We start from the raw sequence: 71,859 nt of genomic DNA on the forward strand, positions 1-71,859 counted from the left end.
ACATAGTAATAGCACATACTAACATCTCTGACATACTCAGGGCAAATCCAAAGAACTTGAGGGATAAACTGAAGTCACCAGAGACACTAGGATTTGCATTTGTACATGATGCTAATGAAATGTTTAGACTCACCACAGATATATTTTAAAATACTAGCTATAGTTCCTATATATTTTCAATGACTTTATAGATCAATTGCATTCAAAAATCTTAGCTTAAGTATAAATGGTAACGGATCCATTAAAGAAGTAAGTTAGGTCTTTTTTTTTTTTTTAAATGTGGTCTTTCAGGAAGCTGCCTCTGGACATAACTACAGAAAATTAACACAATAAGTAAAGCATTATAGAACAGCTATTAACTGATTATGCTAATAAAAACCAAATGGGGGCTTTAATTCTGTCCCTCTGGGAAAGTAGGACAGATAAAATAAACAACAGGGAAAAATATGAAGTAAAGGATAATTGATTTTAAACAATAATAATACAGATATCTCCCACCATATTAAAAAAATACAAATGTCTATTTTTGGGAATGATACAAGAAAATTCTTATTCTGACACCTTCACACTGAAGTTTGGTGATAATAGGAGTGCTTCCTAGGTGAACAAGTTGGAAAAGCTAAGGAGTACTGGGATTTTCTTAAATGTAGGCACATGGCTACAACAATTCAATTTATTACATTATCAGATGTCTCCCTCAGAGAAAGACAGAATCTCAACTTTCACATGGCATGTTCCATTATCATGGGATAGGAAGTAGGGTACAAGGAATCTGAGCAGTCAAGAACAAGGCCACAGGAGAGGACAGAAAAGAAGACAGAGTTCCCACTCCTGGGCAGAAGTTAGGGAGCCCTTTGACCACACCCCCAGTATAGCCCATGCTGTTGACTAAATCTGCAAATTTTTGAGCATGCTTGGGATTAGTTCTATATAGAAAGTCATGATAGAAATCCTCTTTGCTTTTTATTTGTTATCTAAAACGTGACAACATACCACTATCTTCAAACCAAACAGACCCAATAGTGTCCCATAGGAAAAACCTACCAGGTGCCTTCTTTAAAGTGATAAGTCTAATTAAAATGTTTTTGGAAGTTGTCACTAATTTTTGCATTATCTCACAATTTACAGAAGACTTGGAGGGTCAGGGTGATAAAATGACATCTCCAAGGATCCACCCTTATTAGGTCTGGCCTACCCCAAAAGCGCTCACCAATCTACATCCTTTACACAACCTCAGCACTATTGCTAACTCTTGCTGTTTGTTCCCCTAGGTCTCTTTTCACATATTGTTTTAACCCAAGGAACCAATCCTTTTTGCATGGCATATGCAAAATCCCGAGATATTTTTACTTCTCATTGGCAAAAAGTCAGCAAATTCAAATGAAATGATAATTTCTATGTGAGAAAATACTTTAGCATTTTCTTAAAATGGGAAAATAAAAAATCTCAGGCAAGACATTAACTTTTAAGTTGGCAGAAAATATCCTGTTAAGTTTCACATGATTTACTAAAATAAAACAAGAGCAGTTCAGGTTTTTATCATGTTAGTCTGAGAATTAAAGGAGAGTTGTACTATCAGTAAGTAAACAATGGGTGTTTAGAGTTCCAAAGAAGAATCAATAGATACAAGCAGGAGATGTCTGTGCACAGAGTGAACACTCTTGAGTAAAGGAACAGTAAGACTTATTTAGGACTTAGCAGAAGGGTGGGGTAGACAAACAAAAAAATAATAATAATAATTCAGGAAAAGAGGCTGAAAGCTGAATCTAGAAACATGTATGAAAGTCAGAGCTCAGCAAAATTCACATATTCAGATATTCACACTTAATATCAAAATATAGGAAGCATTCCTAATGATGAATACCTTTAAGTGACTTAGAGGGTCTCATCTTTTGCAATAAGACAAGAAAAAAAACTTTTAAAAATTATATAATTTTGGCAAGGGGATAGACAGATCATTATTTGTAGATGATAATCTCATCTGCCTAGATAACTCAAAGAGAATCAAATTGCTCAGTGGCAGAGCAGTTGCCTAGCATGAGCAAAGCCCTGGGTTTAATCCCTACCACTGGAAAAATATACATATATATATTTATAAATGAAAATAATAACCAAATTGGCCAAATTATTTGAATAGAAAATCAGTCAAATGGCAAATAGAAAACAAAAATGTATAAATAAATTGACTTCCCAGCAAAGTGTCATAAAATATACCAGGAAAATTTCATGCACAAACGCACTAAATAAAATTGAGACTATAGTGAGAAACTACCTAAAGAAACTCTACCTTTTCAGAAGATCATATGAAAAGTTAAATAAGAAGCCATCATTTATTTCTACATGAGAAAACCCAATACTAAAAGAACTCAAATCCCCACCCATTAAGAAATAGTTTGGAATTTGATGACTTCTTAAAGCATACCAAGCAGGAACACATAATCCAGAAAACTAATTTGAATGAGGAAAAACTTTCATTACTGATTAAAAAAACATTTTCTTAAATTATAGTTAAGAAGAAAAACTTGGAGAAAAGAGATGAAGACAAAAAAATGAAATAAAACATAAAAATTTGAAAAGGGTCCAATAACATATAATATATAATAAAAAGGAATTTCATTAAATATATTCTTACCACATGGACTAAAAAGAATTCCCAGAGAAATGAGAGATTTAGATGTTTTTAAAAATAAAAGGATCTACAAAAACACTGGTAGAAAATATAGATTAATAATATTGATCTCATGCAGGAATATACGAAGCCTTTTTAAACATAAAAGCAAAGGTAGAAAGAAAAAAAAACATTTTGCAATTAAATTCACAAATATATGTTAATGAATTAACAACTAAAAACCAAATGACAAAATAGAAAATATTTGCAGTACATCCTGGTGAAAGGGTTAATAAACTTAAGATAAAGAAAACTTATAATTTAATGGAAAATCAGCTAATACCCCATAGAACTAGGAGGCAAACTTAAGCAAATAAAAGTAAAAGCAAGGGCTAGAGTTGTAGCTCAGTGGCAGAGCACTTGCCTGGCACATCTGAGGCACTGGGTTTGATCCTCAGCACCACATTAAAAAAATAAAAAGAATAAAGATATTGTGTCCATATATAACTAAAAAAAGATTAAAAACCAAAAAGTAATAGCAAGGACACAAACCACATACACACAAAACAAGACCAATAGTCAGGAAACGGGAAGAAAGGGAGCATCACAAACAACCAAAAATAAATAAAAATCACAGTCCGTAGGCCACTAAGGTTTTTTTCCTTATTTGGGGAAGAACTAATATTTCCTGAAATCAGCATTCTCATTCAGTGCAAATGGCACAAATACTTCTTCGGAGGGCAACCCTACAAAAGATAGCCAAAAATAAATAAATAATAAATAGATAAATAAATAACAAATAGATAAATGAATTAATAAGGCAGGATTTTCACTTATAGTAATTTAGACAGAGGAAATGAAAATACACACAAAGATTTTATAAAAGCTACAAAAGACCTAACTATCTAACGAGAGGTCAAATGAGTCACTGGTGACATAAAAATCATGATTTCGATTAGTTTTGAGAATCCGTTTTGAGACATCCATTCTGTCTTGTCAAATGGAAAAAGCAGTTTACTACACAGCAGCCCACCCATCAGGGCCCCTCTCCTGTTTTTCAAACAAACAAATATATTCATGTTAAAAAAAAAAGAAGAAGAAGTCCGGGAGGGCTGGGGTTGTGGCTCAGTGCTAGAGCACCTGCCTAACATGCATGAGGCACTAGGTTCGATCCCCAGCACCACATCAAGAGATAAATAAATAAAATAACGGTCTTTAAAAAAAAGTAGAGATTTTAAAATGTATTTAAAAGTATGAGCAGTGATGACACCCTGCTGGTAAGGCTCAGAGGCAATTTCTATTCACTTCATGGTGTTTTTTCCATAATTTCCAAATGTTCTGCCACGGACATATATCCTTTTCACAACAATAAAATATATTTTTTTTCTTGTGCTCTTTAAATCCTAGTTTGATAAAAGTGTGTCAATGGAAGATAAACTGCCCAGAGAGGATGATGCAGGGGACGAAAGGAGAGCCCAGGCCACCCGACCTCTTAAGCTTGTAAGTCTAAACCTTCACCTTATTCTGGCTCCCCCGCCTCCTTTTTTTTTTTTTTTTTAATCTGTTCTCAGAAAGTTTGCAGCTTCCAACTGCATTTTATTTGCTCCTCGTATGAGTGACAGACCAGAATGTCCCAAGAATCCTTAATGTATTTTGTGTCAGGGTCCTGTGGGTCAGTAAGGTTATTAATAAACATAGCCTCTTGTTCTAATTTCGGTCCCTCCTCTCCTTCATGCCTCTCCTCCTGCCCTGCTTTTCCTTTCACTTCTCTGACCCTTTTCCCCTCCTCCCTGATATAAAGGAATCGGCCTTCATTTTAGCTCAACTTCTGGCACTTTTCCCATAACTCTTTTTTGATGCCATTATTGGTCCTGCTAAGTTTTCATGGGGAATTTAATTTTTGAGGAAATGTTTAGTGTCCTAAATCAATTCGATGCAGCTGAGGCGATGCTATGATTTGACAGGCATGGGAGGCTGGAGGGATAAGTAAAATTGAGGCAAAATGTGGCTGGGCAAGGGGGTACCTTGTTTTTTAAAAAGAATTTCTGTTAGATCAGACAAGATTCACTGACCACAAATTTAGCAGAACATGAGAGGCCAGGCCTACACAGAAAGACATGAGATTGGAAGGCAGAAGGCAGATTTGAGTTTTTCTATTTTTATATTATCTTTGATGAAACAAAAAGAACTTAGAGAGCTCGTCATGTGCAAACTCTTATACCTGGATACATGTATGAGAGTTACATGGATGTGCATATAATTTGATGTATATACAGCAATTTTATTTTCCATTCAGAGCTTGATTTACCACCTAAAGTTGTGTTTAGAGTAAGCCTTAGTCTTTTTTTTTTTAATTATTTCCTTATACATATAGAAGTGGTTACACTGCCATCACCAAATGCTCAGACACAATCTTCAAAGCCCCTGCATTTTGTACAAATTCAGTTTGATTTTTTGTTGTCATTTTTACTTCCAACATTTTCTAACTGCAACTGCAAACCAAGGAAGATTACTTTGTGACCTGAAAATAGTCCACACACAAAAACTGCACGTGCTCTTTCAATTTTATTAAACTTTAGTTCTTTCTCCAAAAAAAAAAAAAAAAAAAAAAACGTTGGATCTCCAAACCTTGCTCCAAATATGTAACTGATATATAGTACCAATGGGAATTTACTAACAATGATAAAGCAACATTTTCATGTGGGAAAATACGTATAAAGAAACACATGATTGTGTGTTGAATTATTCATACCTTTCAAATTAACCTATTACACTTTCATACGCAAGAACACATTAGTTTTTGAATGTGACCTAGACTACCTTTCTTAAAATGAGTGAAAGTCTTTTGGAGCAATGCAATTTTTTTTAATACATGATTAATCCAACTCCAAACTGGGGTCCTTACATTGTGAACTGATGAAAAAAAAATGAAATTACAAGTCTAAATTTATTAAGTAAGATAATTATGTATTTATAAATTCATTATCATGAAACCTACTAGTTTCACAGCATTAAAAGAATTGCACCTAACTTTTGGTCTTTCCCAAACTGAGAGAAAAAAATCTATGGAAATTTTGAATTAATTATGCATTCAACTTTATTTTTTCTTTTGTTTTGGAGGATGGAACCCAAGGCCTCACATATGCTAGGGAAAGTGCTGCAGCACTGGGCTACCCCAGTCCTGCATTCGGTTTCTTCATGGACACCAAAACCACTTCCCACAACAGTTAGAAAGGCAGGAATTTAAGCTCAGCTAAAATTGCCACTGGAAGTAGCCATTAATCAGACCTGATTGAATATCTAATGCGGTTCCTTGCTTACTCTTTCCTTTAGAATTGTATCATTCCTATTTGTTCTGTACCAAAAATCAAAGGATGAGTATAGCTTTAAATGCATTTTGTTAAATGTATGGTCATCTCTTATTCATGAGATAATATTTAATTGAGTTGCTTTTAAGAGCAGTGTTTTTCTTCACATACATAGGTTTGAATGAGCATGAGCTCATTAGTTAATGGTGAAGAAGAAAAAAAACAAGGAAGCTTTTATTGAGTGTGTACTAAGTACCATGTGTCATTTGTTGGAGCGTGTATGTTATGCTAAGTGCTTCCACGCTTTCTCATGTTTCTCATGTTGTCCTCACAACATCACTATGAAGAAGTATTTGTCAACTTCAAGATACAGATGGGGAAAACAGGGTTTACAGATGTTACACAACACTCCCAAGACACACAGTTATTGTAGCACAAAGCAGGGATTCAAACCCAGGCTCTGCCTGCCAAAATACTACTGCCGCTAATTATGAATAAATAGAATTCACTGTTTATAACAGTGAGGGCTGGGACTCGGAGCACTGAGGATTAACTCCTGAGGTTTACTGCAATCGGGGATTGAGGTTAGTGACACCTGGTCACTTAGAAGATATGATTTGGGGATGTTCAAGTGGCCAAAAAAGGACTTGCATTAGAAAACATGCTGAAAAACACTAAAATAGGTCTCCAATAGCAGTGATCATGTTAGCATGACAATCTATGTGTTATATATTATAACACCCATAACACTGTGGGATTCAAACTGGATAGATGAGTGACTTTGAAAAGCTGAGCACTTTTGTGCTCTTGTTTTATGTGTTTTAAATTTTCTATATTTGAAGAAGGGTTTGGTTCCAAGGTGTTCCTTTAAATTTTGATAAATAAATGTTCTAAAGATCCTCTATGGGGAATTTTTCCCTCACATAATAAGGTTGCATGCAAAGCACGGTTTGATGCCCTGTAGCAGACCTTTCTTTTTAATGCCCACTCTGTTCGTTGCTTCCAAGTCCCAGCCTGGGATCCGCAGGTTGTGGGACAAGGATAAAGAGTGTGGTGAGTATCAGGCTACAGTTCTCAATGCTCAGGGGATAATATTTCTTATGAAAACTGGCAGCTTTTTTGTTCTTACTCAGCCTTTTTAACACACAGCCAGGTCTCTGTTTAGCTGCGCCCGCTGTGGTTGCGACTGTACAGGGCTAAATTTATGCTGCTGACAACTCCCATTGAAGTGTCACGGTGGCACAGTCAGTGGGAGTTGTGTGCATACCCACACGGCAGCCCGTGGCCCACCGAGTGTAACAGCATCTCTGCCCTGGGAGATTATTGGTATGATATGGGCGATGCGTAATGGATAGGGCAGTCTGTGTACAAATTTCAAATGACTTGCTACACCCCTTTCGGATGGTTGCTGTCAAAAGTATTAGCACATTACACACACAACAACCACATATCATGTTACCAGTGGCCCCTGCTATTACAGAATGGCTCCTCCCACATCTCACAGTAGGTAATTGCTTGGGGGTACCTATTGAACACACACAAAGGAGAAAACAGCAGTGAATTTTATTCTTTGAGCTCAACTGTACTAATTCAGAAGGAAGAAAATACCCAATGTGTTTAAATTAGCATGGACTGAGGTTCAAAGAGATTTGCCTGTTAAAAGGTATCTCTGAAAGTTTTAAATTTTCAACCTGATGAGAACTGGATATGACACACTGAAGTGGAACCTAGGGGAGCCTTAGGTTGCTATGCACATAAATCAAGACCCACTCTGACGTCAGTAGCTTCATGGCTGGTGTTAATGAAAAGGTAGGACCATGCAGAGACTTCCATATAGTGGGGGAAGTTTTAAAACATCTATTTCTTAGCATGTGTTATTCAATGAGTCTGCCTCTGGCCTGGGGATCTACCAAAGTTTTAAATGAAATAAATATCTAAGAAGCACTAACATTCCTGTTCAGATCTTTTTCATGATAAAAATACATGTCATCTCCTCTCAGCCTGGAATAAATACAAACTAAGCAGTGTGATTCTCCCCTTCTGAGTTTAGATTGGACCCGAGTGTGTGATTTTTCTGGTCTTCTATGCTAAATGAAGGCATGATAGATTTGCCTCAATAAAGATATTATTGATGTTATTGTTCATAGAAAGGTTAGCAGGAAAATAACCACCAGAGAGATGTTGAATCTACACAACTTCTCTTTTCAGGGTCGATTTCTCTCTCTTTAGTACTTTTACTACAGGGGATTGAACCAAGGGGTACTCTATCACTGAGCTATGTCCCCAGTCCTTTTTTAATTTTTTTTTAAACAGGGTCTCACTAAGTTGCCTAGGCTGGCCTCTACTTGTGATCCTCCTGCCTCAGCCTCCTGAGAAGCTGAGATTATAGGCATGAGCCTGAATTCAAGATTTCTTTGTTATAATAATATTGAAAATCTGTGAGCATTAGAAACTAGAGTATTGATTATATTGTCTGCTTACATCCAGTGTTTACAACACTATGGAAACTCATTCACCTGTATTCTCAACATCTTAGCACCAAATGCCCCTGTAACTCTTTATTTTTCTATTTTTGGGGGTAGTGGATATTGAACTCAGGGGCACTTGCCCACTGAGCCACTTCCCCATCCCGATTTTGTATTTTATTTACAGACAAAGTCTCACTGAGTTGCTTAGCACCTCACTTTTGCTGAGGCTGGCTTTGAACTCCAGATCCTCCTGTCTCAGCCACTGGAGCCACTGGGATTACAGGTGTGCACCACTGTGCCCAGCCCCTGTATCTCTTTAGAGAAATAGATATGAACAACATTGTCCCCTTTCTTAAGTATCTTTTCTCAATTTATTTTATCTCTATAATAAATAATGCATGCTATATGCTAGACACTAGTTTAAGTGCTTTAAAAATATTAAATCATCAGGGCACAGTGGTACATGCTTGTAATCCCAGGGACTCAGGAGGCTGAGGCAGGAGGATCGTAAGTTCAAAATCAACCTCAGCAACGTACTGAAACCCTGTCTCAAAATAAAAATAAAAAATAAAAGGGGCTAGGAGTGTGGCTCTAATGGTTAAGTGCCTCTGGGTTCAATCCCTCATACCCATGCCCTCCAAAAATACCAAATCATCTAGCCATTAAAACAATTACATATAGTAATTACATTATCTCCATTTTATAGATGCAGAAACTGAGTCACAGATAAATTAAACAAGCCCTAGGCCATCTAACTTGTATATTGTCAAATGCAGTATTTAAACCCAAGCAAATTTCGTTCCAGAGACCCCTCTACTAACCATTACTTATGAGCTGATTAAAGAAATAAATATGCAACTATTTTCAACATAACACTAGTGACATGGAAGACCCCAGAAACCCTAGAAACCCAACATCTGCAAAATTTAGTTCAATGATTGGGAAAAACTACTTCTAAAAAGGCTGGGCAATTTGTAAAACAACAAAAGATGAGAGAAACACAGAGATTCTAAAAGCTAACAAAAAGCCAAAGCAAAATGAAATTTAATGGGGATAAACATGAGACATTCTTAAATGCATTAAATCCACTGTATAAGCCCCAGATGATTGAAGTCTGACTCAGGAGTGCAGAGCTCTTCCCTGGTGGAGGGCTTTCTTTAAGACCAGTAACAAGATACAGTGGACAGACACTGTCTATGCTGGTGACAGAACTTCTGTGTATTTTATTTATTTCAAGAGACTTTTTTTAAAAAAATTTATCGTTATTTATTTTTATGTGGTGCTGAGGATTGAACCCAGCGCTTCATATGTGCTAGGTGCATGCTCTACAGCTAAGCCACAACCCCAGCCCTCAAGAGACTTCTTAAGGGCTGGGGATATAGCTCAGTTGGTAGAGTGGTTGCCTCACATGCACAAGGCCCTGTGTTCAATCCCCAGCACCACAAAAAATAAAAATAAAAAATAAAGACAGAGACTTCTTAAAAGATTCTGGAAAGCCAAGGCTAACTCAGGAAAGCAAGAGTTCCTGAGTTATATGGGAAACTGGAGAATCTCTCCAGTTAAACACCAGCAGTGGATTGGGGAGTATGACCATTATCTTCAAGTATCAGGAGGTCTGTCACAGGGTAAAGGGACAAGATTCAATTATATGTCCTCTAAGGATAGAATTTGATCTGATGGATTGATGTTCCAGAGATGTGGATTTGGGCTTCCATTTGAGGAACAAAGCTTTCCATAAACAAAGCTTTCTCCTACATAAGCAGCTTGGGGAGACTGAGCCCTTCCCCTCCATTTCTTTAGATGGGCCCTGGCCCAACTGGAGGCTTTTGCCCAGACCTTCCCACACATGTTACCTGCCTTGAATCTGCAACTCCTGAAATTTCTCAGTCTTCATCTGCACTCATCTATCCATCTCCAAAACCCTGGGTTCAGCAGGAATTTGGACCAATGTTCAATTTTCCTTCCAGTAGTAGAAGTCCATGTCTTCTTGATTTTGTAATGGAGTCTTGAATTAAAAAAAAAAAAAGAAAAAGTAAACAGATTATCTCTGTTTTATTAGGTTAAGAAATGTCAGAATGCCAAGTACCCAGCCAACTTCAGAGACGGACAATGTCTGTCCTCTCACACCTAGATTCCTGCTCACATTTGAACGACTGCTTCTATACAACCAACCTTAGCATTGTTACAGAGCAACTCAGTCCTAACCTTATTCTAGAAAATTGGTCTGGTCCCCAGTGGCCACTATATCATTTAGCTGAGAGCTTACTATCATTTCTAAGTTAATTTGTGAGTTAATTGTAAATGTCAGGAAGCTCTGACATTGCAGAAAATGGTAAAAAAAATTTTTAGATGAACCAGAGTCAGAAAAATCCAAAGTTGAATACAGTTGGCTTTCCAACCAGTTTTTTTTATCAGTAAAATATGTTGATGTATGAAGGATCTGGAATGGCATCGTCTAGGAGTTGCCTTAGAAGACTAAGTACATACAGGATGATTTGTTCAAAACTGAAATGCTTTCCTGCTCTGAGATTCCCACAGCACTACACTATCACAGCCTCAATTCTGTTTTCATCTAAATGACTGTCCAAGTGACAGAACTTGAAAAACAAGAATTCAGTCCTTGACTGTTGTTATTTCCAATTTGATGGTCTAACAGTTGTATTTGGTGTGGCTGAATTTTTAGACTCTGAACACATGCCATTATGAGCGCAGGTAAAATGATAATCTGTCTTTTCCACACTGCTGCATTTGGCAGCTTACTCTTCGGGAATGACTACTTTTCCCATTTCTTCTTGTTTCCTGATCTCTGTGGATATTCACCCCTTCCCCCCACCCACAAGGTCAAAGCCTTAACATCAGGATTATATTAAAGGAAAGAGAGTACTTTCAAAAAGTTCTAGAATTACCAGAGTTATGAAAAATGAAGATTGTTCCTCCTAAGAAGAGGGAGAAATCTACACCTCAGTTTCAAACAATTCAAATTTGTGAGTTTTGTCCAAATGTTCTAAACGCATTTTTTCCCCTCAACATCTGTATTTGCTGCCACCTAGGCTAATCATTGCCACCAATACAGTTCTCATGGTAGTAATGTCACTATCTACCATTTGTTACTAATACACAATGTGTTGGAAAAGGGAGTTAAATTGAAGGGGCATGGTAAGTAACCAAAAGATGACAGGCAGCCTTTATTTCCTAACTTCTCTTGCAAAAATCACTTTTGAGAAACTTTGCAAACTGAAAAACTATATCCCGACACATTTTGTAGTCAGCCAGACTCCTCTCTGCGTGATAAAACCCAGGCCTCCTTTACAGAGGGTCTATGTGTTAAGTGTTTTACCTGGAAGACAATGTTCAGTTCCCTATTCATTGACATTTTTCAGGCAAGTCACAACAGGACTTTTTCACCTGCTTTTCTCTGTACTCAGACACATAGGTCAAAAGAGAAGTCAGTGTTGGGCTGAAATTCCTGTAATTTACAATCCCCTGCTTGTGGACCAGAGCCAAAGGGCTCTGGGCTACAAAGTGTAAACAGACCATTGTTGCCGCCTAATCTGGGTAATTGGTCCCAAATGCTGTTGCCACTTTACAGATCGATGCTTTACATACTTTTTAAAGAATCTGGAACTTTTCTTTATTGGCAGGGAACAGTTTGCAGTGTTAATTCAGTCTTTTCATCAGCACTAAGATTCCTATAAACAGCCAGGTGATTTCATTTGGGGGCCTGTAGACACAGGATGCTCAAGGCCTCCTTTGAGAGTTCCTCTTCATTTTCTTATGTGTATCCGGCTCTCATTTGGTCCCACATCCAAACCCACTCCTGTGTGTTTAATCAACATGCACAGTTTCTGAACAAACTGAGCAGACTGGGCCACCTCCTAGAGGATGTCAGCCAGATTTCAGAAGCAGGGCTATGTCTCCTTCCAGCATAATGTGTTCTTATCAGTACGATCCTTCCAGGTAATGCAGCATAATGAATTTGGAATAAAACCAGACGATGTTTTACAATATCACCTTCTGAGCACAATTGTGGGGGTGTTGTGTGGGAGTACACAGAGTACGCTTCTGGGAGGAGACCAGGATTGGGGAGGACTTAGAGGGATTTTGGCTTTCTGATCCTGGGCAGGTAACATAATCTCTGATTCTTGTTTCCATATCTGTAAGGTAGAAATAATAATACATATGCCTTACAAATATGTAATGCAGATTAAATGAGATAATAAACATAAAGGATATGGGGGCATTTCATGTATTATTATGCAAAGCTTTTTTTAAGGGGAAAGAGAGAGAGAGAATTTTTATTTTTTTTAATTTTTTATTTTTTGTAGATTGACACAACACAATGCCTTTATTTTTATATGGTACTGAGAATTGAACCTGGGTCCCCCCTGTGCTAGGTGAGCACTCTACCGCTGAGCCACAATCCCAGCCCCAGCAAAGCTTTTTATTTTTATTTTTTGGACTGGGGATTGAACCCAGAGGGACTCACCACTGAGCAATATTCCTAGATTTTTTTCTTTTTTATTTTGAGACAGGGTCTCACCAAGTTGCTTAGGGCCTTGCTAGGTTGCTGAGGCTGGCCATAAACTTGCTGTTTTCCTATCTTAGCCTCCTGCATTACTGGAATTACAGGTGCACACAAACCATGCCAATTTATGCAAAGCATTTTTCAACCTTTCTTTTTTTTTTAATGGTACTGGGAATGGAACCCAGAGCCTTATGCACTCTAGTTGAGTGTTCTACCTCTGAGCTACACCCATAGCCCTAAACTATCGTTTTTAGCCTATTTCTCTGCTTCAAAGTACAACACAGGGAATGAAATTTTCTTTTCCTATGAAATCTCTGGCTATGGCTTCACTATTCTAAGAAAATATGGCTTTCTTTGTGGGTCTCTCAAGACAATGACAGACTCTTAGAGTTTACTTTAATTTGATTTGCTCTTATACCTTTCCTTTTTTGCTTCTTTTCAACCTCCCTACTGACATTTGTAGGCCCTCATTTTTCTTCTAAATATTTCTAGAACACAGTCTAGTTCTCTAGTAACTACTGCTTAGCCAATTCTACTTATTTAGTTCTTTCCATCTTTCTTTCTAAGGCAATCTCTCACCCTGTCATTCCATACTTTCTTTAAATTTCACTTTGTTCCCCTCTGCCTTGCACACTGAGGCATCCTACATATAATGTAGTTTTCTAAGTGGAGGTTTGGGAAACCAATTCCCCACCTACTTCTGGGATAAGAAAATTGGCTTTTCCCCATAAATTTCCTACTGCCCTCAAAAGTCAAAAAGAAGGGAAGACTTCCCTTCCATTCATAGTCTGCTGCAGTTCATTTTCCAAACAACACTATAACTGTATGTTCCCTTGAGAAGCAATATAGCACCAGACCTAAGGGTGGAGACTCCAAAACAAGTGGTTGTGGGAGTCAGATCACTTTGACAAGCAGTGTGACTTTGGGGCAAGTTATGTGACTTTCCTCTGCCTGGTGTTTTTCATCTGGAGAATAGAAATAATAGTGTTTGCCAGGGACTGCGATAGAAAACTAAATTAATATACGTGAAACACTTAGAACAGTGCTCAAGAATACTAAGCACCTTACAAATGTTAGTTCTTCATCCATGTTCTCCTTTAAAAAGAAATTATGCATATTTGGCAATTCAAAGACTGCCAGTTTCCCTGCTCTGATCTTCTGTTTGTTGTCATCTTTCCAGACATCACTAAAAATTTGTCTCATTATACTGCTCTTCCCTAATACAGAACATGACAGGAAATATGAAATAAAATAAAACAACAATTCCAAAAATATCTTCTAGTTCCCTCTCCTCTAACCCATCATCCATTCATCATTAGCTAAAATAGGATGAATGTTTTGTTATGAACCTAAAATGGAACCATAGTTTACCCCAAAGTTAGCGAGTCTAGTTTAGGGTTTAGGAAAACCTGGTTTAAATTTTAGTGAACCTCTTTTCTACCTTCAAATGCCAACAAAAGATTTATAGCTTCAGGTGGATACCAAATGAAATTGAGTAAGTTCATCTGAGTTTTACTTTAAGTTTTTTATTTGAATGAACTCAAATTTCATACAACCTAATCCTTATATTTACAGTTTTTCTACATTTTTACCTCAGTTGACAAGACATATTAAGTAAAAACTGAGACAGGCTGTTCAGTCTCTGAACACATTGCAATATTATAGAATGCATGTATTCCTTTGTCTCAATAATAAATAAAATTTCACATTTATTATTAGAAGAACATCATATTTTTGGTAACTCATGCTTTAACGAGAAAGCAATTTTTACAGAATATTACTCTTTATTTACTACTGTGTTTATTTGCCACAAAATTCCAAATTATTTAGATGATGATTAGCAAAATGATCTATTTCTGTCAATATGTAAAGTTCTGTATCACATCATCCTCTTATCCCTGGCTCAGTTAAACTGTGACTTTAAAATCAAATGTGTATAATGTAAGCTTTCCCCAATTTTTCATTTTATCCCCCAGATGTCAGAAGCCCAGACTTTAAGCAAGTCAATTTCCTCAAATTATATGCTAGAGGTTTGGGCAGACTTAAGGATAGATCTTTTATATCAAAATGATAGGTTCACAGTTAGTGATTGATGATCTTGTACATATAAATGATAACTGCCCATTAGATAAAAGGGCCTTCTGGGATGAGAAGATTAGGCAAAAGTAAACTTGGATAAATTTCTAAATCTTAATTTTTGCAGAGATATGAGAAACATACTTGGCAGTTTCTGTGTTATTATAAAACCAAATAATCTTAAATAACATATATGAAAATCCTGTCAATGAACTCTGAAAAGATTATTTGCCTAAAATGCATTTTTCCCTTCAAGAATTAAATGAAAGCTTTTCAGTAACATTACTCAGAACAACCACTGTTAATTTAATGAAACAAAATTATTCTGAGATAATTTTTTTTCTTAAGAAAAGTAACCATAAGCCAGGTGTGGTGGCCCACTCCTATAACCCCAGCTACTTAAGAGACTAAGAGAATTGCAAGTTCAAGGCCAGCCTGTGCAAAATTGGTGAGATCCTCTCTCAAATAAAATTGCATAAACAAAAAGGGATCCTAAGCCCTTTTTAGTAACCAGAGGTAGAGTGTCCCTGAGTTCAATCCCAGTACTGGGAAAAAAATAGAAAACAAAGAAATGTATGCTATATAAAATTCCCCCCAAATATGAATAATACCTTTTCATTCATTGGCTACTTTTCATACTAATGAAAAAAATTAGAAGCTGAAAACACACAGAAAAAAAGTCATGCTTTTTCTTTTTTTCTTCTTCCATTTGTAGTCCCCAAACTCTGCTCATAAAAATAAACTTTACAACATCTTTGAGAATCCCAAAGAACCCTGGTCAAGATTTTGTTGGCTTGAAAAGAAAGCAGTTTTGATATTCAAAATTTTGACCTCCCTTACTCAATCCCCAAAAGAGAAAAACCAGCTAATCTTAGCAAGATGATAAATTTAAGGGATTCTGTAATCTAACTTATGATCAAACAGTAGGGAATGGGAAAAGACATAAAAAGTTTCAAAAATAACTCAAAATAGAAAGTTGAGCATTTCTTTAAGAAGCTTTTCTGTTTCTAAATTAGAGAATGAATCGCATCTTACTGAAAAACAGCAAAGTTTGTGCTGGCATGTTCCACTTAACAGCAAAAACCAAAAAAGTCCACTTAATATTTTCCACTACTGAATCATTTTAAACAATATTAAACAACAGATATTTTTTGATCAAATATTCCAGGTGTCATCCTAGAGAACCAGGCAGCTAAATAATGGACGTATCTATACATGGTCACTGGTACTCATGCAACATACAACTCTGCACGCATACGAACGCGTACATACACACATGCATGAAGCCTGACTGGGCTCTGCTTTGGGTCCTTGATAACTCAGGCATATTGTAAACCCTGGAAAGAATTTTAATCTACATGGTTTGAAAATAGGGGCCTTTTAAATATGCTGCATACAATTTGTGATGGTCATCTCTAAAATGCTGCTCCATTATCCTTTTCCATTTGGAATGAATGAGGCTAATTAATTTCAGGCCATACTTGATGAGGTCAGCACCATACGAGGGGTGCGTGCTAGACATTGCTAATCTCTTTCAGCTGAGAGTGATGAATTAAAGATGAAGCATGCCTTTGCAGGCCTAATTTAGAATGTATATCAAAAAACCTACAGCAAATAATACTATACCCTACAACAAAGGAAAACTTGTTCTCTCAGGCTCCCTGAGTTGTGTTGATTTTAAAGACATTTTCAGTCCTCTTTGGAATTCCAGCTGTGGATGGGTGAACCATATCAAGAAAATCAAGCCATCTCTCACACATGGCCATGCGGACAAAAAGTGGGATTAAAGGAAAGAAAGAAAGAAAACAAAAACAAAATACAATAATCAGGGTTTAATCCTTTGTGTATTAAAATTCCACCTATACATTAGGCTTTTTTTTTTTTTTCCAGAGCTACCAGACTAACAAAGATCCCAAATTAGCAATACCTGTATTCAAGCAGTGACCACCCAGCTCTGCTGGGACATTTCAAAGCAACATGCTAAATGAGGCAGCCTGTTGTTTTTAAAGCAGATATACTAATGAGGCTTATTAGGTTTTTCCATGTCTCTATTTTGAAAGCCAAGAGAGATTGACCAGGTAGATAATGTGATACCTTTTATTAAGCCAAGAAAGAAATTGTAATACAGATGCCTTCAGGCCAAAATGTTCTTATGAAAGTTAACGCTAAGCCAACTTCCGAGTTTTGAAAAGGGAGGTACTTGCTGATGTAAACTCTAAGGAGAAGGAATTAGTCATAATTTCTCAAAGCTGACTATCATAAGTCCCTAAGCATGGCAAGGAGGGTTGTTTAGGACACAGACTGGAAACTGTACCTTGCAAAAAGTTTCAGCATATCTAGTAAGAGGAATCTTGACAGGTTATTCCAAAGCATTGGAAATTCCAACTGGTGGCCATGACAGCTCCTAACTTTCTGTCCCAGTAGCTCTCATTAGAACAAAGCTGCTTCAAATTAGGTCCAATCTACATGCTGAATCAATCTTTCATCCCTTTGATTGCTTCTGAAAATATTTATATTTCTTAATAATGCACATTTTGTCTTGCAACTTCTGATTAAACCCAGACGGGGGTTCCCAAAGCAAGCAATGTATCTGGAAGGATGATTTGGGACAGGAAAAGGAAGATAAAAAACACAGGTTTTTCCCATTGGGAACCATTAGAGAATATAAATCTAGCAATTTTGGTTTGGAAGTTATCAGAGGAAGATTGTAATAAATACAGATTCGAGTATTATTGTGACCTAATGGAGATTACAGAATATTCTTATTATACCGTGATTCTTCTTTGCAGCTTCCACTGTTTGGCTGGTAAGCTTAATAGGTTTTATGAAAAATGATTGTGAGAGAGACTTAGGAAAATTTCATATTACAACTAATAATAACCCATACAAAGAATCACATCATAAAATAGAGAAATAGTTATAACAGGAACATGACCAGCTGATGGAAAGTATGTATTTTGTTGAATAAGGAGCATAATGTAGAGGAGAGGTTTTTGGTTTTTTGGGCTTTTGGAAGGGTGAGGTGGAGGTGGTGGCAATTCCTGGTTTGAGGAACAGGATTCAGTTTCAACTGTGTCACCAATTAGTTGGATGACCCTGAGTAAGTCCCCTAACTTCTACAAACCTCCAGTTTATCTTCTTGCTTTTACTTGGAAAATCAAATTTAAACTATATGGTTTTCTAGAGAACCTCCATTGTTTCAGGTAGAGTCAGATCTCTGCATCAATGAGGGCCAAAAAACAAAACAAAACAAAATTGTGCTCATACTGAACACACACCAACTTTTTTCCTTGTAATTATTCTCTAAACAAGAAAGTATAACTATTATTTACATTGCATTAAGTAATGAGAAGTCTAGAGACTATTTAAACAGGAGAATGTTCATAGGTTACACATAAATATAAAAAGTATTGTATATAACGGATTTGAGCATCCTCTGATAGATATTTGATGGGAGTCCTGGAACTGATCCCCATCTGATAGGAAGGGGCGATTGTGTTTAGTGCTCTCTGGAGGCAAGAAAAAGAAAATAGAGACCTCAACTAATGCTGAGTGTACTCAATACCCATCTCCTAGAAATGGGAGCCATGTTTTCTCCAACCTCTGAATGTTACTGTCTCCAAACACCCTTAGAGATAGTTATTTCTTTTCTGTTCCCCTTTTCTTTCCTCTTAGAAATCATGAATGAGAGAAGCACCCAAAAGCAATATACAAAGGCTCACTAGATCTAGTCACCCCAATTTAGAGATGATGAAAAAAAAAACACCAATGGGGTTGAGGTCACCTACTTAGTAAATAATTAAGCCAAGTGACAGGACTGGAGTATAACTCAGTGGGGTATAACTGGGGTATAACTCATTGACTAGCATGCCCAAGGACTTGGGTTTCACCCCCAGGACTGCAACAACAATAAATAAATAAGTTAAATAAATTTAAAAGGAATACACCCAGCTCTCTTTATTTCCAAACCAGGGCCTGTTCATCATAACACTGTCTCAGAATCTGAGAAATTTTTACATTCTGGAAAATAAGTGAGACTTCTGTGATCATCCAGAATAATTCAATGTTCCTTAAAATTGAAAACAGGAACATAGGATAGAGCAGTGGCTTTGCATTCAGACTTCCTGGATTTAAGTAACACATTCCAACTTCCTAGCAATAAGAATTTTAGGCAAGTCCTCAATCTCTGTAAGCATCATTTTGTTTTGTTTTCATTTTTTTGATAATAGAAATAATAGCAGTATCTATCTAAAATAACTGTATAGAGATGAAATAAAACAACATGTAAATGCTGACCATAGTTTTGGCAGATAGTGTTAACTGCAGCAAGCATCATCATCATAGTTTTATTCTTCATTTACATAATTTTATATACAAATGACTTGGAGTGAAAAAAAATACTAAAAGGAACGCAGAAAACATAGTTTCAAATGGTGCTTCTGTTAGTTTTCTAACGTCAATAGAGTTTGAAAAACTGAGCCTCAGTTTACTCAGGTGTAAAATAGGAATTCAGAATACCTGCCTGAACAGGATTTCAATAGAAATCAAATGAGTCAGGGGCTGGGGATGTAGCTCAGTTGGTAGAGTGCTTGCCTCACATGCACAAGGCCCTGCGTTCAATCCCCAGCACCAAAAAAATCAAATGAGTCAGGCATAAGACACTTTTTAATTAGGAAGAGCCCTGTAAAAATGCAAGAGTTGATGATTTTATCAAAATATGATTATCCCTGAGTTGGAAAACTTCTGGATGCTTAGAGTTGTTTAGCAGAAAATAAAAAGAAATGACTGTGTTTTGCTTCTCAAATAAACCAACTTAAAAATGAGGTATGAAGAAGGTTGGGGACCAGTTCTGTCATAGACTACATGCCTACTATTCTGGAGGTGCTGTACTCAATCCCCAATACTCCCTGAACTAAATCACATGAAACACCCTTATATCATTTTTTTAAAAGTGCTTGTCCTCCATTATCATTTAATCCTAATCTACTGTTCTCTGCATAAAACTTGCAATTCTCACAATTTTAACAGAGCATGAAACACCTCTTATATTGAAGGGTTTGAAATAGTAAACCCACTTTTTTTTTGTCTTCCCAGTAAAGAAAAATCTAAAAGAAAAAAAAATAACATGTTTATGTTTTATAAAGTATTAAATGATGACCCCCAAGAAGTCTTCACACACTGGTTAAAATACTGCCAAACTTTGGTGTTTGATTAGCTTTTCATTGTGTGGGAACTTAATAATATATTCATTATTGAGAATAATTCCAATTAAGCTAAAGAAGTATTGTGGTATAGAGAATTGTTTTGTGCATGGGATTATTAAACAGTTGGGGTCTAAAGGTGTATGTCTATTTTAAAAAGAAATTTTCTGATTGCAGATAACTTCTCAATTTGATTTAGTGTCGAACGATAGTGATGGGGTTGATAAGTGAGCATTCATCGGTAATTCATCTTGTGCTGGTAGAAATTTACAGCAAAGCAGTGCTTTCCCAACAGTGACAAGCCCTATTAATCTTCTTCAGACACATTTCAATAGGTGTTCCCATCTGTGGCCAACATCTAAACACTCTGGCATCACTGGCGACTTGAAGACACCTTCATTTCAAGTTACACTAGTGAAAATGTGATACTAGATTGTACTCTATTTTTTAACCTAATTCTCTCTCTTCATTCAATTAGCCTTTCTTGCCTGGATTTTCTGCTCATGTGTAACATCATTTCCCAGGGAGAGCTCTCAAAGATTTGGTTTCTTAGAGATGCACAATCTCCCCAAGGTTAGCAACCAACAACTTTTGTACAAATTAAAATTGCATAGATTCAGGTTCTGACAGTCATTGATTGGCCTCTGATTGTGGATGTCCTTAGAAAGTAGAATTACACAAATAAAGCCTGCCTATGCATTGAGAGAACTGACAGAAAGAGGAAAGCTAAAAATCTATTTGTATTCATAATCCAAATGCAATTTATTATTCTGAACTATAATGCTAAATTTTACTGTAGGGAAATGTTGGAGCAGAGAGAGGCAATTAGAAAAGTGTGGTAAAAATGAAGCCCAGTGTTCAAATATCACTTTTTCCCATCATATTTGGTTCATAGGATAAAATCCCTTTCTTATATTTCTGTATTCACTGGATGACCTCCCTTTAAAGAGGAAAATAAAACAATCACTGTAGAGATAGATTATTTCATGTAAAATGTCTTTATTCTATCAGCAACATGCACTGGCTGGCTGCAACTTTAGGTGAAAAAGATGGAGGGGTGTTTGATTTCAGATGCACCTTCGTGCATTTTGGCGCCATTTTCAACTTCATAATGGGGTTAGTTTTGCAAAGAAAGTAGATCTGAACAGTATGTTTCCTGTGCATGTCAGAAATAATTCAAAAGAGAAAAATACTTTCTGACACAGTCTTGGTTTTGGAAGGTTAGCTACATCTGCATAATGGAAGGAACTTTTCAACTTCACTGATTTTTTTTTGTCATGTATGTGATCTGGAGATAGGGGGCACACACATGCATGTGTGCTTATGTGTTGATATATATAAGATAAAGCTATACAGTCTAAAAAATTCTTCCTCTCTCACCCAAACTATTTTTCACAATGATCATTTAGGTTATTATAGATCTCAATAACCTTATTGTAGGTGGCAAGTTTAAATGTGCCATATTAATAACTTGTTATCCAAGACAAATTAAGTCCTTATGTGTCAAAAGCACTCTGCACTGGATTATCTACAACACAAGTATTTATTGAATAAATGTTGAGTCCAATTTCACTTTAATGTGACGGGCTGTATGTTTCAGCTTCTTAGGCAGAGATAAAAACACTCAAACCTATAACTCTGTTGCAATGTTACACCTAACTTGTCTATTTCTATTACTGTCTCTCTCCCAACATAGAATATGGAAAGAAGTCAGTCTCTCTCTCTCTCTCTCTCTCTCTCTCTCTCTCTCTCTCTCTCTCTCTCTCTCAGTTGTTGTGTTCTGAAGAGCAAGAGGAGAGATAGAAAAACGGCTGGCATTCAGCCTAAAGAGAAATCATTGAAACAAATTAATCCTATGCCGTTTAAATTGACATGGTAATCCATCATCAGAGAAGGCAAACTCTGAAAGCAATCTAGAATCTGCCCTGCTCTTTCACTGGCCCTGGAGGCACAAAGAGAGATAGTAAAAGAAGGAGGTGGAGTGGGGGGGAATCATAAAAGTTAGAAATGCCTTAGAAAGAAAAAAAAAAATTGTCTATATCAGCTCTCAGTGTCCTGCTTCTGCAAATCCCCTTCAGAAAGGAGAGGTTAACATTCAACAGTTGCTGTCCCAAATTTATCTCTAAGGGTAGGTCTTTGGAGTTGAGCTCCCAATGTCAGGCCTTTTTCTCTAGGCTGCTAACTACAGTCTATCCATTGCCCGCTGAGTTTAAAAAAAAAAAAAAAAAAAAAATGAAAGAAAAAGAAAAGAAAACATTTGACCAATTGGGAGCCTTGGCAGGACCCCCACTTATACAAAAACTTTTCCAAAGTTGTAAGGGGCTTTTTCTGGGGAACTTAGGAGATGGGTTTTATTTTGTTTTGTTTGTGGTTGTTTGGGGGTTTGTGTAGGAAAGAGTTGGAGGGGAGCTTCTTCTTTTTTCTCCCATTATCATCTCATTTTGTACTTGAAGAAAAAGCATGATATTGTTATTTTTAAAAGATTACTTTTGTAACATCTCTAAAAACTAAGGTAAGCTATAATGCCCTGCTGCTTATCTCTTTATTTTGGAGGCTTATTTTTCAGATCTCCCTTTACTTCAAAGAACCTACAATCATGTGTTGATAGGACTTGATTTAAAATTTTTAAAATTATATATATATTTGTGTGTGTGTTTCATCTTGGTAGATAGTAGATATGTAATAAAATCTTGTCCAGAGTTCAATTATAAAAACAACACATTTATATTTGAATTCTGAGAACTTTTTTTTTTCTCTTTAGCTGATAGATGCAAAGGTTTTGTTTTGTTTGTTAGGGGTGATGCACTTTGCACAAACTCACCTCATTATTGCCTGGACATACAACTTTGAAAACAAAAGTGAATATTATTTTTTAATTTAATAATGTATTCAGCTATAGAAGCAATACAATTTGGATTTTTTTTGTATATTTCAAAAATTCACTGTTAACAATAGACAGTGGATGAAGACAAAAATTCAAACACCACAGTACCAGTGGCAACAGGGCAGGAAGATATGAATAAAAAACCATACCTAACAGCTGCCCTATTATATTTTGTCAGGGATAGTTTCTTCTAGTTTACTAAGAAAACTTTGTATGTTACCAAAACTTCAGAATAAACATCACACCTCTTTTCTATGATTACAATTTTTTTTCACTGAGGGTGAAATTTTTTTTTCACTGAGGGTGGGTAATTCTTGTACACTAACTAATGCTTTTTAAATTACATAAGCTTAGAAGACAAATTAAAGACATTTCCAGGGTAAATAGGAAAAGAGAGTTAAAGGCTCTTATATTAGATATTCATCCACAGTCATGCCAATTACAATTTTAAGATTTGTTAGGAAAGAAGAACAGGTTTCGATGTTTGTTTTCAATATAACTTGGGATTTAAATAGTAACTCTTCAGTAACTGAACATTCAATTGCACTTCCTTAAAAAAAGCTGATGCCTTCAAAGTTATTTTCAATTTATACACAGTGCAGACTTTTGCAACATAATACATGACTTCAAGAGCCATTGAATTAACCAAAATCACAAGAAAAAAAATCAATGAGTATATAAGTTTTTATCATTCAAGAGGTCATGAAGAAAAAATACTTTTAAACCCCTTACTGCTTATATTTCACAATACTTTTAATTAGTTTGTCATGTGGCAACAAAGTGTATGTAAAATGGAAAACCACAACATATCACTGGGAATAAGTAAATAAGTTATTAACATACATTCTGCAAAGAAATAGGGTCCCCTAATATTTTAACTTTTCTTTGACATGTGATATCCTGTGATCTTGTCAAGAAATACCCTATGTGACATTTGTCACTGAAGTCAATATTTCCCTCCTGTAATGATTTCAGTTTTGCTTTAATCACTTAAAGTGACATCATCTCAATCAATTTGCCATAGTCAGGTACACAGAAATCTCTTGAAAAAGATTTATTAATTTATAGTAAATTATAATAGATAATACTCTGTGTTGAAAATAAAAAGTCCAATGTAAATTTTCTTCAAACAATACACTTTGTAAACTCTCAAGTTAATATTTCCTATGGCCAAGAAATTGAACATGATGTTAAAAAACTTTCACTTAATTTTGCACAGTTTTTTTTTAAATTTTTAAGATGTACTTTCAGCATTTCAAGAAATCACCCTTTCTAAGAAGAGAAATGAGGTTGGTAATGTAATTAATTAAATGTTTTCTAAATTCATGCACAATGTTTCTTTATTGCGTGTCTATCCATATCATGTGTATGTCTGTCCCTGGTCATCTTATTTTCAAGTTATATGCTTTATACTGAAACTGTCTCTTTTATTTTAAAATAAATCCAAAAAACAACCGAGTAGGAATTACTTCTTAAATCATATTTCTTCTTTTGAAATTCACTTTGAAATTGTGGTTAAAAGAAAGTCAATGAAATAAATCCCTATTTGTTATTCTGCTTGTATTTTCTTGAAGTACACTGATGCAGCTAATTAACAATATTAATTTATCTGGATATGTGCCTAGCACCTTCACATTTAAGTGAATGGCCTTTGATACCATTTGACTAATACTTTTTTTTGGGGGGGGGATGCCAAAAATCAACTGTCATTTTAAATATTTCATTAGCAGGCTCTTGAAAAAGTGAAAAATATAGACTCAGACCATCATTTCTTACTCTGCCCCTTTATGATGATATCCACATGGCTTTAAATGTTTTTAGAACTTTATCAGAAGGAGTTGTCTTAGAATATAATATTAATATTAAAAGCATATATATATATATATATATATATATATATATATATATCCCATATCAGACATGGTCAAATAGGCAAAGCCCCCCCATGTGTCATCATCTCTAACCTCTTCTCCTTTAATTGTGTAATCCATTGAAAAGTTTTTTAAAAAGAGTAGCATACACCTGATTTTTAAAATCAATATATTAGGCAAAAGATGCTTAACTTTTGTTTAAATGTCCTGCCAAAGCTACCAAACTGTAAATCTGGTGTTTTTACTTTGAAGTGCCTTTCTATGATTTTGCAAGCCACAATAGTTTTACTAAGTTGTTTCAGCTTCTATTTCAACAATAGTGATTCCAAGAAGCTCATTCAAAACTCTGTTGCACTGCCTTCTGCTAGACTCCCAGAATGTACAGGAGTGACAGCCTCTATCTAGTGTTTGAGTATATGAACCTTTAATCCATCAAGGAACTTCTAATACCACAAGAATATATATGCACCTAAGTGTGTACACCTCATGCACATGACTATCATATTACAACCCATTAAAGTGCCACCAGGTTTGAAGCCAGCAGAATATATTTTTCTAATCTCATCTAGATTTTATGGCTGTAATTTGGCTACTGACAAGATTCTAAATTAGCTTTTACTTTGATGAAAGAAAGTAAACTATATGTTGGGTTTTTGTTTTGTTTGTTTTTAAAATTCCTTCACACAATAATCAGTTACATACATATTAGTCATATATTTAAAGTGAACTGGGTACTCAGTTAAATAGAGGAAATATTTCACTACATTCTATCTTCTTATTCCCTAAAGTTCAGTTTTCATGGAGTATACTGTGTTGATGGATGAGACTGTTGTCTCTTTCGAGTGGGAACCCGGTTGACTTAGAAGGGTGGAGGTGGGGGAAGGAGCAGTGAAGTACTATAGCTCTAAAATTATTGCAACTAGAGTGTATTTATCCTTCCTTCTTTCCTATTTTCCATCGCTCCTTATTTTTCTCCCTTCTTTCTTCCCTTACTCCCTTGCTTGCTTCCTTTTTCTACAACGCCTTTTGGTTGCTTAGTGTAGTTAACCTTCACTCTGGCCAAGACCAAAAAGGGTTAATGGAGACCGGGCTCCTGACACCACTCCAGGTCAGCGGTGATTGCGAGCTTCCAAAGCAGAAATCAGAGGATTACTGAGGAAGGAATTCGAGGCACCTCACACCTCACACCTGAACACAACACTCCAATCCATTGGGATTCAATTATATATATATATATTCAATTATATATATATATATATTTTTTTTTTCTGGAAAACGGTTAATTGGATCTGCAGCTCTATTTCCTGTTGCACTGAAGAGCCAAGCAGGGCAATCTGAACTGAATCCTTCAAGCTGCCAAGAAAATAAAGCAATGGGGTGGGTGATGAACGTTTCTCAATACATTCACACGTACATACATACAGGTAGCTATCAATTTCTTCAGGGAAAATGTATTTTGGGGAAAACATTAGGAGCACGAAAAGAAGAAACGAAAATTATTCTCCTCTTTCCCCGCCTTCCGCTCGAGAAATTAGTGCTTTCTTGATTATTTGCAGCTGTTTCTCGAACCTCAAGATTTGTTCACAGTAGCCCGAAAGACTAGCGCTTCAAAAAGTTAAAAGCCATTTTCGCGCCAGGACTCTGCTGCTTGAGTTTGGGAGGAAAGGGTTTTCTCTCCCTTCCAGGAAATCTGGCCCCCACTACCAAAGCTTACTGCGAGTTCTGTAAGCCTTTACATCTCCACCACTTTGGCTAGTTGCACTCAGCCTTGGGGCCCAAGACGGCTTCCCATCCCTTGGGGTGTGGCCTTGAACCCGCAAAAGCTAGTTTCCTGCCCGGGAGAGAAGGAGCCATCCTGGGGCTTCATTGATGTGTGTCACCCTGCCTCCTGATTTCTTTCCGGGCCTCAGACTTCGTCCATCCCACCTGCCCACGGCCGATGAACCTGAAATCCACTCGTCCTGCAGTCCCCAACGGGTTCCGCCACCGGCGGGTATTCTCCGGGTGGGTGGGTGGAAAAGCAGTTATTGGGGACTGAGCCACTGAATCCTCTTTAGAAATACTAAAGGAGATGAGAGGCAGAGATTTACCAAAGAGAAAGTTCGGAAAGTCTCGGGTCAAGCTGGGAGGAACCCAAAAAATGCCAGGGGGAGAAAGCAACTCTTTGGGGCTACACCTTTGCAACCCCAGGCTGCCTGGAGACAGCGCGTGTGGCGAAATGTGCCCGCGTCCCTGCGTCACGCCCGCCTAGGCTTCCACCTGGCTACCGCCACTGGAGGCGTGGAGTCCAAGGCTCCCAAGCACTCGGCCCTGCGGCGGCCCAGCAGCCCTCCCACGGTGCCTGCCCTGCGAAGCCGGGTGGCTGCGGGTTCCTGCCGCTTGCTGCGCCCTCGCATCTCCCGTCGATGAGAGGACCGAGGCCTGCGCCCAGGAGCTCCCTGGCGGTGGTCGGGCCGCCCCCCTTGAGACTTACAACCCCCCTTCCAGCCCCGCCAAATCCCTGAAAGCCTCGTCCCCCTTCGTCACCCCGGGGGCTTCTAATCACTCCGTATCGATTTCCCTAACTCTTTTCATCCCGTTGAAGACACATCTTAAAACACTCCAGCCCGGAGTGTGCTCTGGGCTTTATCCACACTAATAAAATGATTTACCCTTCTCTCCGCGCTCTCCTCACAGAGGAAAATCGTTCGAGCCCCGGCTATTTGTGTGTGATCAGTAAATATTTAGTGCGGTGACATCCTCAGCTAGGCTTTGGATCGATTCCGGGCCCACCGGGAGGTGTGCACGGTCCGGGCGGGGCAGCGCCAAGCACTCGGATGGGGCTCCTCCCGCCCCTGCTACCGGCCGCTGATTTACAGCCTGTGCAACCCACACGGGGGGGGGGGGGGGGGGAGGGTCAAAGCGCTCCTGGAAAATTGGCTTTTCAACCTTTTTACTTTTGACATTCAGCCACTTCCCCAGACTCTAATTCTCGCCCCCTCCCCTCTCTTCCCGCTATCAAGGGCGCTGAGCGCCCTGCGAACCTTTCCTAAAGCAGTGCGCCGCGTTCGCGCCCTTGCGGCTTGGGGACCACCTAACACAGCCCTGCCCCGCGAAGCAGAGAGGCCCCAGCCTCTGCTACCAGGGTCGGCTTCTTCGCGGAAAGACGCTCTCCGCCGGCCCACCCCTCAGAGAGCCGAGAGCAAGTGGAGAAACCCACAGCAACATTTGCTGAACAGGAGCCCCTTTTTTCGCTACCCTTTCGCGAGACCTTTCCCCAACTCCATCGTCTGGTCCTCGACGCCCCTCGGGCCGCGTGGCGTCTGTTGGAAACTTTCCTGTCTGAAATACTTCACTTTCCTTAGAAGGAAAGAAACCCTCAGCTTGGAGGTATTGAGAGGGGACCTCCTTCCCGATCTTGGCTGCCAAAGGGTTGCTGCATGGCTATGGCAGTGTCAATGTTTCCTTGGCCCTAGTCATTATTCCCGAGCCACACCCTGGACCTGGGACACCAGGAAATGGGCCAGACCTGGAGTGGGGTACCGCAAGGTCTCACCGTGTCCAAGAGGACCCACCACCTCTACTCTCGGAGTGCTGATACCTTACCAAAGTAGTATGTGAAGAAGACAAACCCCTCATGCTCCACAGTTCCTGGAGTGGAGGCACTGGTGCCCACCTGTTAGCCGGCCTGCCCCCCCTCACCTGGAACCTGGACCTTTGCAATTCCCCTGGGGCCCAAAAGGAAGGGGCTCGACCTTGCTGTGTCCACACACCCCTCCCAAGCACTAGCGCCCTCGTCTTTGTCCTACACATGGTTTTCTAAACCGCCTTATCTGTAGACTATATCTTCATACTAATGCATACTTAATTGGTCGGTCTTGACTGTCCATATAAAACAATTTAATTAGGGTGCTTTCCTGCTTTGGAGAGCAAAGAAAAAAATCTGCCCAATGCTTATTGTATTTAGCACCAATACAGGCAGAAAATGTAGCACAAGTTTTTGGTTGAAAGAGCACCTCTGTGTCCATTGAAGGGCGTTGATCCGAAAAGACAGAAAGGACAAGTAAAATCGATTTGAAGCGACCCTCTCTGTCCCTTTCACACCATTCAGAAACTCCATTCCTTCTAAGACAAAGACCAGTGCCTTGGGAATTCTCAGGGGAAAAGAAGACTCCAGTCCCATAAGCCTAGGGCTCTATTTAAAAATTCTTCAATATTCCACTTTAAACCTGGGCTCGGTGCTGTGCTCCCTGCATGCTAGTTTCACAGACACCCCCTCTGAAGAGTTAGTCAGGCTAACAATCTTGATTCCCCAACCGGCTTGGCCTTCTGACCAGCCCTGCCAGCCTTTTAGGGTTAGTGCAGGCTTCACCTTTGACCCCCCCACCAAGACTAGAGTGGCCACCAGTGCTACAACTCTGGCCAAAGTTAAAGCAAAATGACAACAAAAAATATCACTCCTAAACCCAGGGAAACCAGTTTTGCTTCAGCAGCCTGACCTACCTTACCCAACAGCCACCTCCATACCCATTTTTTTTTTCCTTCTTCTTCATTTGCAGTGACCTGACCTAACCACCTCTGAAGGAGAGAACTTTAAGTTGTCAGAGATGCATCTCTAGGTTGCGGTGAGTTGCCTGGTCTAATTGTTCTTCCATTAGGAAACCGGAATGCCAGATTATCCCACAGGCACCCAGGCTGGGGAAGGCAGTCATCGATCAGACCTGGCAAAAAAAAAAAAGGAGGGGGGGGGGAGAAGAAAGAAGAGTGCAGAAGAGGGAAGAGGCCCGACTGTGATCACCTTCACCTGCCCTGGGCCGGGCCTCAGTTTCGAAGATCCTGCGACCTTCAACTAGGGTTGAAGGGGGCAGGACGAAAGGGAGGGGGCACCCCTGAGTTACACAAGTGGCCTCCTTCTAGTAAGAGAACGAGTTCACCACCTCCCCAGAGGAACCTTACCATCCATCCACTCAGTATAACTGATGAGACAAACCGCAAGGAAAAAACTTCTGTAGCCCATATTTATGGTATTAATGAATAGTTTTAAAAAGATTTACACTTCTTATGATCAATATTCTGAGTTATTTCCCTCAAAGTATATAATTACAGTGTCTTCAGAGTTTTCATCATTGTTTGAGGTGGCAAAACCATTTGTAATTTTCATTAGCCAGTAAACATGTAATTAACATTCAGCACTGTGTTTAACTTAATTCCTGTTTAAGACAAGGACAAGAAGCAGCCCAAGAGCGTTAGTTCCATTTGTCAAGTCTGACATACATCTTACCATAACAGTTTCCTAAAATAAAAGATCCGTGTTTCCCCATTATTCTTCTCTTAAAACAAAACAAAACAAAAAATCCAATAGTTAAAACTGTATTAAACAGCAAGAGGCAGCATAGTTTATCCTAAATTTTTGCTAGTTATTGTATTCCTGCTTCCTTTATTCATCTTGGGGAGTGATGAAGGGAGGGGTGAATTAAGCATTCATTATATGAAGGCATGAAATGGGGAACCCCTCCCCCAAAAAGAAATCATTTCCTCTTCAGGAAAGTTCTAGAATGGGCACCAGAAAGGGGAGGGAGGCACTGATCCACAGGGGAGAGGGAAAAATCACTTGGGGGGACTTGAGTTAGAAGTAGAAAATGAGGATTCCAGCAGATTCCTAGGAAAATATTGCCCTCCTGTTTCAAGTTCTATCTTTGATCCAGGGTGAGAGGAGCCTGTCTGCCAGTCTCCGAGGCTGCTGCTTTTTCCCCCTCCTCTCCCACCTCTATTTTTTTCCCAACTTGCTTTAGGATTAGCCTCCATCCCTCTCGACCCCAAACAGTGGAATTTGGCTGTGCCTCCGGTCGTCTTGCTTTGCAATATCGCCTAGAGTTGTTGGCGGTTTTCTGCTAAGACTGAGCCATTTGCTCCAGCCTCCGACTAAACTCATTAAGTTGGGAGATTTTTTTCAATTGGACGGGTGTTTTTAAAGTCTCGTCTTTCCAGCCCCAAACAAGGTGTAACAACGCACTCTTCCTTCTAAGGAATGAGATGAGAGACAAGGATCACTCCAGACATCTCCTACCTATGGTTTGGGGTTTTTTTTCTTAAAGGCGAGGCTTGCATTCCTCAGCAGTTATGTACAAAGCTCCCTGAAACCTTGTCTCTCTAAAGTTAGTGTGCAGGGTTTTCCAAGGCTGAGAGCGCCTAATACATGGGGAAGCACTTCCTTGAGGTGGAAGATCTCTCCCTTCACCTTTCCTCTTTTTCCCTGCAGGCTAGTGCCTACTTTTTATCAGTTTGCACAATCGCTTAGATAAACACCGAGGAGGAGATTCTCTTTAATTATCAAAGACACATCTTTTCAGGGGGCCAACAAAGCGTTTATTTCACCCGCCAAACTAAAGGAGAGTTATTCCAGTTTAGAAGGAAGATGCAAGCGGTTTGGGACCTTGAACAAGGCAAATATGGTTTTGGTATGTTTACTTACAGTATTTTTTTCCTCTTTCTCTCCTTTCTCACTTTTCTCCTTGTGCTGTGTGGGGTTGGGGATGACTTGGGGCTTTTCAGAAAATCGGTTTGCTAATGTGTGTGAAATGCCTAGGACTGTGGTTTAAGGGGTTTGGGGAAGGGGGAACAGAGTCAATTCGGTGCATTGCCATATTTTATTACATGTGTGTGGTAGAAGTGATGGAAGGAGGAGAGGGGGAAAATACAATCGCAAAGCTGCCAAAATATGATTAAACCAAAGCATAAAGACTGCGGTGCCTTCCATCTCCTTGTCCTGTCTTCTCAAACTCATTTCTTTCTATAGAGCAAACTGAAAACCAGTTCTATGAGCCTGGTTTTCCAAGCAGCAGACGACTCGGTTTTCTATCAAAGGAGCTGCTAGGCTCGCACCAAGTATCAGAATTTACTGTTCGATTTGCTTCTGCGCTTCATTTTGCAACCTTGTGCTACTGACAGCCAGGCAGGCAGGGAAGGAGGGAGGAAAACCCTGCCGGTCGCCCTCGGCCGCGGTTCGCGGTTCGGGAAGGCGAGCGCTCGGTTAAGCTAGGAGGAGAATCGCAAGGAGAAGGGTACTCACCATCGGGCGGGGTGGTGGAGCTGGCGTGCGGATTTCAGGCAAACGTTTACCTTTTTGCTGTCTATTGCAACCGCGCTGGGCAGACTTAAGAAGCAATTCTGTGCTCTGTCCAAAACGTTCAGAGAATGGTTCCTCATTTTTAAAAAGGCAGCGAGAGAGACGACAGAGACAGAGAAAGAAAAAAAAAGAGAGAGAGAGAGGAGGGGGTGAGGGGGACGCACATAAACCCAGTTCAAAAAAAAAAAAAAAAATCATCACCTCTTCACCAGTGACTCGGGAAATGCAGAGGCGGCGAGATCCGAGTACAGCCCAACCAAGCCAGAGCCAATTAATTTTAAATCCTGAAGAATTATTCAGATTAAAATGTACAGAAGTTTCATTCTCCTATGCCTACGTGAGCCCAAAGTCGTTTCCCTTTAAGAGCTCCTTTTCTTTTAAAGTTGAATTTTAGGCAGAGAGGACTCTTACACTAGGGGGCAGACAGATACTGTACTTGCTCCAATCTTAAGCAATTTTTTCCCCTCCCAGCATATGCTCTGATTTAGCACTGTAAATTTTTCAGAGGACCCAACTCTGACAGCCCCTGGTGATTTTCAAAGTACCACAAGCCAGTGGTTAAAAATTGCATTGACTTGGAAGTTCAGAGGGACACAATGGAAGCCCCTTTCCCTATTCATGGAGCTCCAGTGTGGTGGAAGAGAAAAACACACACGGACTAGATTGGGGGAAAGGAGGAATTCAATGAATCCTGGTGGACGGAACTGGTTTCTACTGAGTTCAGAGTAAAACTCCGAATGTGCTGGGGTCTGTATTCATATTGTGATTTAATCTGTAAAGAATTACAGACCATTCGGTCACTTTCTGCAAGAAAATCATATGCCTGGATGTTTGGGTCCCCCCCCCCCATATTAAGACAAATGTTTTTTCCAACTTTCACCAGCCAAATTAATGCTTGCCATTCCTCTCATTAAAATAAATTTACATTTGCAATAAAAGACTAGGCTGGGTTTTAAAAAGATAATAACAATATATTGATATTTATCTTTTAATCTGAGAACTTTATGATCTTAGAGTTAAGGCAAATAAGCATCTCTGAAGAGGACACTTTAAAATTTCCACATCCTTTTTCTTCTTAGCCGGCTATCTCTTCTTCCATGCAATAAAATTAATTACAATTCTTATGATTATCCCCGCTTTTAACCAGCATTGCCATAACTAAAGGGGTCCTAAAATACAGAGTGAAACTCCTTTGACTTCATGGTAGCCCTGTGTTTGTACATGTAACAGGCTCCAATCCTTTAGGAGAGATAGTTGGGAAATTCTTCATTTTCAATACAAGGCCATCAAAGTCTTCAAATCCCACCCCCCCAAAAAAAATCTCCAAATGAAGATTTTTCTTCCTCAAAATCATCATCTCATATGTGTATAAAAAGTGATCTTGCTATGGAAGTGTCCACACTCAAGAGGCAAGATTAAAATTTCCCTATAATCAATTATTCTCATCTTCTATTAAATTGAGATGGGAATACACATTAGATTTCATATCTCAACCCCAGTCCCACTATATGACTGAGCTTGCCCCTAAACTTCTGATATTATAGCATTAGATAATTCCTCAAATCATAGAGTTGAAAGGGGGGCGAAATCCCCAAACCTTTCCCTCTGAAATGATTTATTTTCCATATTTCTTATGCTCTTTAGGAGAAAGTTATATTGTGTCTCTAATCAGCCTGAAAATTTCAGCCTAGTTTCACTCTGTGGCAGTCTTATTACATACCATGTTTATGATAGTTCAGTGTCCATTATAAATTGGTATTTCTTAAATATTTAATTAATGTCAGCACCTGAAACCTTAGTGAAATATGTTATTTCAGCGAAGAAAGACAAGGCTAAGAGGTTTTCAAGGTTGTAGTTTAAAGGGAATTTTTGATTCTCTGAAAACCAGCTCCTTTCTGTTCACATCTGCACTTAATCCTTACCTCGATTTTTGCCAATATATGTAAAATACACTGAAACAAAGTGTAATCTAAACATGTCAATTACGTATATGGTTTATTTTTTAAAATATTTTCAGAATTTTTTGAGCTATCAAGGATGCTTTTCCGAAGTCATCAATTTACTCTTTATGGCATTCATTATTCCCTGGAGCTTAGCATCTTTTGTGCAAAATATTGTAATTGTTCATAAACCTGTTTGGCTTACAAGTTTACAGTTTTTCTTTGTGCAAAGTGTCTGATGGAAACATAATTTTCTTGTATAAATTTGGACTAATCACAATTCACTGACTGGTCATAATCAAATAGCAAGATTACTGCAATAGAGTATGTGGTCTGAGGTAGTGATTCTACATGTTTGATGTTTAAAACCAAACACCCTGGAATTCAAAAACACAACACTGTCAATGATTTTAGCACATTGAGTAGGAAGGCATAGGCTATGAAGTTGTTCTTTTTTGTAGTGATTCTCTTGAAGTAGAATATGGCTTGTATGTGGTTCTTGTGAGTTGTACTGCTATTTCCAATTTGGGGAAGAATTTCTGGGTGTGTTTTAATGACTATAAGAATGCTTAAAAGGAACTTGAAGAACAATGACGTTCGTACTCAACTGTTCTATAACCTAGAAGCATAGTTGCGGAAGTCTTTGTCTGTATACATTGACAAATGTGTATCGGATACATGTGCGCTTACATGTGTGTAGAGAGGGTGTGCACAGGGAAGGTTGAGCGGATGCCTCCGCCTGTCCATCAGCGGGCAGAATGGTCTTTTCCCTTTACCACGACTGGGTGTGTGGCAGGATGTTGGCTTGTGAGCTAGCTAAAATCAACGAGAGAAAATAAAGTTGAGTGAAATTTATTTTAATTGCATCATGACAATAAGATGAACTCTACTTCTGCTTCTTAGCATCGGAGATGTTTTATTTGAGCAATTAAAATGTCAGGCCATAAACCTGTGAAATGTTAACTCTACAAGGAGGAGACGGACATTGAATGCCCCCCCCCCAAAAAAAATAAACAAACAAAAATGAGCTATCAACCGAGCAAATGATCAGAGTTGATTAAGAGAAGGGGTTACCATCACCCGGATTTGACCAAATATTTCGTTTGGAAAATGACTGCAAGCTCAATTTGTGGCACCTTCCCATCTCCCCTCCCTGCCCCTCTAAAATGAAACCAGGGAACTTTTCCCTTTTCTTTGGCATCGTGGGCACCAAGATGCACGGAGAGTTCCGGGCCGTGCGCAAGCGGCGGATTTTGTGGCATTGCCAAGTTGAGCGAGGCAAGTCCTCTATTCCATCCAAAGCTTCTCGCGGAGCCTTTAAGAGGCGTTCTGTGTGCGCGCCGCGCTTCTCTCCCCGCCCGGGTGGAAACCTGGGGTTCGAGGTGCTGAGAGAGCGGGGGCCGAGCTCCCTGGGCCGGCGCGGGCCCATCCCCCGCTCGGCGGCAGGGGCGGCGCGGCCACCGGGTCCCCGCCCCCCTTCATCCCCCGCGCTCCTCGCGCAGCGATCCGGACACCGCTCGCGCTAGGACCGGGCTGCGCCCACGGCCGCCATGGCGGGGCCGCTGCGCTCCGGCCAATGACGGCGAGGGGGCGGCGCGCGCGCGCCTGGCCAGGCCAACCCCGGCTGCTGCCTTATAAGGCGCGCCGTCGCCATGGCAACGTGCGCTAAGTTGCAGCAGTCGTGTCAAAGTTCACTATATAGAGAGCTCAGTGAGCTGATCGCGGAGAAGCCACTTCTGCCAGCCCCGGCGCCTATAAATCGCATTCCCTCCCGCGCCCCCCTTTTTAGCATATTTGATCACTTTGATTCTCTGTTCTTTTCTCTCCGCGGTGTGTGTGTGCGTGCGCGCGTGTGTGTTTTCTTCTCCTCCTCCTCCTCTCCCCGAGTTGCCTCCTTTCTCCGGTTGCCGTACTGCCTTTTTTTCCCCTCTTTCATTCTTTCTCTCGGTCTTTTTCTCCCCCCTTTGCGCACGAAGGATGTGCTTCTAGGTGGTGATCTGCCCTCCTTTCTCTCTTTTATCATTTCTCCCCCGCCGCCGGCGAGTTGACTCTTTCCCTATGTGTGTGAGGCGGCGGCGGCAGCAGCGGCAGCAGCGGCTCCGGCGGCGGCAGCAGCGGCAGCAGCGACTTCACCGGCGGCGGCGGCGCTAGACGCGGCGGCTCCGGGCCCGACCCGGCGGCTTCGGCGGCGGCTCCGGCGGCGGCGGCGGCCCGGGCGGCCCGCAGGGAGCAGAGAGCGGCCTCCACCAAGCAACTGAGAGCAGCGGCCACCGGAGCAAGCGAGGCGCGCGCCGGGCGCCCGGGGCAGGCGGCGGCGGCGGCCCAGCGCCAGGACGACGCCGCGCAGCGCCCGACGCGGACCACTTTCATGCTGATTCCCCCGGACCCGGGCAGTGCTCTGGCCACTCAGCGGGCCGCCGGCCTCCGCCCCGGCCTGCCTGGCTCCCTGGGCGCGCCCGCGCCCGGCGCCTCCGCTCTCCTAGTCCTCCAGATTTCGATGGCTTTCCTGAATGGCTGACTGTGGGCTGCCCTGGACTTGGCCCCCGGACAGTCGCCTCTCCTCCTCCTCCTCCTCCTCCTCCTTCTCTTCCTCCTCCTCCTCCTCCTCCTCCTCCTTCTCCTCCTCCTCCTCCTCCTCCTCCTTCTCCTCCTCCTCCTCCTCCAACTCCTCGGCTGCACACCAGATCTGAGAGCGAGTGAGTGAACGAGAGAGGGAGGGAGAGAGTGAGAGCGAGCGAGATCTTTGGAGAGATTTTTTTTTTTTTTTTTTTGCCTTCTACTTCTGTCTTGAAGCCAGACAATCGACTTGCAGCTCTCCCTCCCCTCCCTCTCTCTCCACGTTCTGCTCCCACTCGCTCTCTCCTGTACCCTTCCCCTCCCCTCCCGACGGAAACCCCCCGAAACCAACAAAGCTGAGCCGAGGGAAACAAACAAAACAAACACACCGGGCCAGACAAGCAATCGACAAAACTTTGCAAAAGCAAAAACAAAAAAGGAAAAACTAACCAACCTCAATCAACTAGCCCTGAGCCACCCGGGGCGCCCTCCCGCGCCCTCTCGCACCCTCGCACACACAAAAGGCGGCGCGCCGGAGCCCGAGACCCGGGAACCGCCGCCACCCCGCCGCCGCCCGCAGCCAGGGGAGCAGGAAGTCCGGACTCGGCCCCCATAGATATGGCAATGGTAGTCAGCACGTGGCGCGACCCCCAGGACGAGGTGCCCGGCTCCCAGGGCAGCCAGGCCTCGCAGGCGCCGCCCGTGCCCGGCCCGCCGCCTGGCGCCCCGCACACGCCACAGACGCCTGGCCAAGGGGGCCCGGCCAGCACACCGGCTCAGACAGCGGCTGGCGGCCAGGGCGGCCCTGGCGGCCCGGGCGGCGACAAACAGCAACAGCAGCAGCACATTGAGTGCGTGGTGTGCGGGGACAAGTCCAGCGGCAAGCACTACGGCCAGTTCACGTGCGAGGGCTGCAAGAGCTTCTTCAAGCGCAGCGTGCGGAGGAACCTGAGCTACACGTGCCGCGCCAACCGGAACTGTCCCATCGACCAGCACCACCGCAACCAGTGCCAGTACTGCCGCCTCAAAAAGTGCCTCAAAGTGGGCATGAGACGGGAAGGTATCGGCCTCTCATTTCTTCCCCCTTCACTCGGGGTCCCGGGGCCCTGGGTGCGTTTGACTAGCCTGCTCTGGGTAAGGACACAGAAGCCCCAAGCTCTTCTCTTCATATTGCAGTCGAAAGGGGTTTTATAACTAGAAGCGAGTTCTGCACTGGAACCCATACCCCTAAATCCGCATGCTTTGGCAGACTGATTTCCTTCTTTCTCTTCGCGCTGTTTTCATTTCCTTTGCATTGATTGCGAGTTCATTCGAGTTCACCCTTCTACAAGGGATGGGTTGTTGTTTGTTGTTTTAAAAGCCTGGTCTCTCCCTCTTTTCCTCTTTCTGTGTCCCCTTGTTTTTCCTGCATGTTCAACATATGTCCCTCCTCCCCACTCCTCTCCCTAGCCCCCACCCTCTCTAAAAAAAATCTGAGATTGTACTTTTGTACAGGAGGTTCAAATTACAAATGGCAATTTTATGCACTTCGCCGTATTAACGCTGCTGCCTGGGCAGAGCTCATGTGACCCTCCGTGGATTAACGTTCTGCTAAAAAAAAAAAAAAAAATAGCTGTTTTCCTTTTTCCTTTCACTTTTGAAATGAGGAGAGCTCTATAGGGAGTAGGAAAGGGTGGTCGAGGGACCTTAGGCGGCTGCTTTCGCTCTGCGCGAGTTGGGTCTTTGTGATATAAAATTCGCCAAGCGCCGCGAGCAGTGCTCTACCAATGGCGCGCTCCGTGCGGGGCGCGGGCTCCGGGTTGGGGCGAGCCAACGCCGGGGTTTCTTTGTGTTTCTGCGAGAGCGACTCTCCCGGTCCGGAGTCGGATAACAGCCGGAGCCCGAGCCTCGCCGCCTTTCCCAGGCCCTCACGGGCCCTTCCCGGGCTCCGCCGGCGCCCGGAGCCAGCTCCCTGCCTCTCTCCGGCTTCTTCTTGCCTTAGTCAGCCTCTCTTCCCGACCTCTCCCTCCGTCTCTTTCTCCGTGTACACTGATTAGGCAAACGCCAGACCTCGACAATCTGCTCGTCTGTTACCGGGCTTCCCCGCCGGGCTGGGGCTGGGGCTGGGGCTGCAAGGTTTGTGGAGAGTGGATCCGGGGTGACCACAGGCCGTCTGGGGGTAAAAACCCTTGTGTCTTTTGCAAAAGCGTCTCACCCTCCCCCTAGACTCGCCCCTCCCGCTCCCTCTCCTCCAATCAATAAGAAATATCAGCTGTTTAGCAGTAAAGAAGAAAGATGCCCCCGGAATGCTACATCCCGCCCACAGCGCCAGGGACCCCAGGCAAAATGGCCAATTCTGGGTATAGGCAGATCCGCCGGAGCGGGCCTGGGATGCAAGTGTGCAACTCTGACCTTTAGGGCTTCCCTGGGTGATGATTTGAGAGGAATGTTGCCAGGGCCCAACGACTCCCAGGATTGTGGCAGGCCTGCCTGGTTTTTTCATTGCTAGGGATCTGGGGCACTTGGGGGTCGGGCTGGGGCAAATCCTGCCGGGTTACCCAGGCTGATAATTAACTGTGGAGTATCTCCTTTCCTCCCCGCAGCGGTGCAGAGGGGCAGGATGCCGCCCACCCAGCCGACCCACGGGCAGTTCGCACTGACCAACGGGGACCCCCTCAACTGCCACTCGTACCTGTCCGGATATATTTCTCTGCTGCTGCGCGCTGAGCCCTATCCCACGTCGCGCTTCGGCAGCCAGTGCATGCAGCCTAACAACATCATGGGCATCGAGAACATTTGCGAACTGGCCGCGCGGATGCTCTTCAGCGCCGTCGAGTGGGCCCGGAACATCCCCTTCTTCCCTGACCTGCAGATCACGGACCAGGTGGCCCTGCTTCGCCTCACCTGGAGCGAGCTGTTCGTGTTGAATGCAGCGCAGTGCTCCATGCCCCTCCACGTAGCCCCGCTTCTGGCCGCTGCTGGCCTGCACGCTTCACCCATGTCTGCTGACCGGGTGGTCGCCTTTATGGACCACATACGGATCTTCCAAGAGCAAGTGGAGAAGCTCAAGGCACTGCACGTCGATTCTGCCGAGTACAGCTGCCTCAAGGCCATAGTCCTGTTCACCTCAGGTAGGAAGAAGCCCTGTCCTCTCATGCTCAGAAAGTCCTAGTGCAGAATTAGGGCCTAGAGAACTTGGGAGTTACCAGGGCAAGCCCACCCTTCCCCCTCAAAAGGTCAAACTGTGGAATGTAACTCAAAGTGGGAACTTTGTATAGCTTTTGAGCACCACCAGACCTGGCCTGGCTAGAGAAGAAGAGTTGCTTGCACACAGGATGCTACAGATACAGTGTCTCCAAATGGGCTACAGGGTAGCCTCTCAGGCCTATTCCCCTCCTGCAGTGACCAGACTAGAATGCACTCCCTCCTTTTCCTCCCTGAGCTAAGGCCTTCTGGGCTAGTTGGCCCTCAGGGAATCTCCTCAAGTCCCTGGCTTTCTCTAGCACCCTAGCTGGGCCTCTAGGAGATGCCCCTGGGCACTGGATCAGAGATGGCATCATCCTGTAGGAGAAAGTTTGCCCCTGCAGGGGAGAAGTTTGCCTGCTAACTCAGTAGGAGTTTGAGCTTCAGGCAAATTCAACCTGAGGGCAGCAATTTTCAAAAATCATTTTCATTAAAATAATGCAGACTGCCAGGAGGAGAGAAGAGCTGTCATTAGGGGCAAGAAGAGGAAAGGGACCATCACAACTCCAGAATGTCTGCAGGGGGTTGAAGTATCTGGCCTCTTGTTTCCCCCGGCCCAGGCAAACACTTAAGGCAATTTCAAACAATCCCAAGTATATGCCAACTTAGGCTGGATATGAATGTTACTGATGATATAAAACCATCATTGACTGCATTATGAAATATAATTAGTTTGCATGTAGTCTAACCTGTGTGAGTAATAGATCTGATATTAATTAACTCTTGAGGCCAAATGATTTTTGAAAGTGCCTGACTTTCCATTTCTGGCCACACCTGAGCCTTTTGGCTGCCTCCAGGCTGAGTTCAGCATAGCCCAGGTGGGTGGAAATTACCCCCTCCCTTCACATTCTTGTACTAAGTTGTCAGCTGATTCCTTTGTCATGGCTGAGAGGGGAAAAGGGTTCCCGACTAAGAATAACAACATTTGGACATTTGCAGGACTTGGAACCTCATCACCAACTACAGTTTTTTAAGCTTGTAATTTGGGAACTAGAAAAGATGTATAGTTTGTGTAGCAAAAAGAGAGAGAGAAATCCTTATTGTTTCAAAGTCTGGGAGAACCAAGTCATTAGCAGAATCTATTGCAAGTTCTCCAGCCTCAACCCTCTTTTATACATTACTGCCTTTCACATAAAGTCTCCCCTGACAGCCACCCCAAATCCTGCCTTTGGAAGTCCTTAGGTAATCAATTAGAGGGCAGTATCTGGGCAGGGAACTGCTGAATTGAGAAGCTAGGATCTGGTTTATTTTTTCTCAGAAGCCTGTCAGATTAAGAACATTTACCTAATGCAAATGTCCAGGCAGGATAGTCCCCTGACCCAGGGCCACCTTCACTCACTTTCTACAACCTGACACCCATCCCATAGTCTCAGAAGGTGGGAATAGTTATTATTTTCTTGGTATCATTGTTAGTTCTTTGCCTTACCCTTGGTCTTTCAGGGGAAGAAATGCCTGATACTGTCGTAACAGTTTAATTTATTACTATTTGCAAAATGTGGAGGCCTGTGTGGAGAATGCAAATTGCCTCACAAAGAGATAAAGGTTCCTGTTATCTGATTCAGAGGGAGACACACAGTACTGATGTGGTGCGGAGAGAAGGAGTCCTAGACAAACAGCTTTTAATTTCTGACCACAGACACCTAGACATTCTGTGGACATGAAGAGTAGTAGACACGTTTGAGGAGGTTGCATGTGTTATGGTTCTAGTGGTAGAGATGGTGGCTGCTGTTTTCCAATATCTATTTTAATGATTCACAATATGCATGTGTTAACCCCAGTCTTGTCTGGGGAGCCCCAAAAGGTCAGGTCACAACCTGAACTGCCTTCACCAAGAAGCCTCTCATTTCAAAGGCACTTATTGTATTTTCACGTATCAGAAAAAGAAAAGTGTTTTCCTGAAGATAACAGGGAGGGGGTGCTTCTTAGAGGGACCTGGATTTTTTTTTTAAAAAAAATAAAGGGGGTGGGGGAAAAGGGAGAGAGAAGAAAAGGGGGAAAAGAAACAGCTCAAATGAACAGAGAGATCACAGTTTGCATGGCTGCCCTTCAATAGACTAAACTGACAAGATCAGTTTTAAAGGGCCACTTAAATCAGTTTCAAAGACTGGAGAAAAATGAGTCGCCCTCTTTGGGGAGAATCTGAGGCTGGGTTGTGGACGCCATTACTTGAGGCTGGGCCAGGTTGTTGCCCCACTACCACTACTATATAATTATAAGCCAAACTATTATTTACAGAGGAAGAGGGGGAGGAGCGCTGGTAGTTTGAGTTTTGTCTGTTTTTCTGTCTGTGTACTGACTGGGTCCCAATATACCCAATGCATTTTGCTTGGGCCTTCCAGTAACCCAGCCTGAGGTCTTAGTCAGTGAAAGACATATAGTACACTAAGGTATGTTTTATTTTAAAGCAAACACTCTAAGACCATCTCATGCTTTCTCTGCACTCCTGTCACACATGCACACATATATACTCACCTACCCCCCAAATTTTCAGAGTATAGACATTTGCTCCAACTCCTATAGGGGCAGCTTGACATAGCACTGTACACACATCTCATGTGACCCATTTCAAACCTCTTAATCTGATGACTGAATTCCTCTTCTTCTTCTTCTTCTTCTTCTTTTTTTTTTTTTTTTTTTAACTTTCTTCCAGATGCCTGTGGTCTCTCTGATGTAGCCCATGTGGAAAGTTTGCAGGAAAAGTCCCAGTGTGCTTTGGAAGAATATGTTAGGAGCCAGTACCCCAACCAGCCAACGCGATTTGGAAAGCTTTTGCTTCGCCTCCCTTCCCTCCGCACGGTCTCCTCCTCAGTCATAGAGCAATTGTTTTTCGTCCGTTTGGTAGGTAAAACCCCCATCGAAACCCTCATCCGGGATATGTTACTGTCCGGCAGCAGTTTTAACTGGCCGTATATGGCAATTCAATAAATAAATAAATCAAAATAAGAAGGGGGAGTGAAACAGTGAAAGAAAAGGCAAAAGACTGGTTTGTTTGCTTAATTTCCTTCTGTTAAGAAAGGATATAAAAGGATGTTACAAGTTTGCTAAAAGAAGAGAGGGGAAGAATTTAATGGACTGTGAATTTCAAAAAAAAAAAAAAAAAGACTGTCAAATGAACTTTTACAGAATGCATTAAAAAAAACTCCTGTGTTGGTCAGAACAACTTGCTACTTATCATTTTTGTATAAAAAGGAAATTAGTCTTTTTCTTTTTTGGTAAAATTTTGAAAAAATATTGCTAAAAGTGCATTTAAGGAGATTGGGAGAAAATTAGCAGAATGGAGAAAGTCTTTTTTTTTTTCCAAATTATTAATTGTCCTGTGTCTATGTACCTCTAGCTGTTCTTTTTTGTACTTTTCTGGTTCCAAACCAGTTTATTCTGTGGTTCTATAATAAGTTTTGATATAATCTTGGCTTCTTAAAAACTGTGTATCATTAAAATATATGTTCTGCAAGAATTAAAACTGAGTCCATGAAAATATCATAGGAAGACATAAAACTTTAAAGGCAACTTAAAGATGGAAACGCACTTACAAGTGGTGACCAAAAATTTTAGATGAAGTTGAGCACTCTAATTAGAGAACTGGAGGAACCACATACAACATTTAACTTCCCCTACCTCCCCCCCCAAAAAAAAAAGACACCAAGACAAACCTAGGTTTTTAAAAATATTTTAAGAAAGAGAATGAACTGTGGAATTTATTGGCAGCCAAGGAATGTGTCCAAGACACATGCTGAGGTTTTGAATAAAAAGTGAACTTTTGTAATTTGAATTGGGTCCCCCCCTTAGTTCTTGAATTGTTATGAAAATCCTATATCTGTTTGTATATTTGCAAGCCCTTTGTATTATAATTGTTGATATTTTCCCTTTTTAAAAAATACCATTGAAATCAGCATGACAAAATAACACTGTTGGCACTTATAGGTAACGTGATTGATTCAGTATCTTAGAGTTTACAGTTTGTGTTTTAAAAAAACTGAAGGTTTTTTTTAAGTGCAACATTTCTGTATACTGTAAAAGTTATAATAACTGAACTGTTTGGTCGAGTCTTTGTGTGTTATATTCCAAGGAAAATTGAAAGTATTCAGAAATTAAAATATTATTTGATATCTGAAACCTGTTTGGCTGTCCCCACTCACTGTCTTTCCATCGAGCAGAGCCCCTGTGAGCTTTTGCTGAGCGGGCTGGGGTCTCCATTTGTTTACTCCCCTCAGTTAGTTTACTCAAAGGTGGACTAGTGTATTTGCCTGTTTAATTTGGGTGTGGGGGGGAGCTAAAGTTAATGGTTTATCTATGGTTTAGGAAGTGCCACACTGATATAGTAAGCCACCTCCATTCACCTAATCCTCCTTTTAATTAAAAATGGATTTTCCAGGAAAAAAAAAAAGGCCCTTATATTTGTCACACTTAAGTGCCTGCTTAGGGAAGGTATTGTGAAAAGTATTAGAAATCTTGAGATCAGTATCTATTTTATGATCAGAAAAAATACTCTTTTGTACATTTCTGACAGTTACGCAAAAGATCGTTCAAGCAAGCTAATCACAGCATTGTAAATAGAGGGCAGTTGTTTGCAATGGGTTTTTGCTTAAGTAAGTGTGATTTTTAAAATATTCTGTGGTTCTCATCTAGCGTGGTTGTTGAGAGGATTTCAAAATCAGTGGTATAGTTTATAGTGCTGAAGCGTCTGTTTTTAATGTATATATGATAACTTGCAATTGGGCTGCCTCTCCCCTCCCCCTTTACCTTCAGTCTGTGAGAGCATGACCAGAGGTCAAGGGAATCTTTTCCAGTGGGTTATGTACATAAAAACACATCGACATTTGGACATTTCAGATTGTGTAGATACAATCTGTACTGCTCTTGGAATCCTTTGTCTTTAGAAGCCAAATTAAGAAAAAGAAGAGAAAGAAAGAAGGAAGAAAACTTTACAGGATGTGCTGATTTGGAAGTAGTAACTATTTGTTTCAGCCCCCGCCCCCTTCTCTTTTCCTGGTTTGGAAAAAGCTTAGTGTTTGGAGTTTGCAATTTGTTCTTATTTAGACTTTCCAAATTGCCCTTTTTCAATATATTTTGCCATGCTGTGGTTTAATCTTAAAATTGGGGGTGGGGGCTGGTGAAGGAGGTTAAAGAAAAGAGATCATTTTGTAAAGTCTATTAAACTTTGATAGTCAGTTCTAGTCAATACATGCAGACCAGAAAAATCTGTCTGATTTGTGCATTTGAGCAGAGTTCTCCATCAGACCCTCATCTCCTTTCTATATGTATGTGTGTGTGTGTGTGTGTGTGTGTATATATATATATATATATATATATATATATATATATATATATATACATACACACACACACACATACATATATATCTATGTATTCTTATTGCACAGTATCTCTGACCTTTAGATGGAGGTTATGTTGGTTGTTTATTTTCTCCTCTTGCAAGTGCTATCCATGTGAGTGTGTGAAGTTTTTCTAATAAGTAAAACACAGGCCCTTTTCCTTGTTTGTTTTGTGTTAGTTTATTGTAAACAGTCATTTGTTGTAAATTATTATTGGTATTAAATTATAATTTATGATTTTCAAAGCAAAAGACAGTCCCTGTTTTATTATGCTTTAAGCATGTGTTCTAGACGTTGAAAAAATCTCTTTAAGTTTCAGCAGTATGCTTGGGGTCTTTAAGGTAGAAAAACAGGACTCAAAAATTTTCAACCGGTTAAAACAAAACCCCTTGTATACGTTTAGAGTGGCCGGAGGAGGATCTGTTTAGCGTCTTGAGTTCGGTTTAAGTTTATTGCATTTAAAGAAAGTTTTTCTTTTCACGCTGAGTTAGAACAAAAGATCTTTGCTGCGACTGAATTGGACAAAAGACGAGGGCTGGGACCCAGCGAATGCGTTCTGTGTGAAATTGACGAGATCTTTAAAAAAGCTGCTAAACATGGCGACTCTTTCCCTTTAAGTGTCTCTTTTTCCTTGCTGGCTTTTTTTTTTTTTTTTTTTTCTTCCTCCATCTGATCTGAGCTCGCTTTATTTCTTTTCCCAACCCCGCTCCCCCTCCTCCTCTTGGCGCTCGGGGGTGTGAGAGAACCCAGTTAGACGCGAAATGCAACAATAGTCCAAGGAGAGAGAGAGGGGCGATCGCTCCTTCTTGCCACTTTCAAACAAACCTGGGGAAAAACTGAGCAGGGGGGGCATTCTAGCCTGTTCGCTCGGCTCGCGGTGGCCCTGCCTTGGTCTTTCACGATTCGCGTTCTGTGGGTCGCCAGAGGCTGGGGCTGAAAGTTAGCGGGCGACGTCCGGGGCTGGTTCCGCGGAGACGGCTGGGTTAGCATCCGGCCGGCTGCAGGGCTGGGGGCCCGGAGTTGGCAGCAGCTGCGGGAAAGTGCCGGGCCCCCAGCCCCCGCCCCCACTTAACGTGCGGCAGAATTTCGCCAGCGCCCGGGGAAAGTCCGGGGTGCCGGGCGCGCGGAGCTGCACTCCTGGGATGTGCATTAAGCGGCGACAGGCAGGGGGCGGGGGCGGGGGGCGGTCAGGGAGAGCTCGAGCGTGTGAAACTCTGCCTTGAAGCTCGCTTTTGACTTGGTCCTATGAGCTGAGCCAACATGGCGTCTCCCATTGCACCGCGAGCGCCGGGCTGCCAGGCACGGCAGGGCCGGGTAATAGAAAACACATTGGTTACTAAAAAGAAAAGAAAAAAAAGGGGGGGGGGGGGCGGTAAAGACCATTCCTTCTGCAGGCAGAAAATCTTCTTTTAAACTCTTGCTGGCAAGTGAGTGAGGTCCTCGATTATTCTGTAATTAAAGCAACAGAATTCCTAGGGAAAATATTGGTAAAGCAGAACCCTCCCTCTCTCTTTTTTTTTTTTTTCCTCTTCCACCCTTTATATTTGGGAGAGTTGATTTCATGTCTCCTCTTTCTCCAGGAACCAAACTAGAAAAATAAACTCTGTATCTACAAATGATCTTAAATATTTGAATGGTATAGGGGGAGGGGGAGAAGCCAGTATTTACAGATCTCCGTCCGTTCTCGAGCTCATTAATGCAAGGGCTGCGCCCGGGTTTGCGCGGGCCGGAGCCCAGCTAGGGGGTGGGGGTGGGCTGCGAACCCCGCCGGACGTGGGCAGAACTTGCTGCTTGCATGTCAGTTATAGGAAAGGTGGGTTTCCAGGCAGAGGTTTAACTAGAGAGTGATAGCGAACAGAAGTCGGGGGCTGATTCCGGGAGGGTGGTCTCAGGCCCAGGACATGCGTGAGACCGCGTGGACTGCGCCTTTGGCAGGGGAGCGTCTGTACCGGAGAATCCTCTTTGTCAAATAGGTCTGTAAACGGTCAAGGGCGGCAGTGGGACAGACCTGACCTTCCAGAGACCAGTCTTCAGAGGTAGTAGATTGAGGCCGAGCCCCGCTCTCGGCCAAAGAGGGAATTGCCCCTTACTACCAATTCCAGCCCTACCCGGGCCTGAAAGGACCCAATCTCTCAGCCGCCTGGGAGGGGAGCAAGGTACTCTCTGAATTCCAGGCCTCGTCAAGATTTATTGAAGTTGGGTTTAAAAAACGTGCTTCAGATGATTTTTCCCCATTTTCTCAGATTTCAAAGGCTCCCTGCAGTGCGGCTGCCTAATTAATGGTGAAATTCAACTAAATCTAATTATGCAGTAATTTTAAAGCAGTTAGTGCTGGGCGTTGGTTTGTAATAGGACCCCAGTTTTTTAAAGTTTGCTTACTGCGTTGATTTAGGGGAAAGCTATCTTTTGTATGGTAAAGCAAGATGGGGAAATAGTTTTTCTGCATGAACTGGAGGATTGAGAACCCGTTCATTACCCCACCTCCTATTCTATCTCCTTTGCCTCCTCTCTCTCTTTTCTGTCCCAAGCTCCTATTAAAAACTGGGCGAGGTGCTCACCCAACAAGGAGACCTGATCAAAGAGGAAAGGGAGAATCCTTCATATGGTGACACAAAGGGCTTGGTAATATGTCCTCCTGGATACATCTGTAAATGCCCAAAAAAACGAGGAAGATACTCTCATCTCTAATAGAGAAGCGATTTCCTCTCCTTAACATCCATTGTCATTAAGGTGTAAAGCTGATTCTCGGAGTTATAAATCTTATCGTCCTTCTGATAACACACTTGTAATAAGTTAGCGTCCCATTCCAAGTGAATTGTAAAACTGCCTCATTTCATATGGCATCTGTGTCATTAAAACTTTTTTTTTCTCCCCTTGGCGTCTTGCAGGTCTGGCCTTTAGGCTAGCGCTGAGGTTCCTGCCTGTTGGGCCTGTAGGGTAGGGCCGATGGGAAGAAAGGTGTGAGAGATGAGCTGCCTAGTTTAGCCTCTGGATCTTAGACTGGGGCCAGAGACCCCCAGGCAGATAGGGCCTAGGGGGGCGGTATCCCCCTTCTTCAATTCCCCCCAGTGGCCCCCTTGAAATGACGTTCCTTGAAAGAAACATGCTTGTGATTAGCTAAGCAAACACATCTGCTTTCGGAGTTGGGCCTTCGTTAATTAGCTGAACAAAGGGCCGTTTTGCTTTTTACCTTTTGCTGGGGGAGAGTGTGTTATTTCAGGAGTGTCGCGGGCCCTCCTCTTTTCAATTGCAGCCACGACGTTAATTTTATTGGGATTACTGATGGGAAATGAGGTGGCGCAGGCTTCCGAGAGGAAAAGCTTGATCATTACCCCCTTTGGAACTATATTTTTCCACCCAACCTCCTGCTCGCGAGGAGGGGGTGGGGGTGAACTGCGCAGCAAGTTCGGAGCAATTGGAATCAGGCTCGCGGTACGCTGATCTCGGGTGACAGAGCGTGTGTTGAAGCTGAACTCTATAATTTGCGCTTCTGTTCCTTTATTAGGCCTGGACAACGAACTAATGAGCTTTGGCCCAGTACAATGTCACTTGTATTTATTTTCTTATGGCAACTTTGAGATAGCGGAAGTGTTCCTTACCAAGAGCCAGGGAGGGCCCGGAGTCCAGCCGGCTACTGTCGGAGCCTGGGTGGGTGGCTGCATCCCAGGGGAGATAGGGCTAGTATAGAGCCCGCACAGAGCTGGCAAAGCCAGGGGATTGGGGCTCTCAGGGAGGCCCAGTCAGCCCTCAGGCCCAGCTTCCAAAGCATAAGGTCGAGGGGCATGGGACAAGTACAGAAAAAGTTCCCAGGCCAGATAGTCGCAAAGATGGCCTGGTTCTGTCCTTGCGCCAGGCAGAGAATGGATCCTCTAGCAGAGTTTGCCAGGCCAATGACCCTTCAGACTTAGCGAGAGTTCCCTGCCCCATGGCCTGAGTGTTTGCCTAATGCTGCAGGAGGTCTGGCCTAGCTCCGTGGCTAGGCGGGTACTGTGAGGTAGAGAAAATGCTTTAAATGGGACCGCGAAGGAAGTGCGGGGTCTCCCTTCCATCATCTTCCTAGTTTGCTCCAAAAAGTCGCAGTTGGAAAGACCTGATGTAAAGAGGAGTGGGGGGTTGGGGACAGAAAGGGTCAGCGGAGGCTGTGCAGTCTGCCTTTTGCTTTGGCAGAAAGAATACAAGCCCCCTCCCCCCGCCGGATTTGAGGGAGGCAAAGGAAGGGAAACCCTGGAACTGAGAGGGGAATGGGTACTTTTCTCCACAGCCAGACTTCCCGGCTCTCGCCTTGCTCCCCACCAGGCAGCCCTTGCTAATAACGCCCAGGCTGTGTGCCCCAGCCCGCCCCATCTCTCCTCCTTTCATCCCTCTGCCTTACCACCTCCTCCCCATCTCTTCCTTCCTTCCTGCAAATGGGTGTTAACGTGGGTCTTTATGTTCTGTCTATAACTAGGATGTAATCACGCGCCCCATGCCTCTCTCTAAAAGCATTTAATAAATGTCTATTAAAGCGCTACAAATGTAAGATGAATTTAGTGGCGCGGCTGCCTCCCTGAATCCGAACAGTAATGATGGATTTATCAACGGGGATTCGCCTTCAGCACAGCGAGGGAGGTTTACTCAGCAAATATGTCGGCGAGCACCCACCCAAATACAATCATTTGACCTCTTGCAGGCGCTAGCCTCGGTGCCCTTTCCCGACACTGGGCCATCGGCCGGCCAGGAGGACCAAAGGAGAAGTCTCGTTTATCTCTTGGCTTCTCACCCAACCTTTGCCTCCTCTCGGCCAGTGATTTTCATCTCTCCAAGGGTGTGAGGGACCTAACCTTTGGTTTGGAGTTGGGGAGTGGGTGGTTGCGTCCCAGAGACATGGTTAAGTGTAGACTGCCTTCGCTTTACCCGGAGACATAACTGGGCGCCCTCATGCCCCTCTTGTTTTTGAAGAGTTATTGATTGTTACTGAGTCTTCAAGAGGGCGCTTGAGTCATGGCTTTAACCAAATCTTAAGGCCTGAATTCCTCAATAGGCTGTGGCCAGCCTTCAGCACTCTTCTAAGGAAGACACCTCTAGGACAGAGGTGTCTTGTCTCCTGCCTTCAGAGAGGCTGGGTGTGCCCAGAGCTGGTGCCTTTCATGCCAGACCTTCTTGGGCTCCCTGCACTTCACCACGCCAAAGCAGAGGCGGCTTTTATCAGAGACTGGGGAGCAACCTCCAAGATGGGAGCATACCTTTCAAATCTTTTCCACTCAGCTGAGTTGGCTTCTCCCCCAACTACCCCTGCCGAGCCCACCCGGTCATTTTAAAGTTCTTCTGGCTGTGGATTTTTCAGAATTTAGTTTTGGACTGTGATCGTTAACTCGCACAGCCCATTGACCACCATTGCTTTCTTTTTGTCTTTTATCTTTCTCTTTTTTCGAGGGGGAGTAAAGTGCTGGCCTGTTCCATCAAGCCTGGTTCGCATTTGCTTTGGCCTCTGATTTCTCTTTCTTCTTTGGAAATTTCATTGAGATGTCTCTGTACTTCGCTTGTCAGTTATCTTTGTTCCTCTTAAATAAAGGGCTTTTAAATGGACTTATTGCTCCCAGCGTGGGTTCCTCTCTCTAAATGTTAGAAAATTGTGCCATCTACCCGCTATGTTGAGTACTGTCACACTCAGAGACCTCGGGGACCTCCGGGCCGGCTTCAATGCTGCAATGTCAGGGGCCGCGGGCAGAAGGAGGAGGGGGCAGCTCACGTGGATTTTTACAGATCTCCGCCTGCAGCCGGCCCGCGTGGCCACGACAGGGCACGGCCCGCGATGCGTGCAGCCGCCAGCTTGATGGCAGGCGCGAACTTGGCTGTAGTGGTTGATCCCGGACCAAATCACAGGCGTATCGGGGACTCTCTTTCCTTCTCCAAGATGCCTTTGGCAGAGGGGGTGCCGCGGCTAGTTTTGGAAGCATACGGCCGCTGGTGGTCAGGGATAACTGAGGAGTGTGTGTGTGAGTGTGTGTGTGTGTGTGTGTGTGTGAGAGAGAGAGAGAGAGAGAGAGAGAGAGAGAGAGAATGAATGTGTGTGTGTGCTTTACAGGGCGGGTGGGGGGGGGGGCTATCTGCAAGCGGCCCAGGACTATTTCGCTGCCCTTCTTAGTAGTGCTCTCTCTGAGTCTCCAGCCCCCTGTCACTCCTAGGGGAAGCTGGGTTGAGGCTGGCCGAGAGTGACCGCCACAGAGTTGCTTCGCCGGCGAGAGCTTGGCTAGGCAATTCGGCTGCAACTTGCAGATCCGTTTTCTCTGGTGGAAGTATCTGGTGTCGTTTTGAAGGACAGAATTTCTTTCCTTAAGGGAAATGTGGTTTAGATGGACTGCATTTGAACAAGTCAGGTGTCTGATGTGGGGTCTTCTCACCACGACCCCTCCTTTGCAATACACCTACCCGAAACCACAGGTTCTTTTGAATGAGTTAAAATGGATTAACAGTTTAGATTTTATTATGTGGCTACCCCTCTCAGATGTTTTTTTTTTTTTTTAACCCATTAGGAGTATTAGCTAAGATTTCCAAGTGTCTGAGTATTTATGCTTGTGGGGGGAAAAATCTTCGATACGGTTTATGACTTTTATTACATGCTTCACACTGTTCGAGAAATGGAGTTTTAAGCAACATACAATTAAATCTATATTGCTCTTTGGAGAAGGGCCAAGGAACTCAGCAATCAATTAGTTTAGATATTTTGATACTTGTTGCTAAAATCAAAGAATAAAACTACAACCCACAGGTGTAACTGTTTCCCCCATTTTTTTCTTAAGGTTATGTAGCTGCCACATAACTAATGGAAGTTGTTCCTCCTCTCAATTTTACCTCCCTGATTGTTCGCTACAAATCTGTTTCTAAATATCAGACTTTTCTTTCCCTTTTCTTTTTCACTGCAGTTTCTCATCTGCTTTTATATACCTGACTTAGAATTTTAAAATAAATTAAAAACTATTAAATTCATCAAAATGTATTTTCATTTACCACTCTCTTCCTCCTCCCCATGCCTGACATCATGAAGAGAAACCATATTGTTTAATAACCACAATAATAGTGGTTTCCAGAAAAAGACAAAATTATATTCTTTATAACTACAACAGAAAGGGAATTCTTCCCTTCCCCCACACTCCTGTTTGTAAATAAGCAGTTTAGGGAATAATCTCCTGGATTGAACAAAAATTGCTTCTTCCATCATTGAAAATTCCACTATTCCCACTTCCCTGAACCTCTCTGGGTCAGTCCCCTTGGCTGACCTGTCTGCATGCCTTTGGCCCAGGTCCAGGACCTTGGTGAGCATATCAAGACCTGAGTGCCTCCCAGCAAAGACGGGGGGGGGGGGGGGGTACTGCCCACCTGTGTGGCTGAGGAGGCAGGGCTGATAGCAAGTTCCAAAGAGGGGCAGCTAATTTATTCTTATTTTCCCTCACCATCTTCTGCCTACTGCTCCTGAGGCTCCTGAAAGGAGGGGGGAGGGGTCTGGGTCTGCTCATTCAAACTCCCCACCCCCATTTTCTTCTCTGTCAGCCAGGCTCGGTCAGCCTCATCACTAATTAAAAAGCCCTGTGGCTTTGGGACTAAGCAGGTCGGTGGTTGAACTGTCATCTCCACTAGGATGAGAAGTGTGGAACAACCCTTCTCCCAAAAAGGATCCTAACCAAGTGAAGTGATTGGTTGGAGTGCCATTAATTTTCCTCCCAAAGCTTTCCTGTACCTCCCAGAGAAAGAGGGCTCCTAGAGAGGAAGGGGCCTTTGCCTCACCCAGTGTGGTGGCCAGAGTCAGTCGTAGCCTCCCCACCATGGACACCCGCAGTTGTGCCTATCCATATGCTGCTGCCCTAATTGTGAGGAAGGTCTGGGAAACATTTTCTCTGCGCTAATTTTATATTTCCCCTTTCCCTCTTCCAACATTAAACATAATTTTGTGCTGTCATTGTCACTAAGATTGCGGTTTGCTGATGTCTCTACTTGGAAACACGACCCCTTAGCCTTTTACCCAGAGTACTCTCCTGCTTCGCAGATTCCCTTTCTCCATCCGGGACTTCAAGGTTTCCAGTCAAAATGCTGACACAGAGAGATGGGTCCCAACCAGAACCCTACAATCACCCAAACCCCCTTTCCCTATGACAGAAATGGCAAATATGTTTTTGATGTGTGTTTGGTTGTTGGCTTGTTTGTTTATTAAAGTTGTATGTCTGAGTGTACACATACAGGGAACCACTTTAAAGAATTTCCCTTTGAATGTATTTTTTTTTTTTTTTGCTTGTTGTTTTTGTGTCTTCTTCTGGTCTCTACCCCACCCTACCCCACATACCCATTGCAATAGTCCTCTGGCCCAGTGGCCATGTTCTTGAAGATAAAATCCATTTATACCTTGTGTGGCCTCACTAAATCCCAGTTTTCCAAGCCCTTGGTGAAAGATTGGAGGAGGAGAGATGAAGATATTTCTTATTTCCCAGGCCCTGCACTTCCCTTCCATTAATGTGCCAGTTGGAGTCTGTCTCTGGGTGAGAACAAATGTCCCCACATTTACAGGTTTTCTCTCCATACCTGTTTGTGGCTCTGGCTGCTTTTTGTTTCTCTTTTCTTTGGAAGAAGCTGCTGCCTATGTACCACAACCGTAGCATGCAGCTTGTTTGCATCAAGGCTAGTGGGTTTCAAGGCGATTATCTCATTTCTCTGGTGCAGAGAGAAGCTGCTGGCAGCCCCGGGTCAGACATTCAGTGGAGAGCCCATGTCACAGACCCAACCCGAAGGTTAATTTTCCCTCATTAGCATCTCCATAGTCTGCTCCTTGCACTGGATCTCTGGTCCTGGCTGTTGTTTTCTCCCAACACTCCTCGCCCCTCTTTCGCTGTCCCAGGCATATTCTCCCCCCACTCCCCACACACTCCCATCCCCTCATCAAAACCTTCCATTCTGTCAGGTATCTATTGGACCCATAGGCTCTCATCACTGCAAACCATTTCATCAATTTCTTACCAATTTGCCTATTTTTATTTAGAGGCCCTTGCCCCTGTCCATTTTTCTTTCTCTCCTTCCATGTGCCTCATTTACAAATGTATTCTGCTTTATCTGAATTAGTTCACTTCTCCCTTTTTGCTCGCTCCCTCTTCTCACTGTTCTTTCAAAGGCTGCTGTAAAAGCCAAAGATACAAAATGAAAAAGTCCAAGGGATGGGGGACAGACAATCTCAGCCACCTAGAAAGACACTGGACATTTGTAATGACAGAATAAATGATAAAGAAAGAATTTCATTTGTGGCTTAAGTGAGCAAGTGTGTTTGTGTGTCTATATCTGCACATTTTAAGGATTTCTTTGAAACTGCTTTTGTGTTGACTCCACAGAGGCATTTACCGAAGCTAGTCACGGTGTAGGAACTTTGAGTTAACCTCTTATATCAAACGAATCTTTTCATTTAGAGACCAATAAATCTCAATCTCTAGCTACCTTTTGTCGACCCAGTCTGGGCTCAGTGAGACAAAACTGGGGCTTATAATAATGACCAGATAAAGTTTACCAAAGTTAGGTTTTTCCTCTCCTTCATCTTATTTTTTTTAAAACAACCTGAAAAATTTTCTCATCTGACAAATAAAAGTTCCGTGAAATAGTAGTCCTCCCTCAGCGAGCAGAATATTGGAAGTTTCTTTGGATTTTCACAGCAAGCCAATGAATTAAATAGCTTTCCAAACTCAGATGCTGAAATGATTTATAGTTTTTCAACAAGTCATTATTTTGGTATGCAGTTTAGGTGAGGCTGAAACAATCTAATAATCAATGTAAGACGGGTGTGTGTGGTGAGGGGATTGTCTATAACCAAGGGAGTTGACACCAGAAACATGAAAGCCAGTCTGGTCTCCAGGGATGGAATTTGGGAAAGAGCCTGCACACGTCTGCTCCGGGACTCTAAAGAAATACATTGTTAACAACAACAAAACAGACAATGCCCTGAGCTCTGCCTGGATTCAGAGCTGAGCTACTCTTGAGATATTTTAGCAGCACTGTTCATTTTGATGGGGTTTCTGGGCCATTTGAAATTCAACCTTTAGCCAGCTTGCTCATGGCGTATGGTTACAGAATTCATTTTCTGATTTACTACCCCTCCTCCTGCATTTTTCTTTATTTCCTGGTGGCCTCCCATGAGGTTAATCTTTTTTTCCCCTTTCTTTTATATTTTCCAGTTTTGTTCTCCCTACAAACGACTCAATGTTTTTCCTGTTTCTACTGATCACTCATTTGCTTCCTTTCTCTTTTTCCTTCCTTAAGAGACAGAGGAAAATGAAAAGAATAGAAGGGGGATTTCCAAATGGTTCCTCTGTAAGCGTTATTAATTAATGTTACAAGGCAGACAATTCTTAACTAATAACAAAGTTGTAAATTACCACTGACTTTCAGATATTTCTCATTTGTCAGCTCTGATTAATTTGATTAATATTCCAGTCTTTGTAATAATTTCAGCTGCACTTACAATCAGCTCTACTCCAGATACCAAGAGCAGACTCTCACCCCTGCATGGAATTCTGTTCCCAGGTTTTCCTCTTTAAGTGAAGTTTTGCTTTCTATTCTGAGGTGCATGGCTTTGACAGGGAAGCTGGGAGACTGCCACAGGCTGTTCACAGTTTCAGGGTTACAGTGGACTGGCACAGCTTCCTGTGTTTAGTGATTTATATGTAATTTTGAAAACTTCATTGAGCGGCCTAAGTCCTTTCAGTAAAGAACAAACATTTGTTAGAATCTTATCAACATTTTTAAAAGTCCATATTCAAGGCTGAAGGAATAAGACTTTAAACGATCCCCAAGTCCAGGAAACTCATCAGACTCAAGCCCTGTTTCTCCTTATCCTGTAAGGAGGTGGGGGGGGGGGAGCTGACCTGCTCTCTGCTCAGACCCATCCTAAGTCAGTACTACTTGGGAGGGAAAAAAACAAAACAAAACAAAAAACGGTGTGTCTGTGGGGGGCAGGGCCAAAAGGGGCTAGAGAGAGATATCAGAAAGACCCCATCTTTTGGGAAGGGGAGTATTTCTACTGCATTTCACCATCATATCCAGAATGCAATTTTTGAAGCTATCAATACCCGCTGCCTCCAATACCCCTAGAGTTTTAATCTTAATTATATTATTAAGTGAAGTACTGTGCTGTCAGGACGTTGAACATGATTTATGACGTCTGCCTATTAGAGGATCGATTGTGAATATCGCTACTATCATCTATCAATATTCTCAACTCGGGGGTATTTCTCCCACCACTGTTGTTATTTGTGATACGTAAATCTCAGGTTGCAGGAAAAAAAACTGTTTTTTCTTTGCAGAACTGGCTTTCCAGGTGCAGCAGCAATAAGTTTAGGAAACTGGGAGCCTCAGCGAGTTTCTACCGCATCTCACACCCCAGAGAGAGTTTAAAGATTTTTTTTTTTTTTTTTAATGTTAAAACCAGTGAGTTCTCCCTGAGGTCTAGCAGAGGAAGGAAAGTCAGAGACTTTTTCAGGGAAAGGAGGAACGTCTGCAGGTCGATATCAGGGGCCAGCGTTTCCTAGCTGCCAGGTGATTTGCAATGAGATGAGAAAGAATAAACCCAGAAACAATGTGGCCCTTTACAGGAGGATGATGGCTGGCTGGGTTCTGGCGAAAAGTGCTGGGGGCTCGAGTGTATATTTCTTGATCAGATACCTGGTCGTGTCTATGCCCAATTTCCGCGTCCAATTTCGGCGATCAATAAAAATTTTGTGCTTTGAGCCATCCCTACATCTACGCTTCCACCTGCTGGTGCCTCCTCTGCATAGGTGGAGGCGGGTGCGAAAGGCGCAGCGGGTAGGCCTGGAGGAACCCCAGCGCAGAGGCCTTTTGTCTCCAGAGAGCAGCAACTGTTTTTGCCACTCTCGCCGGGCACAGCACCCGGTTACCAGCGAGTCTCAGGCTCCTGATTTAGGGGAATGGGAAAGACAGGCAGAGAATAGAGCAAAACTCCCATTCTGTTGGCCTGGGAAGGGAGGCTACAATACCCAGCAGGATGGAGCTTCGAGTGCGGCGAGAGGGGATCTGAGCTGCGCGTTGCCGGTGCCCTAGACTCGCACCAGGCGGCGAACGCCTGAGGTTCCCTCCATGGCTAGTGAGGCGCCAGAGTCAGTCAAGCGCCCCCTGGCACCCGAGGGAGGCCAACCTCGTTTGAAACCGTGTAGCCGCGACCTGGGCGGGAGTAGGCGTAGGACGCCGAGCCCAGGACCTGCCTGTGGACCTAACCTCCGGGAGTAGAGCGGGAGGCTACCCACCTGCCCAGGTCTGACCTCAGCGGCCCTCACAGCCCAATCCTCCTCTCAGGATTCCAGCGCGAAGAAGAACCAACACGAATAGAACTCTTTGGCTTTCCTTTCCCAGACCAGAAGCTTGGGGCCACGCAGGACAGACCAGCTATGGAGACATACCGAGGTCAGGTGGGGAGGTCCCTTCTGCAAGGCTGATGGATGATTACAGCACCCTGCCGCCCCAGGTCCTGGAGTGCACTGAGGAGCAGAAACTTTGACCTCCATCCGTGCAATTCCACTTACCTGGCTGCTTGCCTGCCTTGGTCGGGTCACACAAGCTTTGAAAACTACCCTTGCCTACGATGGTTTATCCTTAGGTTTGGATACTCTGAGGAATATGAACACAGTGACTAGCATGTAGTAAGCACTCAATAAACATTAGCTGTCATTTTTTACAATTATTAGGTACATCTTTTCCCTCTAAGAGCACCCTCCCAACCCCAGAATCATCTATCCCAGACCAAACACTGCCTAACTATGATCATGAAACAGCCCTCAAACTAGTACCAGGGGCCCATCAGCTGCCTCTGCCAGCTCTGAGCGCTGCCCCCCCCCCCCCCCCCCCCCCCCCCCCCCGGCACTGTGGAGTGGTCCATCCTTGACATGCTGGGAAAAACCCCAGCCCCTACAGTTCCTCCCTGAAGGTGTTTGTCCAGACCTGGGTCACCGGAGCAGAAGACACAGAGGTCTTTTATGTGCCCTGTACAAGTCAGCATCAGATGAGGGGAATTTTAATTAAATAAGAGGCCCCTGGGAAGAGGGATGATGGTTCATCAGTTTTGTTGTTTTTTAAGGGAGGAATCCTTCAGTGAGATATATTTATGGTTGGGAAAGATGGGGATACTCAAGAGCAGGCTGAGGCAGGAGAAGCAATAGAGACTAAAGCATGGAATGACCCATTTTTCTTCCAGGAACATTTCTTTAGGTAAGCCTTTAATCAGCCTCTGGTGCGGGTTGTGGGGGAGTTGAGGGACATAACAAATTCATCAACAATATAACCGGATGTTTTGGGCCATAATAAATAAATAAATCTAACTCTACTTTCTGATTTTTTATTACCAACAATACTAGTCGTAATGTTATTATTTTGCAAACGATATTTCAGCCCATGGAGCAGCTACAGGAGCCATTCCCAGGACGAGGGTCACCTGCTGTTACCCTACTCTCCATTTCCCTCTCTACAACTCTCCTGCAACCTGACGGATGTTCTTGGGCCTGAGCCCGTTTAAAAACGACAAATGTCTAGTTAATACAGACTATCCATTCGCTCTTTATTTCTAACCATTTTTGGGTGCGAAGGACCCTGAAGCAGGTCTAACAGCACAGCGTGCCTTGTACGGTAATCGCCAAAACGTTGGCCTAATTTGCAGTTAGAAGATCTGGAGGGAGGGAGTCAGGAAGAAACCGGTGGCCTAAGGAGCTAGATTTAAGCTTTGGAAGGATCGGAAATTAGGGGACTGGAAGAAGGATGTGATTCATATTATTCTCCCCCTCCCACACAGGATCATGTGTCTCCTCACTGGGCCTTTGGGGACGCGGCCCTTAGCTCTCCGCAGCCTGTATCCCTGTGTTTTGCTTCTTGGATCCACACCATTGAGCGCCTGGGGCGCCCTTCTCAATGCGCTCAGACCCCACGCCCTCCGCCTGGCTTCTCCCAGGCCCCGGGAGGAGGCGCTGGTGCCCGGGTCGGGTGGGCCTCTGGTCCCTCCCAGGCGGCGCCTGGTGCTCGCATTCACAATGCCCCGCTTTGGGAGGAGGACGGACACACACACACACACACACACACACACACACACACACACACACACGTTAGGAGGGGAGTTTGATCTTGTCTCATTGGCGTCTCGGACCTGAAAGGAAAATCGTTTGGGTAAACAGCCAGGCTTCCAGGCTTAACGCCCGGCTCCCGCCCCCGCCCCTCTCCCCCTCCCCCTCCCCCAGTCCCCTTCAACCCCACCCGCCACCCGCACTTGGTTCTGCGGCCCGGCCGGGAGCGAGCTCCGCGCGGCCGGGAGGGAGCCAAGGGCTCCCCAGGTTCAAAGGGCCGCAGCCCTGAGGGAATGCCCTCTTCGCTGTGTCCCGGGGTACAGAAGCGGACTGCAGGGCGGTGGGACCGGCCTAGGTCACGGTAGGAACCGCGAAACCTCACTCTTCCCTGAGTAGCTGGTCCCTGGGGAGGGTACGGGGGAGTTCTGAGCCCGGAGGGACATTTTCGCCCAAATCGGGCAGAGGCCGAGCCTGGCGCTGGCTTGCTTCGGGGCTCCACCGCGGCCCCAACGGGTCCCCCTGGGTCTCCACCAGGTAGCCATAGGCATTGGTACATTTGTGTGCACTACTACCGGCGCTAGCCTTGAGCTTCTGCTTACCCTTTGGGGATTACCAGTCCCCCACCTGCCTCCAAAAGGCCTTAGTTCCTAGTGAAGTCTTTAACCTAATATTAAGCGTTTTCTAAAGTTTGCTTCGTTCTAAAAGAGAGTTCTTCACTTAACCGGTTGTAAACATAATTACTAGTTATTAACATGCAAAAACCATTTTTAGTATTTAAAAGGATAATGGTTTCTCCCTAGCTCACCCTTAAGCACAGGGAGAACCTTGAAATCTGGAAATATCTTGATATAGAATATTAGACCCAATTATGTGGTGATTTCCCTGTTCTCTAAAGCAATTCTCTCTCCTCCCTTCCTCTGCCTCTTATTCTTTCTTTTTCCTTCTCCCGGTCTCAGTCTCACTCTAATCCAGGAGTCATTAGCAACACCCTCTGGCTACATGTTTTGCATCAGTGAAACATTGTGACATAGTTGTAATACAAACTCTGCCGTCTTGCACTGCATCTTGTGGTAGGAAGTGTAATAGCAATAAAAATCATTTTTCATCTCCAGGCATTATTCAGTGTGTGTGTGTGTGTGGGGGGTACAGAAGAACTGAATGTGAGGAAAAAATAAAAAGGAAGGGGTAAAGGAAGAAGGAGAGTGGGGGAGGGGAGAGTTAAACATCTTTCAATTTAGAACCCTTCTTCTCCAAACTGTGAGCATGTAGATTCAAGCATATCATTTTCTATGATCTCCTCTCCAATGCTTTTATCCCTTCTCTTCACTGCCATCCCTCAGAGGGCCTCAGGACCCTTCTCTGGAATTGTCTCTAAGCCCCCTGGGTCTCTCAACAGCTATGTTCCTCCCAGGTTAGCACCCTCTCCCAGAAAGCCCCAGAACTTCCAGGGCTCTGGCCACCCCTTTCTCAGTGGGCTGTCATGAGGGATGTGCCTCCAAGTTCTGCTAGAAAATTGGGGCCTCTCTTGTGTGGTCTCTCAGGAATCTTTCCTAGCTTGATGGAAAAGGGACAAGCCAGCCAGAAAGCTAACCTGGCTATTTTCCTGGTTGCAGCACTGTAATTTCTGAGTGGGAACTCTGAGAGCCCTCTAATCTGCAATGAGGAGCGCTGGCTGGTTATAGGGAGAAAGGGCACTCACTCCATGCCCTGCCTGGCCCTTGGGGGCACATCCTGCCAACACAGGGGTATAAAGTCTCAATAAATTGTCCCCACCTTAAGTTTGCTCAGGCAGAAAAATAAAGGGACTTATGCAACAGTACGTACACAGTACTTCCATACCAGAGTCCCTAGGGCAGCTAGCATTTCATATGTAGAATCCATTAAACACCTTTTAAAAAGATTAAGTTGTAATCAAAATTATAACAGATAAAGTTCTGTACCTTTCCAAAACAAACAAACAAACAAACAAAACCCCCATAAGTTCTCACTGGACTTTAAGAGATGTTCTTTCAAAACTGTTTGGTATATGAAGTGTATTTTTATTATATTACTCCTGTCTCTGGGATAGTGCACTTTTGAAAGTAAATTGAAACAAAGACTCATGAAACCATTTAAGTGAATTAAATTTTCTGTGTTTTATAGTCCTGTGAAGGTACTTAAGAGTGGGGCAAACATCTTTAGTTACCAAGGGGGAAAATAGAGCCAAATGTCCAGTTTCATCTTGAAGAGAAACGCTGTGTAATTTGTAATTCTTGCCATTGCTACTTTCACTGGCTGATAGGTGGATACGTCAAGGACTGCATTTTATGGTTATTTTGTTAGTAAAGTCAAAAGTTGAGAAAAATAAGATACCAATGGGCTGGCGACTGGTATGGCAAAGCCTCTCTAATGCCCGACTGACCGGAATGAATGAATGGATTTCCGAGGAAATCATAATTGGTAGGGGATGACTTCATAGGCACTTGTCTCATGGGAGATATTTGCATCGGCCACCACTAAATGACCCGATACATGACAGCTCGAACTGGTAGCCTCCTAGAGAACACTTCTCGCTTATTTTATCCTTTCTAGGAAAGTAGCCTCACAGTTTGGGTGACTACCTTGAGTTTGATGAAAGTATACTTGTATATTTCTTCTTCTTCGGTTATTTTTCTTTCATTCCAATGTAGCCACTATATATGTATCGCTCACAGATAATGATTTTTAAGCAGTGGGTAGAAAGCCTGTGGGTTTCGGCTTCACTTAGGGTTTTTATTGCAGGAAAAAGTCCTAGTGACGTTCAAGTTTGGCTGCGGGAGGGGAGGAAGGGTTGGCCGCGTAATTCCAGTTTCCGAAGCGAGGTGGCGCTCCAGGGTACTGCAGGGCTCCCGGTTTTCCTCCACCGTGCGATTCTGCCGCTTTCCCGCAGTACGGCGGCCGCCACCGAGCAACTTGAACGCAGGGTTTCTAAAGCCTCGTCGTAGAGACCAGGAGTGCTCAGACCCGTTTAGGCCGAGAGGCCCTCAGGGCAAGAGAAGACATGAGGCTACTACCCAGAAAGGCTGATGGCGGCGGGGAACAAGGCAGGGCAGAGAACGCGGTATCTTCTGGGAGCCGCTGCTCTGGGGAAATTGCAAAGTTGGATCACCCCTTGGTACCCAACCCCCGCCGACAGCACCGTTGCGGGTACGGCTGAGGGCCCTCGGGGCCCGAATCAGCCTCCGCCTATCCCTGGGAGGTCGACCTGAAACACGCGGAGAGTGTCGTGCATCACCCAACCACTCTGACTCAGGGAACTTCACAATTTTTTCCTTTTTGTTTTTAATGGAAAATAAATAAAGGAAACAATATCTGATGCGCACGGTCTTTGTCTCCCAAAATACGAAGCTCTCCTGATTTTCCCCTTTCCCTTCCCTTTCTTTTCTTCAATTTCTTTTTTTTTCTTCTTTTTCCTTTCCTTTTCTGTAATTTTCCTTCCCTTTTCTTTCGTTCTTTTTCTGTTTTCCCTTTCATTTATGGAAGCCGGTGTGTGTGTGTGTGTGTGTGTGTGTGTGCGCGCGCGTGTGTTAGAGAGAGAGAGAGAGAGAGAGAGAGAGAGAGAGAGAGAGAGAGACTTCTCAGTCTTAAAAAGCCAGCATTGAGTAAATGACAGCAAAATTGAGGAAGAAACTATTTTGATTTATTGAACGGATTTCACTCCATAGGATTTCGTTTCTACATAACTTCTGCCCTTCCTGTTGTCTGCCTCACAGCCCCTAATCAAAGATGACCTGGAGGAAAAGTCTCTCACTTTGCACTACTAATCTGTGGTTGTGGGGACCCTTTAAACCCATTTTTGAAACAATGATAGAAATAATAATAGTAATGATAATAGTAGTAGTTGTAATGAACAGTATTTCCATCTTGCCTGAATTTCCTCATGGTTTTGCAGCAAGGTTTGTCAGAACAGCAGCAATGCAAAATGGCTGGGTTGCTACTTTGGGATCTTCTTTTCAGCAGTGGTTCCATAAGAATTCCTGGATCCCTGAGCTGTCCCTCTTCCAGTGGGCTTGGGTATCAAGCATGGGCCCTCCTAGCTGTAGGGAAGTTTTTTATTGACCTGTGCAGGTCTTGGGTCTCAGACTTGTAGACAGCTTCAGGCCTTTTAGCCAGTATTTCTGGCCATCTAACCTTCCCAGAAGTTTTGTAGCTTAACTGGAGGAATTTACAGCACAATATAGGATTCTATATAAACTCGGAGGGTCAGGTCATTAGGAATATTAATGTGTGATTAAGAATTATAAACATGATCTAAAAGTCTCTTTCTATTCATTTCTTCAAGTATTTATTTGAGCTAAGTGATGAAAAGTGACAGTTATGAAATAGACAGCTTTTAAAAGTAATGAAGGCAGATGAGGCTTTAACCTGTCGATTGCTATAAATCAACTTTGAAAAAGATGAATGAAGAATGTTATTTTGGCACCTAACTGCCAACATTTGCTGTACTGACTGCTGGCCTTTGAATTGGCCTGCCAATGTCATAGGGGTAGTTTGAGTCTCTAGAGCATGGCCCTCTGGTGACTCTGCTACCAAAAGGGAGACATTTTCTGTTTAGATGTCAGCCACTAGTTGGGGCCACTGCAGTGTGTCGGAGCAGGGGACCTCAACCATGAGCACAGTTGAGAATTCAGAAGAGTGGTCACCCAGGAGACTGGAGTCATAATAGCTGTGCGCTTAGCCCAGCTCTACAGTCCTTGCTGAAGGGTCAGTTCCAGCATGATTCCCCGAATTATCTTACTAACTCCCTGGACTTGGTGGCAGCAGTGTTGCTAGGAATGGGGGTGGGGAGAAGACCAAATTTCTCCAGGCTCTGGGAGGGGGTATGAGGTTTTAGGTGACATTGAATGGCTTCCATCTTCCAGGGGAAAACTGTGAAAAGAGGGGATGGGGGCTGCAGAGAAATTGGGCAGGTGTCTTCAGGTCTTGGGGAAAAGGAGGGGAAGGGTCTGGATTCTGCATTTGTCCAAGTCAGAGGACCAAAAAATTACTTTTAAGAAAGATGATCTGATGTGATATTTTATAGTAAAATTTACACATATTCTTGGAGATCTCAGCTCTCCTTAACTGTCATTTCAGTCATAAAGCTTGTGGTGAGGAATGACTTCTATCCTTCTCACTTTCCAATGACTTCTATCCTTCTCACCCAAGCATTCTACCCCCAAACGTGTCATTCAGGATCTGCTTGTCCTAACGCTTCCTCCCAATGATCACCCATGCCCCTCCCTTGCATCTTGGAGAAATGCTGGCCACCAGCATTCTCTCCAAGAGGCGCGAGCCTGCTTGAGAGCCAGCAACAGGTTTTGCTGAGTGGCTTCTGCAGAGTTCTCTCCTCCTTCCCTCTCCATCCTCATTTCTGGGGTTAACTGGGGGAAAAGGCATACTTCTCTTCCGCTCTCCCTTGGCCATCCATAGCAGTCCTTGGGTAAATGCCAGGTGGCTGCAGAGATGGGCCACACTCCCCTAGCTTTCAAATTCTTGGCTGAAAGCTCTGACTCAGAGGACCCTTTGGGGATGAGACCCAGGGGAAAGTACCAGTGAGAAAAGTGGAGAGGACCACGCCCTTTCTGGAGACGCTAGCCACCTTCTCGGCGTGCTGAGCTTTTGACTCCTTTCAGCTCACCCTGTCCTGTGGTGCCTCCCGGCAGGCTGGGAGCCTAATAACAGACCTCTGGCAGCCCACCACTTCTGGTCGGAGTTCCCTTCTTTGGGGACCCGGAAGCGGGAAGGGCGGAGCCCAACCCTGGAAATTTGAGGCTCCAGCCCTGTCCGAGCCCGGCCCGCCTCAGGGTCAACAGGAGCTACAACCTGTGGGTTGCTGTCGACAACAGGCTACCTCTTGGCCACTGACTCCTACCCGCCTCACAGCAGCTGGGGTACCCCGCACCCTAGGCTGGAGCACAGAAGGTCCGGGGAGCCTTCTGAATCGGGCAGTGTGGTGGTGGTGCTGGCAGGAAACCGGCGACTTCCATTTTCCTGCCGGGCGGAGGGAAACTCTTCGGAGGTGGCCGGTTGAAACTCCTCCTCCACTCCGCCCCGAGGCAGCCCGATCTCGGTTAGCGGCGCGTCTCCGCCCGCCCGAGCGTTTTCATAAATCAGGCCGCTGGCAGGCTGCTAATTAGCTTGGGCCGAAAAGAATGAGAACTCCATAGCGCACGGTGGGGTGGGGGTGGGGGCTCAGTAGGTGGGAGATCAGAATTTCCCTAGGACCATCCGGAGACTCCTTGGGGCACTTCAGCAACGACCGCCCAAGCCACAGCACATCACCTCCTCCCAGCCCTGGCCTTCTAGCAGGGTCGTCTAGATCACACGCCTCCCGCACTGCGCGTATCCCCACGTTCGACCCGGCCCGCCCACCCACGCGGAGGCCAGCTCTCCCACTAGTTGAGCAAGCGCAGCATTAATTAACTCCCCCTCTACCCCTTGCAATATCAGAAGACTTTCAAAACTCATCCCCAAGTGTTTTCCTCCTTAAGCCTAAAGTCTGCGCTTGAAAATAGCCGCTAGAAAAAGAGGGTAGTTGGGTCTGGAAGAAGGGTCCGCCACCGCAGGGCTTTGGGACAACAGAAATTCCCCAATGATAGTGTGGGGTATGATGTGGGATGCTATAACCCTATCCCTCCTCCCCCAATGAAAAAGCAAGGCGGTCAGTAAACATTAGAAATAACATTAAAGTTGGATTATTGATTTTCATAAAAATTGCTAGCAAAGGATACTGCAAGAGAGAACAACTTCTGTTTATTTTCGCTTTTCCTCCCCCACCCTTCTCTTAGCCCTCTGGGCTCTGTACCCCTCCCAGCCCTTCCCACCCTCAGTCGGGAAGAGACTCTTGAGATGACATCACCGCGGAGACCCGCGGCCTCCCCGCCCCTGGCCCCAGGACCCCAGAGCCAAGATTGACAGGTGTCGCTCGCAAGGACAATGCCTTCCAGGTGTCACCGTCACAGTCCCATCCCTACTAACTCGCCCTTTTTGCCCCCTTCCGTTCCAACTCTCCTACCCACCCCCTTTTCTCCTCTGGGAGAAGCTCTCTCACTCCCACCCCCACCCCCTTGTAGCTTCTCGCATCTGGGCACTGGGCCTCAGGTCTAGAGATACTGGCAGGGGGCTGGCACCAAGGGGCAGGGGTGGCTGGGACTCCGCCTACTGCCTGCCGCAAAGCCGCTTGGCGATGCCAAAGGCTCCGGTGAGGGTCCAGGCGGCGACAGCCCGGGAGTGGGCAAACAGTGAACATGCGTGCATTTTAAAGGAACTAGCGCTCTCTGGGCTTCCTTGTCTTTGCTCTTTATTCCCCCCACCCCACCCATACAAACACATAATATAACAGACGCGAAGATAATCCTGCCATCTGGCAAATCCCAAATTTGGCGACCAAGCTCGGAAAGCAACAGCGACGTCTCATCCCGGGAGTAGGTGGCCGGTCCTGCCCTATTCCCCGGAGCTAGGGCAAAGGCGATGGATTCTGCCTGCACCGCCCCCACCTCTGCCAGATCCCTCTCTGACCCCGCAGATTGTGGGTGTTTTCTCTTGTTCTGGGTAGCTATTCAGGGGTCCAGAATGGGGAAGCTGCAATTGTGGGGTTTACACCCTATTTTCCGCCAGTATTGCCTCAATGAACTAAAACCCAAATTCGGCTTCATTATGTACAACCGAGTGTAATTTATAGCTGGGCGGCCTGTCTGCGGTAATTTAGATCATTTGGTGATAAGGATCACACTTATTAGATTTCTTCAAAGCTGATAGGGTTTTCTATCTTTTTTTTTTTTTTTTAAGGAGGGTATTTGTGCTAAATTGCCCGGTGCTGGTGTGATAACTGTCAAAAGTTTGACATCAAAGGAGCTAATATTATTCAGTTACCAGAGGAGCTGTCTGTCTAAATAAGAATATCTTAATTACTGCATCACAAAGGTAGAAAAGGGGTCGAATCTGAAAAGGGGAGAGGTATTCAGCCAGCTCCTTTTGATGCACTATCTATATTAGACCGATGAACGCGCTTAATCAGGCCTAGTCCGATTTCCTTTCCTCTCCCTGTCGGTCCTCTGAACTTTATAACTATATGTAAACACGTTGTCAGTGGGGACATAATCTTCTCGGGTTCTTATTAGAAGAAATTTCCATCCTCTCCCGTTCTAGATTAGGCGGTGGAGTCCGCTCCATCAATGAAGGGACTAAGGTTTCGTGGACAATAATGTGGCAATTGTTGATGGTTTGTGACCCATAAAATGTGGAGGTGACTGTTCTGGCTTTGGTATGTAATTATGCAAAACACTTTCCATAAAGACTTGCCATTCGATCTAATGGCAGTCCCTGCGGTCTATTTCAAAAAGGGAGGGTCTATGTACGCAGAGAGAAAAGTAACATTTGTTTTAACACAGGTTTTATGGTGGTGGTGGTGGGGGGGTAAATACAAACACATCCCAACGCCACCCAAAGTATTTTTCCAGTCAAATTAAAATAATTACGAGGGGGTTTAATAAGTTAATCATAGCAACACGGCCCTACCAAACACTGTGGGGGTGGGGTTCAGGCTTCAGCCTTAACACCTCCCGACCTGGGACTGTGCCTGAGAGTAACAATTCACTTCTGGGGTTTTCAGGAGTGGAGTAGGGTGTCTCTGCCTCAACTCAGCCCACCTGGGTGTCCCACTAGGCTCTAAATTACCTGCCAGGAGCTGAGTTTGGGAAAGGGTTTGGGCAACGTCTTTAATGTCTTGAATGAATTACTTGGGAGAGAATTTTTAACGAAGCGGCCTTCTCCCAAGAAATGCCCCCATTCCCCTTCCCTCTAATGCCCTCAAGCTCCCGGGGACTGATTTGGATTGAAAGGCTAAACCCGACGCCTACGCTCCTACAAGCCAGCGGTGGGCGGAGCACACTCCAAGCAGCTAAAGCTACAGCAACACCTTCGCAAGCCACCTGAGATTTGGTTTTGTTTTTAACAAATAATAAAAGAAATTAAAAATGCCTGGAGGAAAAATGTGGAATGACATGGGAGGTCGTCACTGGTCCGCACTCAGAGCTGGCTGCTAGCTAAAAAGCGAGTCTATTTTCTGGCACCCCACTGGTCCCCACCATGCCTGGAGACTTGCCCTCCCCAGACTGAGCTGCTATGTGTTGGGCTATGAGTCCTCACAGACCGCAGCACAGTGACGTTGCTGTGTGAGCCCGCAGATGATGGCAACAGGGGATTTTTCAAGGGGGAAATGATGATTAAAAGAGAGAATCATCTAAATATCAAAGTGACACAGGGGAGACCTGGAAAAAATATTTAAGCTAATGAAAAGCAAATAAAGAAGCAGGCACTTAGGCTGGGAAATTAAATATTATGTTTAAGATGGTGCTTTTGTGCGGGCTTGAAGATTTCCGATTCATGTACACATAATAAACACTCGGGTTTGTCATCCGGAGGTGCAAATCTGAAAGATATTCCAACAAATGAAGTGCTGGCAGAGAGAGGAATAAAGAGATCGGTGCCTGTCAGGGGTCAGGCAGCCTGAGATTGCTTCTAGAGATCTTTTGAAAATTTCACACGATTGAAGGCTTAGGGGCTTCACTGCGCTCGCATTTCAAACTCAGATCAGTGGGATCACAATCAAAAATAGAGGTCTGGAAAATTTTGATGCAAAGATGGCCATAGGCTGCAGGGCTTCTCTCACTAGTGTTTCTCCCTCCCTCCACCCCAGACAGATACCCCGACATGGCTGTGATCCTTTGGATGACAGAGTTGTCAGAAAAGAAAGAGAAAATTGCATCTTGTCTCATAACTTCCTTTCAGTCCAAAGGAATTTAGGATCTTATTTCCAATAAAAGGGGGGAGAAGACAATTCATTTCTAGCAAGCATAGGAAGCTTGAAGAGTTTTGGATTTTATAGTTAATAAACTATTCCTAGACAGTTAGGTTTGGCTCTCCATTTATCCAGATTAAGATTTTTTTAAATTCAGTTTATAGTCTGGTATTACATTGAAAATTCGTCCCAGACAATTTCTTGACTCGTGAATTGTATGAATATTTGGCTGTATAAAAATGATTATGTGACCCTGTATATGTTGTGCACATGACATCTTTAACCCCTAAACCTGACTCATTCCATGGGAGTAAATGCTCACTTATATATTTGTTCCCCTTGTTCAACAAGTCAGCACTTTCTGGTTCAAACAAAAGACAAAATAATAATAATAATAATAATAAAATTAAAATAAATTTTCTGATTGAGCCATGGGGGAGAATTAAAGGAGCTGAGGAGAGGGTTACTATGAGAATAGATCAAACTAAGGAACTCTGAAGTGGGGCCAGACTTAGGAGTGTGAAGAAGCTGGCTTGACAGCCAGGGGGATAAAACAGAGCCAATCTTGGGAACAACCAGAGTAATGGCAAATATGCTAAATCCGGTCTCATCTAAAATTAATTGCATTTGGTTCAGCAAACTTTAGGAAGAGCAGGAGAAAAGGACTAATTTAACATATTCTTCCAGTTTTATTTTTTTTTTACTATCTTAAACAAAGGAATAAGATATTTTTGGGAATGATTTGAATTATTTAGTTTCATTGGCTCTGGTAGCCAAAATGAGCAGAAGTTGAATTCCTGAGAACTTCCCTTGAGAGCATATACTCAGAGATCTCTAAGAGGGAACCCTAGAGGAGGAAGAGAAGACTTATACACAAATTTTCCCCTTTTTAATTGACTTAACTCGTTATTAATGTATATTACTTCACAGGTGGGCAGAAATCAAGAAGTATAAGAATTGCTCAGACTGGTTTTCTAAGTTCAAAGTTTTGGTGGCTCTGTCTTCATGGGCAGACTCTGGGACCACCCCCAGGATAGGGGTGAAAAGGCAAACCATAGGTGCCTGGCAGGCTGGACAGCCCCCAGATGCAGCTTCTATGCAGAGGAAAACTGGGCCCCTGGGTGTGATGAATACGAGAGGTGGAGGAAAGTGGAGTGTGAGTGCCCCACAAGTCCCACATCCAGAACCTTCCTAGGCACTCAAGTTGCCAATTCTAGCCAGGGAACTTCTCACCCTGGAAGTTTTGGAGAAAGGGTTTAGATGTTTTCAGGGCTGTAGTTTCCCCTAGATCCGGCTTCTCAAAAAAAAATTTTTTTTTTTTTTTTTTTTTTTTTTTTTTTTTTTTTTTTTTGCTCTCCATATCCACAGTTAAAGGCATTCAGAGCAATCCGAAGTGTAACTTTAAAACACTTGAGCAGAGAAGCAAATGAAGGGGAGACTTTGGAGAAGGGCCACCTACAGGGCTCTCAATCGTGCTCTTTCTTAGTAGTCTAAGAAGGGTCGAGGCCCCCAACTGGGCTTTAAAAGAGAGGTTTTGTGCAGTGAAATATGATGGGGCCGGTCCTGGCGTCCAGGAAGAGAAAAATCATAGGCGCGAAAAAGTAAGAGAGTGGGGAAATTGTGACGATCTTTGGCCGAATGCGGTCTGTGTCTGTCGCCTCTGAGCCAGAGAAGCGACCTAACCCCAGCGGGGAGACTAAGCAGCCAGCTTGGTTTGCGCCGAGATCCAGGTTAGGCGCACGTTAGGGCTGGCCGAGTGTACCAGATCCAGGCCAGAGAGATTCAAACCTTCTCCGTTGACATGAGGAAGGTCTAAGGGTATGGATGCAGAGCTGAATGCAGAGCTGGCAGGAGCCTCCATTAAAACAAACACACAACTCATTGAAGCAGTCTTGAGGGGTTGCCCACTTTGCCCATAAAAGAGGAGTTTTCTCCCGCCATAGAGGTGAGACCTATGCAACTTGTACACTTCAGGGACTGTGCAGGATGTCCGCTCGGCGAATTTAACAAGGAACTCCAGGGGCGAGGGAAAGGGCAGCAACCCTACATCTCAGGCTGCAGGAGACCTCCGGTGATAGTTACAGGTTTTCCGTTCCTAACCGTGGTCAGCCTTAGGAGGACACAAGAGCAACATTGCTCTCGCCATCCCATTCTCGCCTGTCCAAGGGGCGGAACGGGGGGCGGTGAGTCAGGATTCAGCGAAGGATTGAAAACAGGAGGTCAGAGTCTTAGAGCTTGAGATGAAAAGGCGTCTCTAAATTTCTAGATTTTAAAGCAAACAAAGCTGAAAAGAACCCAAACGCCTCTGGTCGGGCAAGGGCTGGAGCTCCCTCCGGGCGTTTGAGGCGGAGCATGCCCTTAACAAAGCACCGCGCTCCCTTCCTATCAGGGGCCAAACGCCAACCTGGCCCCCTCACCCTTTTGCTTGGTGACGGGGAATCAGGAAACCCGGAGTCCACTCCTGTGTTATCTGCTCATCGCCCTGCAACAAGCTGACTGCGGGGGCGGGGCGCCTCGCGTAGCCGGGAATATATTGAGCTCAGGTGGGGACCTAGCGGGCTGGAGGCTTGGCAGCAGGGGCCAGGCCCCATCCAACCGCTGCCCTCTCCAGGAGTCAAACACCAAAACCATTCAGGGGCCTAGTTGAATGCCGGATGAGAAAGAAACCTCCCAAAGCATCTTCCAGCTCCATTACTCCTAGAGCAAAAAATTGAACGTTTCCAAAGTTTGGAAACCTCCTGCCACTGTAGGAAGGGGTTTGTCCTGCAGAGAGGCGAAAACATGTTAGGACACCCGCGTGACCGTCTTGGCCTTTTCTAAAATTATGTTTTAAAAAAATATCATGAAACTAAAAACTCCAGGCGAGGCAATGCCTTTCTTCGCCTTTTGCTATGACA

General features: G+C 43.6%; 1 protein-coding gene across 2 annotated transcripts; it reads left to right on the top strand.

The window, feature by feature from the left end:
* Positions 1 to 30,545: 30,545 nt before the first annotated feature.
* On the top strand, positions 30,546 to 43,877 carry Nr2f2 (nuclear receptor subfamily 2 group F member 2). Of its 2 annotated transcripts, none has more exons than XM_027921112.2 (3): positions 30,546 to 31,378; positions 39,125 to 39,652; positions 42,415 to 43,877. In XM_027921112.2, exons 1-3 carry the CDS (start codon positions 31,336 to 31,338, stop codon positions 42,687 to 42,689), a joined length of 846 nt encoding a protein of 281 aa, XP_027776913.1. In that variant the 5' UTR covers positions 30,546 to 31,335; the 3' UTR covers positions 42,690 to 43,877. The 2 variants fall into 2 exon arrangements, with proteins under 2 accessions (XP_027776913.1, XP_027776894.1); XM_027921093.2 differs by lacking the exon at positions 30,546 to 31,378 and adding an exon at positions 35,673 to 37,602.
* The last annotated feature ends 27,982 nt before the right edge of the window (positions 43,878 to 71,859 follow it).

This window comes from Marmota flaviventris, chromosome 2 (assembly GCF_047511675.1).
Source record: "Marmota flaviventris isolate mMarFla1 chromosome 2, mMarFla1.hap1, whole genome shotgun sequence".
Lineage (NCBI taxonomy): Eukaryota > Metazoa > Chordata > Mammalia > Rodentia > Sciuridae > Marmota > Marmota flaviventris.

What these genes read in the sequence shown, in the direction of transcription:
- Nr2f2 (XM_027921093.2), top strand. Translation starts at nt 37,161, where the DNA reads ATGGCAATGGTAGTCAGCACGTGGCGCGACCCCCAGGACGAGGTGCCC. An exon ending in AGTGGGCATGAGACGGGAAG is followed by an intron (nt 37,603 to 39,124) that starts GTATCGGCCTCT and finishes TCCTCCCCGCAG; the next exon opens with CGGTGCAGAGGGGCAGGATG. An exon ending in CATAGTCCTGTTCACCTCAG is followed by an intron (nt 39,653 to 42,414) that starts GTAGGAAGAAGC and finishes ACTTTCTTCCAG; the next exon opens with ATGCCTGTGGTCTCTCTGAT.